General features: G+C 36.9%; 5 protein-coding genes and 1 long non-coding RNA gene across 6 annotated transcripts; 4 read left to right on the forward strand and 2 right to left on the reverse strand.

Moving 5' to 3' along the window:
* Positions 1–5,488: 5,488 nt before the first annotated feature.
* On the forward strand, positions 5,489–8,409 carry LOC133864978 (cytochrome b561 and DOMON domain-containing protein At3g61750). Its single transcript, XM_062301435.1, has 4 exons — positions 5,489–5,802; positions 6,478–6,877; positions 7,365–7,971; positions 8,067–8,409. The coding sequence occupies exons 1-3, from the start codon at positions 5,572–5,574 to the stop codon at positions 7,931–7,933; spliced, it is 1,200 nt and encodes a 399-aa protein (XP_062157419.1). The 5' UTR covers positions 5,489–5,571; the 3' UTR covers positions 7,934–7,971; positions 8,067–8,409.
* Positions 8,410–8,709: 300 nt separating this feature from the next.
* On the reverse strand, positions 8,710–26,213 carry LOC133864977 (protein REDUCED CHLOROPLAST COVERAGE 1). The gene is made up of 26 exons (XM_062301434.1): positions 25,931–26,213; positions 25,621–25,705; positions 25,452–25,513; positions 25,190–25,282; positions 22,631–22,703; positions 22,223–22,534; positions 21,680–21,747; positions 21,401–21,532; positions 20,337–20,378; positions 19,691–20,215; positions 19,429–19,586; positions 18,204–18,735; positions 18,053–18,115; positions 17,855–17,956; positions 17,027–17,344; positions 16,291–16,383; positions 16,084–16,185; positions 15,844–15,948; positions 15,477–15,610; positions 14,960–15,143; positions 13,657–13,788; positions 13,216–13,328; positions 12,454–12,541; positions 9,723–12,051; positions 9,366–9,439; positions 8,710–8,942 (listed from the first exon to the last, which is right to left on the reverse strand). Exons 2-24 carry the CDS (start codon positions 25,679–25,681, stop codon positions 9,913–9,915), a joined length of 5,631 nt encoding a protein of 1,876 aa, XP_062157418.1. The 5' UTR covers positions 25,682–25,705; positions 25,931–26,213; the 3' UTR covers positions 8,710–8,942; positions 9,366–9,439; positions 9,723–9,912.
* A 5,260-nt stretch (positions 26,214–31,473) lies between these two features.
* On the reverse strand, positions 31,474–34,143 carry LOC133864523 (uncharacterized). The gene is made up of 3 exons (XR_009899522.1): positions 33,588–34,143; positions 31,903–32,015; positions 31,474–31,670 (listed from the first exon to the last, which is right to left on the reverse strand). It is a non-coding gene; the product is annotated as an uncharacterized LOC133864523 (long non-coding RNA).
* A 15,196-nt stretch (positions 34,144–49,339) lies between these two features.
* LOC133863096 (histone-lysine N-methyltransferase ATX3) lies at positions 49,340–59,785 on the forward strand. The gene is made up of 23 exons (XM_062299087.1): positions 49,340–50,731; positions 50,813–50,868; positions 50,955–51,150; positions 51,540–51,662; positions 51,764–51,832; positions 51,945–52,013; positions 52,121–52,212; positions 52,333–52,428; positions 52,920–53,055; positions 53,889–53,973; positions 54,116–54,215; positions 54,364–54,488; positions 54,938–55,083; positions 55,240–55,344; positions 55,566–55,630; positions 55,777–55,987; positions 56,182–56,268; positions 56,398–56,454; positions 56,569–56,658; positions 58,380–58,466; positions 59,006–59,080; positions 59,240–59,340; positions 59,490–59,785. The coding sequence occupies exons 1-23, from the start codon at positions 49,880–49,882 to the stop codon at positions 59,578–59,580; spliced, it is 3,114 nt and encodes a 1,037-aa protein (XP_062155071.1). The 5' UTR covers positions 49,340–49,879; the 3' UTR covers positions 59,581–59,785.
* A 616-nt stretch (positions 59,786–60,401) lies between these two features.
* LOC133863112 (probable F-box protein At3g61730) lies at positions 60,402–64,468 on the forward strand. Its single transcript, XM_062299105.1, has 8 exons — positions 60,402–60,532; positions 61,563–61,762; positions 61,896–61,940; positions 62,732–62,896; positions 62,989–63,036; positions 63,650–63,820; positions 64,051–64,158; positions 64,259–64,468. Exons 1-8 carry the CDS (start codon positions 60,402–60,404, stop codon positions 64,339–64,341), a joined length of 951 nt encoding a protein of 316 aa, XP_062155089.1. The 3' UTR covers positions 64,342–64,468.
* Positions 64,469–67,523: 3,055 nt separating this feature from the next.
* LOC133862893 (phosphatidylinositol 4-kinase gamma 4-like) lies at positions 67,524–70,733 on the forward strand. Its single transcript, XM_062298805.1, has 2 exons — positions 67,524–69,547; positions 70,047–70,733. The coding sequence occupies exons 1-2, from the start codon at positions 68,144–68,146 to the stop codon at positions 70,434–70,436; spliced, it is 1,794 nt and encodes a 597-aa protein (XP_062154789.1). The 5' UTR covers positions 67,524–68,143; the 3' UTR covers positions 70,437–70,733.
* Positions 70,734–70,858: the final 125 nt, after the last annotated feature.

Genomic DNA, 70,858 nt, shown 5'->3' on the forward strand with positions numbered 1-70,858 from the left:
GAAGAGAGGTTCGTGATCATAGCTTATAAAGTGCACAGATCATATATCTCTTGACAATGTGAGATACTTTAACAAATAAGAGTGTAAGGTGTGCAGTTTTGAGAAGCCTAAGAGAGAAAGATGAAGAGATAAAGGGAGAGATCGAGAGAATGTGAGAGGGAGAAAGGCTGATCGAGAGATAGAGAGACCGAGAGGCCTTCACCATGTTAGAGGATCAGATATCGTCTGCAAAAGACTCTCAAGATAGGCATGAAATTAAGCCTACAGCAGCCCCTCAATCCAAGATTCACTCCACTCTACACGCAGCCTAGACCATCTCAAGCTGAGCAGCTCTAACCCATGTTCCAAGCTGACACAAGACAACAACTCCATGCATCACGCTTGACAGCAGCCCAACTCCCTTGACTCACACACTCCATGTTTCCAGCATATTTCATTTCATGTTTTATGGGATATGCTTTCCTTTACAGCCCTATATATTATTCACTCTTGTAACTGAAGTGTGTACTGAGAATTAGTAAAGATGCAGTTCTTGAGTTTACCTGTGTTCTTCTCTTTTCTGTTTTATGTCTTTTCTCTTGTTATTTTACACACCGAAAGGGGAGAGGAAAAAGATCCCCTCTCCGCCTATGCCTCTCCTCTTTAATAGGACCCCTACAATCTCTATAAAATCTCATGGGGCCCCACCTTATCATTTGATTCATTTAGGGGGGATATTTTCCCCAACACTTGCCTTTGTTAATGTTCACTTCAGTTAGGCCCTTTTGGGTGGAGCTCCATTTGTACAAAATAGAATAAAATACCTTGAAAGAAATTGATGTGGACTCGCCGGATGTCCAGCCCTTGCATGTTGGCCATTTAAGCTTCACTTTGCTGCTGGACCTTGATGGGTTATTCAGCACATGTTGGTCCACAGTCCACTGCTGGGTGACTGAAGAATATTTAGGCCTCTTGAGGTGCTGGCTCAATCCATGCAGAGATGGATCATGGGCTGGAATCCAATTGAGCTGCATCCGCTTATGGTCTATGAGCCTAATAAAATGTAGTATGGTCTATTGGCCCGATTGAATATGAAATGGGCCATCAATCCAATATGATGTGGACCATTTGTTTGATAAATGTGATATGGGCTATTATGCGGATAAGATGTGGACTACTGGTCTAATAAAATGTAATATGGTCCATGGGCTATTGGGCCTATAGATGTGGACCATCGGTTCGGTAAAATGTAGGATTTTTTATGGAGATCTTATAGCTCTTCTTAAATGGAGTTTTCTAGCTAGCAAATCATGCTTTGATTGGAGTTAGTCTCCTCCATCGAATGGCACTGTGCCACGCGGTCTCAACAATTATATATGTTCAAAAACAAAAAGGAAAATTACGATTTTGCCCTCCAAATGCCGGTGTTTTTTAAAGTAACCACACGAACAGGCAACGCTTGGATTATAGCTTCCTAAACTACCAAAAAGTTTAAAAATGATCAATTTTATTGAAATATGCCTTAATATACTTGTCATGTGTTATTTTTCAATTAAAAAATAATAATAAAAATAAAAATAAATTAGTTTTTTATTTATTATTTTATAAAAAGAATTTTAATTGAAAAATGACACGTGACAGGGGTATTATAAACATTTTTCGACAAAATGGGCCTTTAATTTTGAAGACTTTTTGGTGGTTTGAGGGCCAAAGTCTAACATTTAGCAGTTCGTAAGGCTGCTTGCAAAACGGCTGACAGTTTGAAAAGCTAATCTATAATTTTCTCAAAACAAAACTACTAGTTTGATACATATCATTTCATTAATTAATTAGTTTCATCGGATATACCAAGTTTAGAAAAAAATCTTTTAATGTAATTTGAACTAATCCTTTTTCTTTTTCTTTTTTTTTTTGTCACAATATTGGGATTAAGTTTGGACAATTTCTAGCATAATTATCATTAGATTTTCGCGTTAATTTGACGTATGACTGGGTTCTCGTCTGAGACCTATTAAATAGTAATTTCAATATATTTAGACAAAGAACTAACCAGAACGGACATAACGAAATTTTAACAAGTCTTGTTCGATCGGCTTGTTTCAAGAAATAGAAAATCTCTATATAAAAAAGGAGGCAGTCGTCAGCTTTGCAAATTTTATACGGCTTTGAATATTTACCGTAGAAAATCGCGGATACGATTGATCAGTTTCCTGTATATTCGGCGGCAGTTTTCAACTTCCGCGCCTTGACTACGTACGCTGTCATGGTCATCATTCATCAGTCTCCTCCAATATTACAGAGAGGTGTGCATGTCCCCCTTTGGCTCTCGCAAAGAACCCAAAAAGGTAGAGAAAATTAATTATAGCATTTATAGGACCAAATTAAACATTAATAGTTCGTCCTCTTGCTTCCCCAATTCATTAGAATTTAGAGCTGTTCAAAATTTGGAATTTGGAGCAATCTTTTATGTCTCTGGGTACAGTACTTCTGCAGGACTAATCCAAGGATGGAAATCATGGAATGGTCAGCAGCATCTGCCACAAAAGCTTATCTTGATACTCTCAGAATGGTACGTATGTGCTTAATTATTTTTCACATTTTCCCTGTTCTTTTTTTTTTTTTTTATTATTAATTTGAATAATGAATATAAACCACAATGCAGTTTTGTTTTTAACATGTACGTTCTTGATTTTTGTTTTTTTGTTCATATATATAATAGAAAGAAAACAGCATTGCATATGATATATTGACTCAAGGGTCTTTAATTTAAGTAGTTCATGCGATTTTTTTTTTTTTTTTTTTGAACAAAGCATTGCCCTAATAATTGGTGATCCGGTTATTGATCATCATGTTGAAGCAGAATTTTGGATGGCCGGATTGGTCGATGAGGCTCTTGTAATACAAGTAAAAAGTTATAAGATCTGCCTCACCTTTTCAATCATCCGACGCTTAAGCCAGTAAATAATTTTTGAAAAAAAAAAAAGCTAAAAGGAGAAAGAGAAAGAGTTGTGATTCATATCCACGTACACCACATCTTATATATAATTAATGTTCTATTATTTAATAATTAATCTTATGTCACTTTAATTAATAATTAATAATTTAGTACTTCATTCCAAAAAAAAATCCCTTGAGTCGATCACAATGCTCTTTTCTTTCTATTAATATGTATAGGACTGATTTGAAGTTTATAGAGGGAAATTAATTAAGGTAATTAGTCTAATTATTTTTCATAGATTAATGCATTAATGTCGTTAATTCAGTGTAAAAATGGCAAGAGAAAATGTGAGTCATGGAAGACACAAGAGCCGGGGAGCAGTGAATTTGTATCAGCCTTAGCAGCAGGCATGAGATCTAAGCTGATAGTGGAGGTGACATCTGGCGTTTCTCCATCAACAATAGCCTTAGCAGCTGCCGCCCGGCAAACCGGAGGTCGGCTGGTGTGTATTCTTCCGGAGCCAGACCTTGCGGCTTCGAAAAATATAATTAAAGACCTGGGTCTTAAGGAACAGGTGGAATTCAGAACAGGGGACCCCTCCCAGCTATTGCAGAGTTACGAGAACATTGATTTCTCTCTTGTAGATTGCAAGAACGACGACTATACTGGGCTGCTGAAGTTGCTAGATGTTAACCCTAGAGGATCGGTGGTGGTGGCAAACAACTTGGTGGGCAAGAAAAGAGGACTGGAAGGGCATTTGAGAGGAATGAAGGACAAGGTGGCAGTGAGGTCTATGAAGAATCCTATAGGGAAAGGCATGGAAGTCACCATGATTGGTTCCAAGGAGGAGATTGCTAAGAGGGACGGGGGTCGAGTGGGAATTAGATGCGGTTCTATGAAGGGGAGTGGGAAAAGCAAATGGGTTGTCAAGGTTGACGAGGAGAGTGGTGAGGAACATATTTTCAGGGTGCCTAAATCTCTTTAGACTTCGTTTGGCTGCAAAGATAATATTGTACGTACGTACGTGTCTCATCTGATGCTCATGATCGATCAAACCAGGTTAATTCATATATGCATGCATGGAGGCTCCGATCGACAACCTCGATCAGCGGTCGTCCACGTACGTACATTGCCATGCAGATCACAAGTGCGTGCCCCCCGGCCAAGCTAAGCCATGTGACTGAAAGATAAAAAGCAGGGGATTTACTATATAGATTGGTTTCTGTAAAATTAATCTTTGTTGTAGCAGTTCTGACTGCATTTAATTGATGACAGTGCAGGCTGTACGTGTAAGAATTTCATTCGCCCCAATGAGGTAGCGCATATGAATTTGTTGGATTTAAGAGATTATGATATGTAATCCTACTCCTATTTAATTTTATATTTTTATAATTGTACGTGATTTTCTATTAAAATCTTACTTTGATCGGAAGTGGAATAAATTAAAACTCATGGTTTTTAGTATATATATATATATATATATATATATATTTGGAGATTTGAAATTGTAGATCACTATCTTACACAACTCAAGATATATTGGTGGGACTCATGCATGTGGGTTCCATCAATGTGTCTTGAGTTGTGTAAGATTTGTACAGTTGAATTGTGCAAAAATTATTTTCCTATCCCTGAATATGTACATTGATTCTGCGTGTATTGTGTCACTCATACAAAATTCCTGTATATATTCATTTTCCTACTTTATTTACGTTGATTCTATGTGTATTGTGCCATTCATATATGTTCATTTTCCTACTTTGTTTATGTTGATTTTACGTGTATTGTGCCACTCATACAAAATTCCTGCTTTACTTTCTCTCTCTCAGCTTGAAATTTCACTTATAACTCTTGATCTTTCATCATTTTTGCAATTAAGTACTTAAACTTTAAAAAGTGTCAATTTAAAGTATCTATTCTTCAATTTCTTTCAGTTTCAATCCTTCATTAGAATTTTCGGTTAAATCTTATCAAAATTCTCAAAATATCCGAGTTTTTTTTTTAAAAAAAATTAAAAAAATTAAAAAAATTTTCAGAGATTCAGGCATGGGTATTTTTGTAGATTCCGTTAAATTTTGACCAAATACCTAAATTCATGAAAAATATTTCCTTTTTTTTCGTAATATATATATATATTGGAAATCTTCACAGAATTTAATGGAAAATTCTAATAGAGGATTGAAATTGAAAAAAATTAAAAGATGAATACTCTAAATTGATACTTTTTAAAATTTGAATTTTTTTTTGCAAAAATGATAAAAGATAGTAATTGTAAATTTGTAAGTGAATTACAAAAAATGAAAAAATAAAAATAAAAATAAAAATAAAAAAGGTATAATTTTGTAACGGAAACTTTAAAAGCATGAGATCGAGATCGAGATCGAAGGTGTTGGCCTGTTGGGATGCGGAATTTGCAAGAAATGGCGGGAATGATGATTACTGTCCAGTACGTACCAACCATCACCATTCACCACCAACCACATCGATCCCTACCTTGGAACCCAAGGGATATGGACCTCTCAACCGCCTTAACATGCCTTCACATTCACATGCTCCCGGCCAGCCATTTCTTGTTCTGCTAACTGCTTAATTTGTTACAAACCTTGGGGTCTCAAATATTCAACAATATCACGTACGTACAGTTCTCGATCTGAATGGCGAATTTTACATCCTGGCTTCTCTTTATAATTGGCTTCTGTGTTTTGATTCTTGCCTTGGAACCCAAGCTTCGTGCATTGGCCGACGACAGTACTGGTAACGTGGGTGGTGTTGGTAGTGAAGTATGGGAGCTTTGTGATACAGACTTGAGGAGTTTCCTACCTCCACCATATGCCAATCTATCTGGTGTGGTCTGTAAGCCCGTTTGGAATACTTTTATCTTGAGGGTAAGTCTAATTTCGAATCCATCTTTGTTAATTTAGTTTATGTTCATCAACATATATAGTTAGAGTTTTGATCAAGGAAGCAGGACTCTGTTTGTGATCGATCTTTTGATGCATGTGTGGATCACTGGATCGATGAGATGGTAATTAAGATATTGTTTGGCTCTGTTGGTAGAAAATGATGATGATTTCAAGATTTGGGGCAAAAATGATGGGAAGTGGGAACTACATAAATCATAAATGATTATGATTATGTCTATGTGTTATGTCATCGCAATTAATTCACTTTAATATTTATTTTTTTTTCTCTTTTGCTATATTCACCGAGGTATAATAGGTAATGCTTTTATAGATCATTATTCTGACCATCCGGAAAAGTTCTGTAAAAGATCAAAATGATCGAACACCTTTAGTTAGAATTGATCGAACTTATAAACAGTACTACATTGGCTGATAATTATGTCGAACCCCTTATACCACCTACGGTGAGACCGGGGTAAACGCCCGCATACCCGCCCCCAACACACGAGAGATAATTATCGAATATGACCAGAGTATTTGTGTGGGGAGTCAAACCACTCGGTTACCCCGTGCGGGCCGGGTCATATGTTAGCAAACTTGAAGCATAAACAATCACTCCTTATTAATATAATGACATGTTTTGTTGGATGCATGCAGTACTCACAGAGTGAAGATCATGTTGTGAACATTATATTATCAGCTGTATACACCAGTGGATGGGTGGGAATTGGATTTTCGAAAGATGGAATGATGGTTGGTTCTAGTGCCATGGCGGGATGGCTTAATAGAAAAGGTCGTGCAAGAGTCAAGCAGTACTATTTGCAAGGTTCAAAGGAGTGGCAAGTCATACCAGACAAAGGAGAATTGCCACTCACTGGTGTTCCCGCTTCTGTTGTGATTCATGGGGCCACTATTTATTTGGCATTTCAGTTGAAATTTCAAACTCACCTGGCTCGCCAGCCCATTATATTGGCTTTTGGAAGCGCATATCCTAAGCACTCCGGCCACCTATCTGAGCATGATGACAAAGCAACCGTCACCTTCGACTTCTCTGCAGGTCTTTCTTCATTATCACTTTTTCCTTCTGCTTTTTCACTTGGCAATTAAGGTCCTATGCTCTTTGAATTAAGGGTGACAATTAGTGTTCCTATGTTGGTTTCAATTCGTGTTGAGGTAATCCAATCCATTTAATTAAACGGGTCAAGACCCCTCAACCCTAACTCGTTAATTTCGTTATGAGTTCTTGTCTGGTTCGCAGATTGTGTCAAAAATTGTCTACCCTTATATCACATGTTGGGGCATGGTTATGAGGCATAGTTATAATACTATATAGATCAATCATAACTCGTCTCATTTAATTAAACAGGTTAGACCTTTCAACTCTAACCCCGTTAATTCCGTGTTGTGTTCGCAAGTCGTGTCAAATATTGCCAACCCTAGTTTGAATGTTCCATTCCTCTTTGTAACCTCGAGTGGCTTATTAAAGTTCCTCTGTGCAACCAATGACACACTGATATATATGTATTAGTCTTTCACTTTCACAGGTTCGGTGTCCGCTGAATCCACCGATTTTGGCAAGATGAAGAAGAACCATGGGATATTGGGTATAATCGGATGGGGTCTAATCCTTCCTATTGGCGCAATTGTCCCAAGATACTTCAAGCACAAGGACCCCCTATGGTATTATCTTCATTCAGTCATTCAACTTGTGGGGTTTGTCATCGGGCTTGCTGCCGTGATACTTGGCCGACGGCTTTATAATACAATAAACGCCAATTTTCCGACGCATAGAGGCATAGGAATCTTTGTTCTTGTACTTAGTATTCTTCAGATTCTGGCATTCTTTCTACGACCTAACAAAGATGCCAAGGTTCGCAAGTTCTGGAACTGGTACCACCATTGGATTGGAAGATTTGCCCTCTTCTTTGGAGCTCTGAACATAGTGTTGGGAATCCAAATTGGAGGTGCAGGAAGTGATTGGAAGATAGGCTACGGATTTCTTGTCGGTGTGGTTCTTGTTGCTGTCATTGTTCTGGAAGCATTGGCATGGATGAGAAGGTCAGAGAAGACTACTACCATGGATCCATCCTTCCAAATGAATCCAGTTGAATGAATAAGTTGCATTCCTAGTCCTAGTACTTTGACTACAAGGTCCCATTTTTTTTCTCTTTTTACGTTCATTTTATTATTTTCTATTTATTTATAATAAAGTATTCTGAAGTTTCAAGACCACTTCAATGAATCAGGTTGGCAATTGATGCTGCATGTTGCATGCCGTGCTCTTAAAAGGGGGCAAGCTCGTTGGACCTCCTCCTGGTTCAACTTTCACATCAACTGGTCCCAACTTGTGTTTTGATCAAACCCTAGAAGTTCATGTGTGGGATTTCCTAGTGCAGATGCTAGAGAATCAAATTGAAGAGCTGGATTAATGTTTTGCTAAATTGGAGAATACCAATGCATGCCAGCTTCCCCCTCAGCTAAAACTAACTGAGTGATGAACATGAAGTTATGAACTTCCTATTTTCCTGTACAAAGTATATGTTTACCTTGTGTGAGCAAGTGAGCATAAAGCCTGGTTTGCTTCTGGAAGAGTTCTATGGCCATTTTGAGTGCTTGTTTCCTCACAAGCTGTTTGATTCTTTTTTTTTTTTTTCATTTTTTCATTCCCAATGCGAGCCAGGGATGAGGGGTGATGATCGTGGATAGTCTAAGAAGGCTGGTGGCAGAGCAGCCTTCAAAAGATGCTGCCATCTACTTCCAAGAAAATAAATTTCACTGATCATAATATTTGTCCAGTCAAATAAATGATTACCAAAGAGACAAATGGGGTTTTCCAAGACATTATTATGTTTTTTTGTTAAAACAATAATGGAATAGGTAATGGTCAACTTTAGTAAGAAGAAATGCTGATAAGTGATACCCAGTGAAAAAAATAACGAAGTCATATGCGATTAAACCAAATTAAATTATCAAAGTCATTGCTGTTGGGAATCGAGGGAGAAAAGTACTTTCAGTCTGTAGATGCTCTGAACCAATTTGTTCCTTTTCTAACCATATATGAACCAAAATTGTCGCCTCAAAAAATGCCCATTGCAGTCCCAAAAAGAAATTTTATTGTAAACCTGCACATCAAGCAAAATATTTGATCAGCCCCTGGAAATACAAGTTCAATATAACATGGTGGAAGCTTAATAGGTTCCATTTTTGAACTAGTTTAATTGCACAAGGCCAGGTTGACAAACCTTAACCCTATGCTAACTCAAATCACATGAGCGAGCACCCAATCTATGATCTGAGGTCAGGGGCATTATTCCCAGACTACAAGTGAGCAAAAAAAAACTCACTGAAAAAAGTTGCATTCTGGATGCATAAAAGTGTGATACATTCCCCTTAAGTCGACAAAAAATTTACTTCCACCACATAAGAACACCTAACCTAAAACGGTGGTTTTCACTCTTTCAGTGAGGACCATACATTACCAGACCAATGGGTAACTTGCTGGAGACCCAATAAAAGTTATTCAGATTGCAATGGTGGGATCATACCTATGTAGGGAGAAAAATAGGCTTTGTTCCTTCATCACAATGTCCTTTTGCAGACCAAACTCAAATAAAAGCATCTGCAATTTTTCTCCAAATGTTAATATAATAGCTTTATAAAACAAATCCCACTCATTTATACTAATCCAATAGTTCATGAACCATAAGAGAGTTCAAGCCATTTAATTATGCTTCAAAGGATCCAACATGCACATGCAAGCTAAAAAAAAAAAAAAAAAACCTCATGAAATTTATTTGAAAGGATAAAAAAACACTAGGCAAAGTAGGCCACGACAGACGCATTGTTTCCTCAGGATTTCAGTTTCAAAAGATAGTTGTCAATTTGGACCATAGAAAACTCACCTGAATTTTTCCAAAAGGTTGTGTTCAATCAGGAACCGATAAGACAAGGCATTATGTGATCATCAGAGGCAGAATAGATCCATGTCACTCTTGTCCCTTGCGTGTATTATAAAAATGAAAGGCGGTAGCTTCTACTTCTTTTTCCAACAATCCTGCTACACTTGATTGGTACGAATAAGAAAAGAAAGGGTTACGTAGCACTAGCTGCACAATCATCTCTTAAAGAAAAGCTGGAAGACTTTGGGGTTTCACTTCCCCTAAGCACTCTGTTATAAATAACCTTAAAAGACTGTGAGCCATATGGTCGACTGAGCAAACTTATTGGCATTCTAAGAGTCTGCTTTCGGTTTCTTCTCCCCCTAATCAAAATGCTGAAAGTTTTCTCACCATCAATTTTACACTCACCATTCTTTCCAGCATTTTCATTTGAGCTATTTTTCTGACTTTGTTCACTCTGAGCATTTTCAACCGTAGACAGATTTGGATGACCATTTTCTTTTATGCTTTCCAACCTGATTTCAGCTACTTCATTTGCATTATGTATTTCCTCTGAAGCTGGAAGATTCACTTCTTTCCTACCATCCCCCACATTGTCAATATCCACCGGTAGAATCGAAGATGAACTTGGGCTTCCAGAATCAACAGGCCGCAGTTGTGTCTCCAATTTTGGATCAGAAATTGGCTCGACAACTGGTGGTGGGACAGAGAACACAGGATGGCAGCCACGCCAAACTGTAGCTGGAATAAACTCTGATACATTTGGGCTCACGTTGCACTGCCACGTGAAATGACTGGGATGAAAGGCACTGGTCGTTACAGGAAATGTGCTGGTTGGTACTGCTTGGTTTTGAGAGTAAGGAGGGTACATAAAGGGCAGTGGCTGTATCATGTTTGGGGTTGGTGGAGGTGATGGGTATAGGTGGTGAGGGGAGGAGCAGATTGGATTAACTGTGGGTAGGACAGTAGCAGGCCCAGGGTGAACATTCATGTTTACTGGCCAGGGTGCAATAGCTGGAACAGCACGAGGACCAGAAGGAAGAGTAATTTTCATGGCATGGGGTGCAGAACGTGCAACGACTGGTGATGGGTTGAATGGAGCTGCTGATGCAGACAACTTCTTATTGGAAAATCCCCGAGGGTCACTTGAGTTCACAATCAAGGATTTCTCCTTCAAATCCTCTCCTCCTTGCATGATCGATTTCAAATTTTGATGAGTTTCAGAACTGCTAGATGAATCCTTCCCACTCACCTCACTTTTTGGAGAATCAACGGGGTTGGCAACACCATCAACCAATATGCTAGCCTCTACCACTTCTTGAACCTCAACACTGCCAGATTCAAGTCCTTCCACACTCTCAGATGCCATTAAAGAAGGTTTATCTTCCATTGCATCATTTATTTTAGTGTCTTCTTTCTTCTCAGTAATTCCTATTTCCTCCTTCAAATGGTCTTCGGAATTAGGTATAGAAATCTTATCCTCTTCAAATATATTTTCTGCCCCTGTTCTGATTAATTCGTCATTTCCTTTTACTTCATTCGTTTCCTCTTCATGTTTTCCAAAGCCAAGTCCCTGGGTTTCTGGAAAATCACTTTGGGGCACCCAGACCTGCAATTTACCAATGGAACCTGGTGGGGCCAATGCTACTTCCTTGTATGAAGGAGATTTTCCAAGACTGACAATTGAACTTTTCAGTGGAGCAACATCATTTGGCAAAGAAGTTGCACAAGGTAATGGAGCAATGGAAAGCTCGCCACTATTTCCAGAGGTCTCTGTTGTAACAGTTTTGGTAGATGAAGGCATCGACTTGACCCGGTATGTTACAGCTTTGACTATTCTCCGTCCAAATTTGGTTGCTTCGGCAGGGTTCACTGTTTGGTGATCTGTATAACTCCCATGAGAAATTGTTCGTTTCTTTAATAGGTAATGCTTTGTATTCTTAAGAGTATTCTTCACAGGAGTATACTCCATTTCATTGTCCGCATTCTTCTTCTGATAACCATAGACCCTGCCAATAGTTGCAGGGCGCTGCTTAAGCCGCCGACCAGATGAGCCAGCTAATCTTGGCCTTTGAACTGGTTGCCATCCATCCTCTCCTTCAGCATGTGTTTCAGAAAAGATTTCATTGGCAATCTTTGGATTTTCCTCTACAGTCGTTTGCATAACAGACTTTTGGGACTCGACAGGTACAGAGCCAGTCACCTGGTTAGCATCTGCACTACCTTCTGTTTCAGGTAAAGGTCTCTCTTCTTCTGACACCACTTTTGGCGTTTCTTTTGGAGATTCATCAGAACCTCCTAGGCTTGTATTTTGATAGGATTTTCCCTTCACCTGCAACAGAAAATGGAATTGTTTGATAATGTTCATTACAGGTGAGTACAGAGGTGTACCCATGCAAGGGACATTGCTTCTTGGCAGTCATTTTGAGAATGAAAACACCTCTGCATGCAGGTGGAGGATTCCACTACAGGAAAGTTGGTCGGACTAGAATGTTTTCCCCTCAATCTATGAGCCACATGGCTTCCCTTTCTTAATAGAAGCTTATATATTTTAAAGCTCATCCAATCTTAGGCTTAAACATTCACGTCCATAGCTTTTTCTATGAGAGGGACAAATTTTATATATGTTTGAAAGAGAAGAATGTCTCTTTGTGAAGGAAAATGTTGTCTCTTATAACTTCTATCATATCTAAAATGCCGAGAAGTTATAAGAGAAAACATTCTCTTAACATACCTTTGTAATATAGCTTTTCCTCTTTACTGCTCCATCTCTCCCTTCAACATCATCATTTGGATTAATGTAGTCAAGCAAATCTGAGACACTGCAAGGTTTATAAAGCGTCTCAGTTACTAACAAGGATATGTGTTTATAAGAATGAGAGTAGATCATATGCTCTGCCTCTAGCAAACTGCAGTCTAGTGCAAATGCATAATGGGGACGATTCAACAGGGTTCTTTATATAAATATTCCAGAGCATCATCTGGAACAGATTAATTATCTTAACTATATATATATCTCAACAGTCTCTCGTGTGTGGGAGGACAATTACAATCAATTCACCATGAAAGACTTGTGACTGGATCATCCTTGGGGAAGCAATTGGCTGTTAGACCAGTCATTGCAAAGCAACATCTAAGCATGAAGCTGGGCACCTGGTCCCACTAGATTTTCATGTTGATATTTCTGAAGTTGAATTTTGAAACAAATGTTGATTTTTAATATCTATTGGCAGATTAAGAAAGCAGCCAGACAATAGCAGTGCATCCCAACAGTATGATTAGCCAACAAATTAGCGGAGGAAACTGCACACATGAAAATTTGAGAAAACTACATAAAGCTCCATGTTATTAAGGAATCTGCATCCCAATTGTGTGAAGAGAGCAACCGGACTAGTAGCAGTCATCCCAATGGAGTAATTAGGCAATGAAGTAGCAGAGGAAACTGCATGCATGAAAAGTTAATAACAGTTGCATGAAGGTCTGAATTATCAAGGACCTTAGGTGGCCTTTGCTGGCTATGGATGCATCCGGCTTCCGAGTACCATTTCGTGCAGCTTCTTGCTGTTCAAGAGCCTTGGACTCGAAGTACTCAAGCCAAGCAGCAGCATCCTGCAGCATTTGATTACAACGTCTAAAATAATTCTGGACAACAAAAACTTAAATGAGCTTTAACCAAATTCTAACACACTTTACCAGAGAGAAAAGAATAGACATAGTGTAAAATAAATGAGTTAAATAATTTATTTTTATTTTTAAAAAAAAAAAAAAAAATCACTATAAAGGGTGCTAGTAACGTTGCTTGTTTCTTTTAGTAATTATGAAATGTGACCATGAAGTATGTTCCAAGTCAATGAGCACCTGGCTTACAAAGGACCTAGAATGCCTAAATGCATACCAAAAAAAAGACCATAGTTGACTCTTGAACCTAATAAGATACCTGCGTACGCAGGTCATCTGGGCCCAGCTTTGCTCGCAGAATTTGCAAGGTTGTTTGCTCATGCTGAACACTCAAAGGGTATGCTTCCATCAATGAAAGTGCAATTGCGATTGCATGGTAACTTGCTGCCGTCTGGAGGATTTAAAGTAAAAGGGGATTAATTATCCAAAGGTATAAAGAAGGATCAAGTAAAATAGGAGCGTAGAACGAAATTTCTAGAGGTATAGTAAAACAATAATTTGCGAGCATGTATAAAGTGCAAATGAAGTTTTGGTGAACCTTCATTAATTCACAATGGAATCCACATTTTGCAGCAGAAACAGCCCCTAACAACCGTCTACCACCCTATTTCACAGATTAGTACTTATTCATTGCCCAATGCACATCTATCGGTTTCTGTTATCCAGTTAAGTAGTCATTAACAGAAAATCCCTAGTAGAGAATATGTTTGGCATGATTTTGACCACATAAGAAGAGATGCTTCTTCATTGACGAGAATGACAAACAAAAATACAAGGTAGCATCTCCCTATCAATTATGAATGACACTATGTAATATTTTAATTAAAAGATATCTGGATGGGACCGCCATCAAATGTAATAACAGAGTTACCATAAAATGCTAGTTCACTTGTTATTTGCAATCTGGAATTTAAGACACGAAATAGTTCTCATTTCAAAATATTGAGGCACCCAAATGAGTTTTCTCCGTTTTCAAAAAGAAGCACCCAATGTACCTAATCGGACTGAAATGCCCCTTTTGCGGACAAGCTTTTTTCTTTTCTTTTTCTTTTTCTTTTTTTTGGTGTGTGGGGGCGGGGGATAAAAGCTGGAAAACCTTTGGGCATATACCAGGTTTTGAAGAAAACAATGATAACAGATTCCATTCGTTCATTTCAATATAGGACTCTGGTCCTTATGTTTGATAGTTTCAAAGGAAATCCATAAGATCTTCATTTGAATATCAGCAAGCCTACCCTCCATTTTTGATATTTCGGAATAACAAGTGTACCACATGACATTGCACACAACAGAATAACTCAAGTAACAACGAATAGTCCTATTGCAACGCCCCATCCATCCATCAACAGAAAACGACAATAGCTCTGCCCCTTCATAAAGGAAGGTATTGGGTTAAACCTATGGAAGGGGATGGATTGGGGAGAGGGAAGCCTACTTCCCATTGTTTAGACAATTATTATTGGATCAAAAAATTACTTATTTATAACTATATTATACGTACTTTAGCATAGACAGGAAAAGAAAAAAAAAAACAAAAAAAACCAAAAAAAACAAAATGAAACCTGAATATGGTCGGGGCCGAGTAACCTTTCGTTACACTTCAGAGCTTTGTGGAGATATCTGAGGGCAACATGCACATTCCCTAGGCCTTCCTCCATCATAGCCACATTTATGTATGTCGCGGCAGTGTTTGGATGAGATGGGCCACATGTGAGATGTAGAAGATACAGTGCACGCTTTACATACCTGATCAACAACAATTGTGAACTATGTTGACAGAACCCATTATAACAGCTAGAAACCAACTAATACTATGTTCAAATAGCTAATTTAAACAAACATGTATGGCATAAATCACTACAAAAGTAACAAGTATTACAAAAATATTACAGTAATGTTATACTTTAGTAGCATAAGAAAGAAACTAGAGCATGCACCATATAGATCATTAAAGGTAACCACTCAACAAAATCGAGTCAGATACAAGATCAAACCCTGAAAGGTATTAACCATGGAATCTTATGAAGCTTTTACGTAGCTCTGGACATTAATATCACAACAGAGAAGAACAAAGCATACTTGAGAGCCAGCTCTGTGTGTTGAAGTCTGTAATAGAAGACAGCAAGATCCCCATAACTCTTCATTGTATCTGGATGATCAAGACCTAGTTCTCTCTCATTGATATCCAGAGCTTTCTGTTGATAAACTGTGGCCTGTGATTGGAACCAATTGTTGAATTAACTTTGACTTGAAAACCTTCACTACAAAGAAATGAACTACACAGTTTTGTATTTCAGGAGTATGTAGTATACCAGAGCCTAGTGCAAATTTCATATGTGCATGCTCAAAGAATATTTCAATAATACTCTGGGGAAGGGTGAGAATAAACTTATACTAATGCAGGAATGTCCCAGCAATAGTAAAACAAAAGGGACTAAAGATAGACCTGATTGAAATCTCCGGTGTGATACAAAACTACAGCAAGGAGGCTGTAAGCCCCTGCTGTCATTCGATGGTAGGGACCACAAACTGCTACAAGCTTTGCAAGAGCCTGCAAATACCACAAAAGTAAAGCGGGTAACATATGAATACCAATATGAAAGGTACAAGGAATAGTTGTTGATACACTTTATTACTAGATCATACAAGAAAGGACATCCAAGCTGTGATTTTGGTAACCTTGTACCTTTGTCCCATAGGCAACTGCATCTTCTAGTTTTCCTTTATCCAAAGCTGTTTTTGATGATTCTAGGAGTTGCCTCCCATCAGCTGATGAGCAGGCTGCTTGCTGCAAAGAAGCAGAAAATGTAGTTGAATATAAAATCTCAAAAATAAAATTTACTCTCCATGCAAGAGAAAAGAGCATGTTTCCATTACTCTCTGTCTACTTCACCTTATAAACTGGGACCAGGCTGACAACATCTGATTTCCGGAATGGATTTGGAGAATCCATATCAAAATCCCTTGGAACCAGCTCAATACCCACCTAATAAAGGGAGAAAGAAGGGGACAACGGGGGAGGGGCAAACTGTCAGTGATGCAGCATTCATCTGCCATTATTATCTATAATATCTATCATCTATCATCTTCTCAAGACACGAAAAATTCCATGTGAGAACCATTGCATCTAGAGGAAAATGGGTCCGCAGAACTTATGAATCAAGGGACACATCACAATAGTTGGTAGCCACCATTCTAGCCGGCCAAAGATAATCCAAAGAGATGGACATGGCCATCAAAGTCAGCACACCTCTATGTTACAACAAATAATACAAAAGGCTATTAGATTAGGCTGACCGTAAAAGTCATCCATTCATATGGGACATCCAACAGGCCTATATGTGTCCCTAATTCGTTTTCCATCACCCTGTTATTGACTGAAGTATTCTTGGGGTTAAGGGGAGCAAAGTTCCAACGATGTATTATACAATTCAATCCATCGTAATACAAAAGTTCACAACAATTAAGTAACCTTTTTTTTTATAAGTAATCAATAATTATCATTGAAAGCGTAAAGGAGCCCATAAATGTAACAATATGAACCTTTTAGACTAAAGAATGTAAATGCATAGACATAATATAATAGAATGCCAGCAATTCCCAAAAATCAGCGATTTACTGTTACATACCTTATGACATAATCCACGTAGAATTGCAAATTTTCTAACATCTTTGTAGTTCAAACTACTAAGATCCCATTCATATCGCTTCATCAAGAAGACCTCGAGCCATCTCCACACAAGGGAATGGGCATTGCAAGATTTATTTGATTCTTCATTTTCAGGAACCCCAAGCATCATATTCAGTGCAGCAGCTATGGATACTGCCATGTTCTCTGTGTTGTCAACAACAGCAATTACTGCCTGAAGAATGTGCTTAAATGCTCTCACTATCATCTCATGAATACAGAGTGCCTGTACATGTGGTAGCTTTTCTGAAAGCTTGACCTAGAGAAAATGAGAGGTAAGTGTCTTTAAATAAGGAAAAACACATACAAAGTAGCACCTCAATCTTATAAATTATAGTTAGCTTCTCGTTCTCTAGGATTCAAAATCTTTCTAACAGTTCCCGAGTACAGATGGAAGGGGTAGTGCAAGTTGGACAATGCAAAAAGAGCAAGAAAGAGAAGCAAATAAAACAAGAAACGAGATTAGATTCTGATGCATTACAAAGATTGACAGGCTAGTCAAGATTGTTTCTACCGTCAGTAATGCAGTAATAAAGATGGCAATACACATGGTCCAGATCTAGATAAGCTATGTTGCTCCTTTTTCACTTATCTCATTCCAAATCATATTCCAGAAAACTGAAGTGGATATCACTGTAAATACAGCAAGTACTGTCTAAGTGTGACAGGCATGCAACAGATCAACGCAGTGAGGGACATAAATCCCTTTTCGGTGGGCATAAATGTAACAGAAAAGCATCGAAAGCCTGGGTAAGAATAAGGCACTTACAACTTGTCCCAAACAACGCATTCGAAGACCTCTTGTATGCATGAAATCAGTTAGAGTCCGGCCATCAACTGGTGAGAGTTCCAGTGAACCAAAATCTGCTACCTGCATTGGATGACAAATACTAGACACAGAGTCACTATAACCATATAAATAGGCAGATTCATCAGAAAAATTAACAAAATAATATTCAGTAATTACCAGTTTCGGAAGAGCAACTTCAGTGTAATATTTCTGAGACAGGTCAATTAGTTCTGGCAAAGACTGTCAATCACAAACTGTAGGTTACTTCAAACTGTACTGTACAAACAAGTAGACGATATATCGTTGAATGACACCTACAAGATTTTACCTTGCAATGAAGACCAGTTTCTGATTCTTTTAGTCGAGCAAAGGCTGCTTCAGGCAATATCCTCTTCATTGCAATCTCATTTTCTTTTGCATTGGTTTCAAGCTGCGATTCTACAGAAGACAATATAGAAATTTTAGCTTCCCCAATAATACCTTCTGCATGGGATCTTGAGCTTTCAGACTGCACTTTCACATTGCTTCCATCTGATTTCTTCTTGTTGTTCTTAAGGGATCTGAGATTTGTCCCAAGCCCCTCGACCTTCATTTCATTCTTTGCCTTCTCACCAGATGGCTTCTTATCTTTTTCCGTATTTTTTTGGTCTCGCAAATGTTGTATCCAACAGGCTCCGAGTTCCCATCTTACGACATGGTCGGATCCCAGTTCCTCTTCCTCAAGCTTAGCAACACTTTGTTCCAAGAGTCTCTCCACAGAAGTTTGGGAAGCACTGAGTTCTTCATGCTCCAAAGTTTGCAAATGTGGTACTGGTTTATTGTGCTCTGAAGGTGTTGTTTTGTGAAGAAGCAATCTCAAACTGCAAGGAACAGAGTTATAGTAAGACTCTGTACAAGATAGCCAGACGACTGAAGGAGAGCTACAACTAAGGAGCAAATGCCATCAGAATAACAAAATTAAGATGGAATATATGGAATTGATAGCTCTCTAACATGAAAAAACATGCATTTTCATCCCATGTGTGATGGGGTTTTTTTTTTTTTTTTTTTTTGAAATTTTTACAGATTCTTCACTTATTACACACACAGAGATTGAATATGCATATGTACTTTAAACAGACATCACAATCAAAATAAACCAGAAGGTAAAATGTGCTTAAAGAATTTAAGAGTTGATAATAAATAGCAACAACAAGGGGCTTATTAGCAAGGACCACACACATGCAGCATCAAGCAACCCACCATTTGATGATTTTCATTTTGGGAAATCTGAAGGTTGGATTTTGATCTTCCAATTATATTTCCTCAAAAGAAAACATAGTAGATAAGATAACTAGGATTACACTTGGATCAAATGCTCTGTGTTATTTATCTAAAAAACATCAAAACCTTCACAGATCCCAACTCGTGTATGGTCATGATGCAAAAGAGAACGAGTCCATTAACATGAGATCTACAAGCTCACAACAAATATCACAAATTCTCCACCAGTTATGTAAGGGTTATTGATTATGCATAGGTCAAATTGGCACATTCTAAGAGTAAACGAGTACCTGTTAATATTGAGGGCATTGGCACCTCCTTCGGGCTGATCAAGGAGTTCAATGCTCTGAGATGTAGTACTGGCCTTGTCATTCTCTCTCTGTGCAACTTGCACAATAGCGATGTAACCACAATATCTTACGTTGATAACACCTAGAGTGGCAATGTCCTGCAAAATGCAACACACTTCAACCATTTTAGCAGAAACCACCTCAATTGCACTAACTTTACAAAAATCATAGATCAGTCACATTTTTAAAAAAACCTTCTTACTTGAGCAGCAGTATTTTCATCAGCAGTGATCCCTTTCAGAAGGTTTCTTTCTACTAGATTCTTTTGATCCGATCCAGTTGCTTGAATTCCATCAATTTTAGTATCTACTTTACAGCTCGCATTAGAGGCATCTTTCATGACCATGATGTTCAAATCTCCTACGCTCTCAGTATAGAGAATCTCGCCATTCGAAACTGAACAAGTTAAATTTGTATGTCCCGTTACATGCTGGACAGCTTTAATGGCTCTGAAAATGGCAACATCAACGAATAGGCTGTGAAGAAGGAATGCCTTCCTATCTCGAACCTGCCTTTCCTCTGCCGTCTTGCAAGGCATAGATGCAAGCAACAAAAACTCATTAGCCCAAGGAATCAAATCACTTTTTCCATCTATCCCTAGACCACCTCCATTTCCTCCCCAAGTTTGATCTTCAACAGGGAGAGGAGGGAAAACTGAGGGTAATTGTGCAGCAACAGGAGGAACAAGCCATGTGTTGGCTCTAAAGCCGTAAGGAAGATTCCCAAACTGCAGATGGTAGAAAAAAATATGGTTATAAAACATGGGAACTAAAATGTTTGAGAGAAGTATTATACTTGGCATCAGTCAAAGGATGTATGATACAGGAATATTTCGGCACAACTATTACCTTGTTACGTTCTGAAAATGCTTTCATGAGATCATTGTAAGCCTGTAATTTGAGAAACAACCAAATGTTTTACCAACCAAAAAGCAAGAATGCAGCAAAAAGAAAGAATAGATTGAAAATATATCACAAGTTGATGAAGAGATTATATTAGCTAGAAATTCCCTCTTATGGAAAAGAGACATACAGCGCAAATTATGAAATCAACAGTCTTTTAGAGTCAAATAATGCATGATTAAAATCCAAACATTATGATAGAGAGTTGAACATCATCTAAACTTTCAGTTTGCAAAATTTTGCCTATTGTTAAATCAACACATATCTCAAAAGCTTAAACTAATAAGAAATTGTGAATTTAATCACTAACAATAATATCCTAACACTCTTCCTTGCGTGTAAGCCTAGACCTCCCCTCAATTAGTGGGGCTCAACATGTGAAATATTTTAATTTTTTTTATGAATAATAATGTGAAATATTTAATTTAAATGTGAGTAAAATATGAGTTAGGATTCGAACTCAGAATTACTGGTCTAATATCACATCACATGATCATTTATCCCAAAATTTTAAAATGATAGGAATGAGTGAATTTATAATTAATATTCTAACAATATCATCACGAAACAATAAAAACACCCTATGCATATAATTTTATCTTGTCTAGTGGGGAAGTACTACTAATTGAGTTTTAGGAATCAAACTCAACCCATATCACAATAACAATGGGCATTTTCTGGAAAAATTTTCTTGAGAATAAGGTATGAGAGACAAAGCTTTGCACGCATTATTGCTGCATCTTTGAATACATGAGTTTCATACCCGACACCATGTGCATTTTACTTCTTCTGTTTCAAAAAGTTAGACACGGAACAGAATAAGCCATTCAAATTTACCAATAAGACACTATTGTAAAGCTTAATTTTGTTAGAATTTATATATATATTTTAGAGAATGATCCATTTTTCAACTTGTAAATAGTGACTCAATTTAAACATAATCAAACTGAATAAACAAAAGTTAAACAAAATATCATAAAAAAAGGATTCAATGAATTGGAGGAACTAACATTATCAAAGGCTCTACTAAGCTGCCGTAACAGATCGACAAGGTTGTGGCAAAGGATCCGCTGCTTTCCAACGCTGTAGAATCCGTTTCTGCAAGCTTCCACATGAACCACTTTTCCATTGCAAAGCTTCACCTGATTAATCACAAAGTTGTCAAAATGGTATTCCATACCAAAACATCATAGAAGTACATACATGCAGACAGATATATTATAGAAAGTAATGTATTTATGCATGGTGGACGGATACGCGGTTGTGTGTGTACAGGAAGAAGGTCTTACATCAAGGGAGAAAATGTGATCATCCGCCGAAATCTCATCGACATGTCGTCTCATTTCTCTCCTTATAACTGCAACATTCACGGGAAAAACAACATACTAGCTTGAAGAGAGTAATTCAAAAAGCTCATTGAAAATGCTATTTCGCTTTTTAACAACATAAAAAATATAAAATATATATATATATATAAAAGAAAAAAAGAAAAACTGCTCACAGTTTCCATGAAATGTGTGTTTCGAGCTACAAATCTCATTTAAAAGCTTAAAACAACATTTTCTCAGAACAATTTCATTGGTTCCATTCCAGAACAAAACGAAACCATAAACCTCCGTTTGTTTCTGGGGAAAATGGGAGGCACGATAGGAAAATCCTAACAATGGTTAGGAAAGTAAGCCACAATATTAACCAAAAGAAACAAATTCAAGCATTTCCTTTCACTTCCTTCCCAACATCTTGCAAGAACTGTGAAGAGCCTATACACACACATACACAGAAGGAGAGAGAGAGAGAGAGAGAGAGAGAGAGAGAGAGAGAGAGAGAAGTACATTGGAGAGGGGGAGTGAGGTGGGAGAGAGAGAAGAACTCGTAGAAGGTTCCAAGTTTGGGGAAGGCGTGGCTCATCTCTCCCTCTTCCTCCATCGCCGCTTCTTGCTTGGCCGCTGGGCCTTGAGTCTGGGTGGTGGTGGATTTCTTGGTGGACGCCGGGGCACCCTTATCCTGCGCACCCGGCGCATTTTTAGTAGAGTCGGACTTTAAACTTTCCTTGCTCGTCGCCGACGGGCCAAAGCTCGTCGTGCAGGCCACGATGTCCAGGAGCCTTCTAACGTGCACCACTGTGCGCTCTTCATCGTAGTCCTCTGCAACAACATGGACCGTGTCAGTGACGGAACAAGGCTCGGTCGGGATAGAATTAGTAAGTCAGTAAACGGCGTCGTCTGGCATTGTAAGTCTACCTTCCACCAAAGTGAGGACGCACGGCTTCAGTGCGGAAACGTCCACCGTGTCTTTTAACCGCGGCCCTCTTACCTGTCAAAGGTCAAGAGCACAATACCAAATTTACCCCTGTTGTTAACGTTATTCCTTCCACACTACTGAATAACTAAAAAATTTCACACTAATAAAAAAAATAAATAAATAACAAATATCAAAGGCCCCATACAGATATAAATTACATGAAGTACATATTAAAATTAATATTTAACAAAAGAAGAAAGATTGCTGTAATATATCCGTTCCGATCCGCCTGGGTGCTAAACCCCCAAAACCTTTTTTTTTTTTGTTTTTTTGTCATGTAATTTCTCTTTGATCGAGTAAACTTTCCCATTTTCAATTTGTCAAGTCAATTAGATATGTAATCTTGTTGACTAAGCTAGAAAGCAAATTTTTATTTAATAATTATTTTAAAATATTGATATGACAGTCGAATTAGTTTTAGAAAAAAAAATTAATAATTTGTTGAAACGGCTAAATTAACATTATGAAATAAATATAAGATAAAAATATAATTTTTAGTATTATTCAATTTTGTTTAATTTTAATGTTGCCTCTCACAATTTGGTGAGTGCCTCTTTGGTATCTTAGCCTAGTCTCATTTTCAATTTCCTTCCTTTTGATGGACCACACTTCCTTACAATTAAGGACTTTTGTTATTATTCCTCCCTCTTTTTCTTTGGACAGTAGATTGTGAGGAGGATTTTTTTCCTGTGCAGGCAGTGGCGGACCTAGGCTTGTAAAAATGGAGAGGCCAAATTGAAAAGAAAAAAAATTGAGGGGGCAAAACCAAAAAATTAAAAAATTAAGGGGTAAAATTTTAAATTTTTTTTTTTTTTTTTGGGAAAAATATTTTTTTTTAGGGAAAAATTTTGGGGCTTGGGGGGGCCAGGGCCCCCCCTAGCCTCCATGTAGGACCGCCACTGTGTGCAGGGCTTTGTGTCCAAAGTGAAATGATTTTTTTACATTATATTATTCTATATCAAGACAGTGGAATTCATGCATGTGAGACCCATATATGTGGGTCTCATATATATGGGTCTCACACCCAATGTGTCTTGACCGGTGTAGAATTGATGTAGGATAATATGATGTAAAAATAACGCATCTCGTATCCGAATAGGTCATCCACTCGTCCAAATAAGTTGTTTTGACAAAAGAGTCTCTATTTACACACTTATTCGGACAAAAGAGTCCATATTCGCGCAAAAAAAGCCTATCTCATAACCGGATAAGGATCCTCTCTATTTGAAATAGAAAGGATTCTCTCCATTTAGTTAAATCGTGAGGACATAATTGTCTTTTCACATTTTAATAAAATGTGAAAAGATAACAATATCCTCGCTTTTACACTAAATGAAAATGATCCAAATTCGTAGTTAACCCATCTCTCTCTGAACAAAAGATTGTAAAGAATTCAAATATAATATTAATTAAATAGATAAATTTTTTATTTTTTTGTCGACTTAAATTTTTAAAATAAATTATAATTTAACACCTTTTGATCATCCAGACGAAGGAGATGGGACCTGTCGACAACCTTCTTTTTTTAACGAAAAATCTGAGAAATAAATACATCTATATACCTGGGGACAGGTAGGAGGGAACATCCCAAAATGGGACCGTTAAATCGTGGAGAGGCGTACGAGATTTTTTTTTTTTTGTTTTTTTTTTTTTTTTTTTTTTTGGCTATTATGGCTATTATACTATAATAGCCAAATAAATAAAAATAAATTAATTAAAAATAAAATAAAATAAATAAACGTAGGGACCCATTCGGCAAAAATGCCATGGGCCATGTTTGGATAGTGGATACAACTAATAAGAATAAATAACAAGTAAATAAAAATGACCACTTTAGCTAGAATAGCCGACTAAAATCATAAAAAAGCCTTAAATCTCGTTATCTACTAAAAATACATAATAAATTTTCATCTTCCCTTCAAAAATAAAATAAAATAAAATAAAATAAGTTTTCTTCTTTTTTTAAACTTGTATGGACATTTACAGCTTTTTTCAATTTCATTGATGATATTAATTTTAATTAGAACTAATCACTACAGCATAAACAGTTCAAGGATTGCAATTCTTTCTATAACGTACAATGTGCAGAATAGTAGTAAACTATAATAACAATTAGAAAAATGACTATTAAAAAAATTATTGCGTTAAAAAAATGACCATTTTAACAAAATGACCATTATAAAATATGATTGTAAGAAAAATGTCCGTATAAAAAAAATAAAAATAAAATGACAGTAAAAAAAATACAATGTATTGTAAGAGAAAAGGGAGAGGTTCATCGATCTCTTGTATATAAACCCAATGTATTGCTGGTTTATTTCATTAAACAAAATACAACTTGTTTTTGATGAGTTTTTTGTTTTTTTTTTTTTTAGAAATGAGTTTTTAATTAAAATAAAGAATGAGTTCAGCTTAAGATAAGCCGTTGGAGTAAGGCCGGTCTTGAAATATGTGGTTAGCTTAACAAAGATGGGTTTTGATAAACCGAATGCTCTTACCTCATGCGACAACGAAAAATTCGTGACGCTGCAAGTTTCAGTCTTCACGGATAAAAGCCGACGAACATCAATAATCCTGTCCGTTGATATTCCCTGTCAAGGATTTCACATGAATTGAAAGAAACTGGTTATTTAGAAATATGTGGTCAAATTGCTTATCGCAAACGAGCAGAGGATATATTCATAATATATATACTGAATCAATATATAATTACTAATAAAATCCAAAGAGAAGAGCCATGAACTTAAAAGAGTAACAAACCCTTAAAACGACACGAGTTTCGTCGGGAAGGTTTACAGTGATATCCATGACTACTGGAAGAACTGCAAATTAAGTCGCATATATATATAGATATATTTAGATATTACTACAAAACGGGAAGCTCAAACTTGAAAGATTTAATTTTATTAATTAGTTAACAGATTCATACCCTTCTCCTCTTTCTTCTTCTTTTCTCCTTTCGCCTTTCCACGACTGTTTCTAGGCGCCATTTTCGACCTCTGCTGGTTGGTATTCTATAATTAAGTTTAAGAAAACATATTCATTAATTATCATGCGCAAGTACGTATTACTCCTTGACTGACGATTAGAGAGTGATTTCGTAATCAAAAACAAAGCTAGCTTACAGCACAACCCAGCAAGTTTTTTCCTACTCTGAGAAATCGGTCGAATTTCAATTAAGAACAAAGCCAGAAAATAATACACACATAAGATAGCTAGTGGAGCTTAGAAATGATTACCAGGTAGCAGAAGAGAAAATCTCGAGAACTTTTACGTATTGAAGAAGAGGGAGTAAATTACGGGCAAAGTAAAAGGAGCTACGTACTGAACCACACCATTAACAACAATGTGAAAAACAACTAAGGTAAAATGTAAAAGCTTGGAAGGGATGGCGTTCGATTCGAGAGGCGGGGTTTCAGCAGAGATTGGATAATGACGAGGGCATATATAATCCGATCCAACAGAAGAAGAAACATGAAAGAAAATGTGGGAGGAAGAGATATAGCTCCGAGATTGGGTGTGATAACTGATAAGGAAGGAAAGGTGGAGATTTAACCGTCAGAATAGTTTCTGGCTTATACGGAATTATTATCTTTTTTTGTGAGATATTTTATTTTTAATAGCACAATAAAATACAAATATTTTTTTTAAAATCTCATATATATGATATTTTGGGTAAGAAACCTTCACAGACTCTCTTCTATACCTGACAAGGGGAGAGCAGTCGGGTGCGGCAGCTGCAGGAAGGAAATATAAAGATAATACAAATTAAATGTTTTTGACTTTATGTAGGAATTTTTGTTGTTAAGTGGTGCACAGCACATGATTGCCATTGATTCGGTTGTGTTAATTTCAGTGTTTAATTGATTTGATTTCCAGATTTTATAAATATGATAATTGTTTATATTATATCCTGTTTCTAAATTAGTTACTTTCCACAATATTGATTGCATTTATAAATGCTTTTTAGATGGTATTTAAAAAAAAAAAAAAAAAAAAAAAAAAGTGTTTTGAACTTGAGATAAAAGTAAAACTGTAAAAACAGTGTTGAGTATTTTGATTATAGATTATTTGTTAATATTTTTATTTTAAAAATAAAAACTAAAATAGTTAGACATATATCTAATGCAAAATGAAACAACCACTTCAGAACTTTCAGTGATTTCAAAATGTACAACTTTTTTTAAAAAGTAATTTAAAAAATGCAGTAAATAAAAATGTGATTTTTAAAAAACGCATGTAAACATTTTAAAAAACCGTTGTTCGACCTCTAAAATTTTGTGTTTTAAAAAAACGCACCTTGTCTGTTGCACAAAAAGAGTATTTTTTTCATGTTTTCCAAATGTCTTTTTTTTTTTTTGTTTTTTCAAACGCACTCTCAAATGCTACAATTTTCATAAATTTATCTAAAAACACGCATTTAACCTAGAAAATCGCCGGGTCAAACACTCTCTAGCCCGTATCATACCCAATTATACAACCATTGTTTCTGTCACTTAAAATGAGTTAGGTTAATCTAATTGCAGTAATAGGATTCCCTATAACATAGAATTTGCTTGGTGAGAATGGATAACTCTTTGTTCCACACTCCAATCTCCATGCAAGTATGAAAAGGATGATAAATAATATATATACATATCCAATTGTAGGCCGAGCGAGTAAGCATTTAAGTTAGCGGGTCAAATCAAAAAACATTATTTCTGTCAATTCTGGTTGAAGAGGGAAATCTTTGGGAGATCATCGTTATCAAATTTTCTTTGTTTTCAAGCTTATAATTTTTATTATTATTATTATTATTTTTCATTTGATCATAGTCAGACTCTTACAAAAACTTGTATATAAAGTTAATTTTGGATAAAAACAAATAAATAAATAAGTAAAACTATGGCTGACAATTTGTATTTGCATGTCGGGTTTATATCGGGTCGCATCACGGCCAACCCGAATATTACTTATTCAGTTAAACGGGTCAAACTCTTCAACCTTAATACAATACATTTGTATTAGCAGGTAACACAACACGACGTGCATAAAACTCATAGCCCGTTTAATATACAGGTTCATTTCAATTTATATATGAATTTAAATAAAAAAAATGAATTTATATGAATTTTAGCCTTTTTAGGATTTTGTTTTTTAACTACAAAGAAAATTAATTTATACAAGTCACCTACGAGTTAAGCGAGTTGATTCAAAATTAACTTATTTATTAAACAAGTTAATTCAGGTCACCCAACTTGATCAAATCCAATTATACAAAACTTAACATATTAATTTTAAATTTAATTTATATCAAATTTACGAGATAAAAAAATTGCTAACATCAACTTAAACAAACTCAGAGTAATCTCAAGGAATTATACGTTTAGTCGTGGAACATGTGGGTGCGTGTAGTACGTGTAGTTGATAACCCACCACCGCATTCGCTGAGTATGATGTACGTGTAGTTGATAACTTGACACAGACCTCTCAGCCCTCAGGTCTTTGGCTCCCCCGGCTATATCCAATAATCTCAGACTGACTAATAATACATATACGATTAGTTAAGTCATCTGCACAAAATTAAATTGTTTCTTACAGAAATTGAATAAAAATTATTTCTTTGGAGAAAACACTGAGAATTACGTTGAGTGTGCTAATTTAGCTGATCAAATTTTGATGAATTCTGTCCTTGCGTGTCACGCTTCTCTACCAGTTTCTTTTTCAACCAAAATTCTTCATTATTTATGTGGCTCACAATTTTACACCAATCTCAAGAAAACATACTCAGAACCCAGAAAAAAAAAAAAAAAAAAAAAAAAAAAAAAAAAAAAACAATGCTGATGAAAATGGAATCAGCCCTAGCTTTTGTATTTTCTATGAAAGAAGTTGGAAAGAGACTTTCGGTTTGGTCAAGTTTTTGTTAGTGTTTTGGTTTTTGAAAAAAAAAAAAATTAGAAAAGAAAATTGAGAATTGTTTTGATGGGGCTAAGTTTGAAAAAAAGGGTTGTATGTGGGGTGGTAAAAAAAGAAAATTAATTTGGTAAAATTTTGAAATTTTTTTGTTTGTTTGAATTATAAAAAAATAAAAAATAAAAAATTGAAGTGTTATCTATAAATAAAATAACAAAATTTATTGCAGTTTACACTCCACAGTGATGGTCGCCTCTGTTTGAACTAGACAGTCATAGTGGTTAGCCACCGTTTGACCGCTAGAAGTTCATAGTAGCCACCGCATGTGTGCCTAATTTTCAAGATTCGTTCAAACGAACTCTCCAAATATGCATTATAATAAAGACATCAAAATATTATCTACTCTATTAATCATTTGGCAAAGTATCAATTTATATTAACTTTAATTAAGAAAATTACATTGAATCTAACATCAAAGTAAATTAATTAAGAAAATTATAAGATTAAATTTAAATTGTGAGGTGTTAATATTGAAATTTGGAGTCCCAATATCAAAAAAGCGCGAAAATTGAATGAAATGGTAACCTAATTTCCCTTTAATTAATGAACAATGGTATTAGAGCGCGTTCTTGGGGAGCATTATTTGAGCCTCTTGCAACACGGTTTCTCTTAATAGATTAATCAACTTTTAGGATATTTTAATCTCAATAATTTTGCAATCAATTGCACCTAAAATATTTAAATAAAAAGTAGACAAATTTAAACGTTCAGTCAAGCAGTGGCCACTTAACAAAATAAGTGGGGCGGTATTATGTTGTGTCTTTTTCTCTTATACTAAATTTGTAGAAGAGAAAAAAAGGAAGAGACATTTTAGGTTGGATTAAAAAAAGGTTGTTTTTGGACATCTCTCAAGTCCAACCATTTTTGTCCATGGATAGTGTCTTTAGAGTGTATGCCACGTAATGGCTGATCAATTACAAAAATTGTGCTGCATTATTGAATCAAGATTTGAAAATGGGAAGACAACATTGGTCGAACCAAGCCAATCAAATCACTGTAATTTGTGGAAAACCCAATAAATAAGTCCCAATCGCTAAGACAATTCATCATCCTGATTGGGACCAAACACACTGAGTTAATGGTGAGCTTTTTTTTTGAATACCTTTCTCCTTTAGTCTTGTACCTCATCAGCATCAACCGGCCATCCCCCGCGTTTTCACCACTGCTAGCAGAAGTCAATATAGGTTATTGAAGGGATTTAGGTCAGGTGCGGTAAAAAAAAAAAAAAAATTATAACATATGTACTGTAATTTTTCAACGGTCAAAATTTTGATTTTACTCTATTTTTCTTCATAATTGAAGTTGCTATGCATTGCAAGATCAAAATAACCCCCTCCCCAAAATTCTTTAAAAAATAAAAATAAAAATAAAATATAACCTCCAAGGTTGATATCAAAAATAATAATAGAATCACAACACTTGTTATACATTTTACGTTGTAGTCTTGGTTTTCGCCCTGCGCGGGAGGGGGGGAGAGGCTTCACGCCTTCCCCTCCGGGTGCTGGTGTCTCCCCTTAGCCTTTAGGGGATGGCTTTTCTTCCCCCTTGGCTTGTTTTCAGGGGTGGATGGTCTTTTTCTCCAAGCCTTTAAGGCTATTAGAGTTTTTATTCTTCCCGGTGTTTGAACCGATAGAGGTTGTTGGTTGTTTCTTTGGTTTTTTTTATTGTTTCTTTGTGCAAGCAAAGATTTTCAGGTGCTGGGGCTAACCGGTGAGCTCAGTGGTGAGGGCAAGTCACTGTGTTTTGTGTGATTTTTAGAATGGTTGTTTGGGTCGAAATCTTGGGATCTAGATCTACGTTTCTCTCTCCATTATTGTACAACACAGGCCTCACCATTGGGATTCACCGACGTCCTTCGAGTCCCCCAACGTGTCCCCCATCGCCCCTACGCATCGATGCATGGCATAGATCCCTGGCGCGTGATGGCCACGCCCCACTCTCCCACCTTCCACTACCACGTCTGATGGCGGTTTTCGGACGAACTAGTGCTTTCTTGTGGGGCGTTTTTCTGGCTGTGAGTTTCCTCTTCACATGCTCTGTTGATGCCAAATCTATTGTCGGATGTTGTGCTATTTAATTAGATCTGCAAGCTGCCTAATAGATGTTCGGATATTATTGAATTTTTTTCACTTTATAGCGTAAATCAGTCATCTTTTATTTTTAGTAGTGATTCTTATTTGATTATAGTGGCTTCCAATGTATGTTCTTGTAATCTTTAAATGTTTTTAGGTAGTTTGCTCATAAATCAGAAATTATTCTGATTTTATGATTAGGGAATCTTTGTATTTCCTTAACGCTGTAATTGCCCTTTAGGTTCTTAATGAAAGCATGTACTCTTTGTTCAAAATAAATAAATAAGATTAGAATTTAATCCAATGTGTTGTGACACCAGAAGCTAACATCCCACAATTATACTCCAAGCCAGATTGCTACCAGGAAAGAAGGAAATTAGAATTTTTCTGTTATTATTATTATTTTTTTTTATGAGTAAATTTAGTTTTATTAAAATCGTAAGACGCCTCTAAGTACACTGAGAGTATTCAAAAGGAAATATCTAACTATGAATAGAAAAACAAACAAGAAAATTAGCAAAGCTAATCAACAATGAGAACAAAAAAGCCACTGTCCAAAGATATAAAATATGAAAAAACATAACTAAAATAACCTCTGTGGAACTCTCCACATTCTTGATTAACTAAGTTCAGCTTATAGAAGATAGTGAATTTAATCATTTAATTTATATTCTAGCATTTCTCATTTCGTGTTAGCTCAAACCCCCCACTTTAATAAGTGAGACCAAACATATAAAATGTTTAATGAAAATGGACGGTGAATAACAAAAACAAAGTTTAAACACGTGATGTTTGCTCTCGTACCATGTTAAATTATCATTTATCTCAAAAACTTGAGCTTAAAGTAGCGATGAATTTAATTATTCAATTTATATTCTAACATTTCTATTCGCGACTCATTTGATAGAATTAATCATGGGTTGTCACAAAGTCACCCCTGCCATGGCTCACGTCTCTGCAATTCAAAACCATCAAGGATCAACAGTAGATAGATGCTCCATTAAAGATCTAATATAAGCAACAATGATATTTTACCAAGCCACTGAAGCAAAGTTGAGTGACTCAACGAAGAAATACATTTTTTTTCCTAATGGTCGAAGGCAACTTTGGTCATATTTACATATTCCAATTCATTATATGACAGAGAACCAATGAGTAATCAACGCCCAACAAAACAATACAACTACCTTTACAATCGACAACATGACTTCTCTGGGTCTTGGGTTTGCTTGGACTTCTCTGGTGGTCTTGGCTTCTTTATAGATTTAGCTTTCATGACCAATGAAACAAAGCTCCAGGGCTGAGAGAAATCGATACAAATATGAATATCTACATGCATGCAGGCACACACACACATGATCATCTGCATGCTCTCACAAAATCTCATCAAGGGAAAACAAAAAGTTGATCAAATACCACATTTATAAAACTCAAGTAATCCTTTGACAGGGGAAAAATTGTTCTGGCAGAGAAACATAAAGAGACAGAGCTAAGAAACATAAAACAGTGGGAGGATCAGCATGAAGGTAGTGATCAATGCAGGAAGCACATTGGCAGCTGACAGATGTTCAAAGTATGGGGATACATGCTTTAATGTCAGGAGAAGTCTAGGTTGGCATTCAATACTAGAATGCAACCCCACGCCTTTTCATACAACCCGTTGCCACGCCTAAGCACGGCTAATTGCTATAGAAGAGGTTGCGAAAGTCGCAATGCTATAACTAAAACAAGGACGAGGGCCCTCTTCCTTTCCCCCAAACTTCACACATTGTCACTGCCAACATAATCTTCCTGCTCATACCTTTTACTTTTTCACCATCATATCCAAAGCACTTGAAATAATAAATCAAAGCTAAACATGATAAATCATAATAGAAAAAGTAATTCAACCCAAAATATTGTGCACGGCTTATGAAATTCGTGCGGAGTCCACTAGGGTTATGTTTGGTATGCGAAACGGTTATTCACCGTTATTGCATATGTTGAATATAGAAACAGTAATTTCTACCATGGGTAGGAGCGGCGGCATCTGTTGCCGCCGCAGAATCTGCTCTTCGTGCGGTGTCACTGTGACGCCGCACCACGATTCCAGCGGCGTCACAAATGAAGACGCACCATTGTGTGGCGGCGAAGAAAAAGAAAAGAGGTGGGGTGCCGTGGCAAGCGGTGGCTGTACTGCCGCATGAAGAGGAGCGAACGGTGTCCGGGCTGCTGCATGAGGAAGAGCGGTGGCCTTGGGAGACCACCGCGGCGACGGGTTGCGTTGGTGGCGGCCGCCACTGTGTAACCCTAGGGGTTTGTGGTGACTGTGTTTTGTGTGCGCGCGGCTGTGACGTTGAAATAAAAAGCAAAACAAATGAGATGAATTGGGTAGGGTTTTGTTTTAAAAACTAGGAGGAATGCTACACTTACACCGATCCCCTACTCCCATCTTTTTACAGCCCGACGTGGCAAGAGCCACATCAGATTTCCACTTACACGCATTCTTCTCCTCTTCTCAGCGTCGGCGCTCCCTTGCTTCTCTTCTTCTTTTTCATCGGTATTTTAATTTTTCTTCTCCTCTTCTCAGCGTCTGCACACCCATCCCCTGACCGGAGAAGAAACATCTACAGCCCCAAGAAATCTCCGTCTCCGGTACTCTCTCTCTCCCCCCTCTCGCCGGCCGTCCACACACGCACAACCGGCCGAAACAGAAGACCCAACATCTCTACGCACAACCGGCCGAAACAGGGGACACGGGCAAACACCACACACGCGACTAGAGCACCATCTAACCGAACCCACCCAAAACCCATTCAAATGTGAATCATAGCAACTGGGTAAACCAAGCAAATCAACAATAAATCAAATAGAAATTACAAGAATCACTTACATAGGGGAATATCCGCTCAATACAGAAAATCCACCGGAAATTGCCTCTGTTCTCACCGGGAAAATCCTACACGAAAGTCTCCGGAATCCGCGCCCTCCGACGACCCACCGTTGACCGGACCCCAGGAAGGATCGGGTCCCTCTGTTCGGTCCTCCGGCCTCACGGGTTCACTCTCGGGGTCTGATCTCTCCCTCTCCAGATCTCTCTTCCCGTCTCTCTTCGTGTATCTCTCTCCCTCTCCCTCTCGATCTCTCTCTGTTAATCTCCCTCTCAATCTCTCGCTCTCTCTGTTTCACCCAGAAAGGAAGAACAAGAAAGTGAAGGGAGGAGAATCAGGAGAAACTGGGAGGGAGAAGAGAAAAATAGAAACCGAAGAGGAAAAAAAAAAGAAGAAAGAAGAGAGGAAGAGGGGGCCGTAGACGAGGAAGCAAACGAATAAAAAAAATCTGATTTCCGGCGAGAGGGGAGAGAGAGAGTGCGGAGATGGAGATAGAGAGAACCCAAGTCCAATTGGCTCCAATACCCACAGCCTCACTAGGGTTGAGATGAATTTCATGTTTTGCTATTTATTTTTCTAGCTATGTTTGTTGGTTGGGTGTGAATTTTTTAGATAAAAAAAAATGTGTTAAAAATGGGTTTCATATAAGAAAGATTGCAATTTTAAGAATTTACGATATATGTTTGTGATTAAACAAGATCAATGTTGTTTTGATAGATCATATTGCTTTCTATATTATGAGCTTTTTTTTTTTCCTTAAAAAAAAGAAAAAGAAAAACCAAAACAAAGCTTGAGAAGTGCAGCTTATTGGGCAAAAATACAAACCTTGAAATTGAAAAAAGGCCCAAAAACATGTAAAGTGAGCCCCAAAACACTGCCCAACACTCAAAATAGGCTCAACTTAGTAAAATCGGTTAGCGATTGTAGGTTAAATAACCTCTAACAGCTTGAAGCGGTTGTTGTGGCAATTATTAAATTCCATCGGCCGCCTTTTCACCCATAAGCCTAACCACTTGCCGCAAGTTGATATTTAAATGCATACAGTTTCAGTATACATATATTTGATGGGCGTAAAGAGGCATACAGGCCCCCCCAAGCTCCAAGGTTCTCTCAAAAAAAAAAAATTAAAAAAATTAAAATTTTACCTCAAATTTTGTTATTTTTTTTAATTTTGGCCTCCCCAAAACTTTTTTTTTCAATTTGGCCCCCCCAAGTGGGGGGGGGGGGGGCTGGCTCCGCCCCCGTGCCTCTATAATTTTGATTGAGTTGATTATGCCTAGATTATATTGAATAAGTGGGGGTGTGGTTGAGTTGAATTATTTTTCCGTCCATACATAATTTTGTGCAAAAGAAGTTAAGTTAATAATTAATAATTTGATACTTGCGGCACGGAAGATGATTAGGAAGCTTAGCGAAGTTTTTCTCATGACATGTTAATAATTGTTTTTTCTTGAACTTAGATTAACACCGGTTTTTTTTTTTTTTTCCTCTATGTGTGTGTAATATTCCTTGCGCATTTTTTGTAGTGGTATGACTTCAAAAAACTTTATTACTGATTTGAGAGAATAATCGGGTGCCCGATTGTGGTTATGATCAAGCAACGACAACCGCAACTAGTTGTACACCCTTAATTGTCTGCTAATTGATTGATGTTACCAGACTTATGTTTAATAGTTTATGAATCGTGTCCGAAAGGGAGGTAAATAGAGTATTCATAAGCTAGCGAATGAAGCGTTTTCTCTTAAGAACAAATAAGTTCACTTGGACAAAGTCATTCATTGTATTCTTAATATTAGGACAAATCGGATATTTCGATGCCAAATGTCAAAATTTTCCTCATCCAATTTTTCTCATTTCAATAACCAATCAGTTGCGTTTTTTTACTGACCTCCAGTCATCCGAATAACCGATTTTCATATTTTATTGAATCTTTTCATTTTTATTTTTTTTTAAATAGAGGTTTTAGTTTCTGTGAAAATTACGAAGAATCATTCGTTGTGTTCAGACAAAATGAAGAAACAAACAAAAAAGATTACAGCAAATTATAACCCAAAACAAGGGATTCTCAATAATCTCAATTCAATAAGTTAAGAATTTAGATATAAAAATTACCAGAAAATACTTGCCGCAAATATGGTAGACGAACTAGGCTAGTTGTCCACTGGAACAGAGCTGCACTGCTAAAGAAAAATACAAAGAGACAATGCTAAAGTAAAATCACATAAAACCTACTCACAAAATTTTCAAAAATACTAATCGAAATCTGTAACTATTTCCCCTACAAAAACCGCAAACAAATCTATAAACAAATCTGCAAACTGACCGAGAGAACCTTTTCACGCGGGCATTGGACGTTGTCGGCGAGGGCTTGGGCACTGCTGCACTGGGCATCATCGGCGTGGCATTGGGTGTGTGATGACCCGTTTTATTTATTTATTTTTTATACAGATCATTTGCATAAACATTAATCTCTTAAAATATAAACGGATCTTCACAATGGCACGACGATATGTCGTAAAGCCAACATATGATACATACCCCATAATATGTACCTGGTAAATCAGAGTATAACATCTATCTACTGTGCAGCGGAAAACATAAACCTAATAGCGGAAATCACATTATAATCCTCTATTACAAATAATTACAACAAATAGTCATTAAATAACTATCTGAATAAATATTTCCTCAAATTAAATACATAACATAAACGGCTTATACAACAACAAGTGGCACAAGCGTCACAAGTTATAAACAAAACCTATAAGACAGTGGACACCCGTAGTTCAGCAATTATGACTGTCGCGGCAAGCTTCAGCAATAACATCCCAAGTACCTATCTACAACACCAACAACTACAATCGGAGTACCTGTAGCCAAAGGAACATCATTTATACGGTTGTGGGGGTTTGTCACATTCGTATAGATGAAACGGTGAGTTCACCGTCTCAGTACATAATACCGAGACCTCAGTAATAATAAACTAACTGAGTTTTCGCAAAGAACCAACTTTTCCTTTTTAGTCTCGCGTGCACTATAACAGCTACCAATTTATAAACTTTTGTTTGAAAACCCCCATAGCTGATATAGCAAACACCAACTAATAGAAAACATTTAAAGCATACTATGTAACTGTAAACATATATAGAAGTTACAGTCATCTCACATTGGAAGCAACTACATACATTCTCACATACTATAATACTTTTGTATTTGGTGGCTCAAATGTACAAAGACCCAGCGTTGCCAAATGTGAGTAACTTCGTGTAGAATGCATTACAACTTCGTGCCTTTGAACAACAGCTGATCATGCCAGTACTAGAGTGGAACTCTATATGCAAGTACAACTTTGCTGAAGAAAAAAATGACATTCCACCTACCTACCGCAGGACACTTACATTACCCAATCCAGTAGCGTAAACATCTAAGTACATCAAAGCACAAATCAATTGCATCTTACTCAGCAATACAAAGATACAGCGTTGCCAAATGTAAGTAACTTCGTGTCGAGTGCATTACAGCTTCGTGCCTTTGAACAACAGATGATCATGCCAACACTAGAGTGGAACTCTATATGCAAGCACGATTTGACTGAATAACAAATAACATTCCACCTACCTACTGCAAGACACTTACATTACCCAATCCAGTAGTGTAGAAATCTAAGTATATTAAAGTTCAATGCCTTTAAATCATGCAACTAATACGTTTAGCAAAACTATTATATATAAGACATGCAACACATTCCATCACATCACAATATATGTACGCATATGCGAGTACCATGAGCCGTGGCTCGAGTAACATAAGAGTCCATGCACTCACATTAACATAGGGTCATTTCACCCGCATTAATATAGAGTCTGTTCACTCACATTACATAGAGTCCGTTCACTCAAAGTTGTGCAATTAAGCACGCAAGTAACCATGTTGTGCCGTTAAGCACGCAATGCATCATGTTCCCAATTTTATACTCACTGTAAAATTACATTCATGTTCCACTAAAATCATAGTTTACAAAATTCTCAACCAAATTATACAGACACAGCATTCATTCAAACTCCACATATCATATTCATACTTCAAAACATCATCATAATTTCAATATACTCAAAAGTACTCAATTCATCAAAAACAGATATATTCAACATACAGTTGGTTCGAGATTTGTAAAACAATATATATTTTACAAACCATTATATATGAAAATAATAATTCTCAGTGAGTAGAATATCACATTGGCTGCGTTGGACTCATAACTTCAACATTTTCCCCGTGTTCTAATTACTTGGACTCTACATTGAAGAACCAATTAAAGTCTCAAATTCGGACACGATCTTGCAAACAGTTGTAACGTTAGACTTTGCTATTAAACTCTATACTCTATGACACGTAAACTACCCGCGTGCTCACACGCCGCGTTACCCGCTTCTAAAGCTAGCTAGATACCTTAGGCTATTATTAGGTTTATTGTTTCTCGATTCCTTTTTATCATGTTTATTAACCCTAAATATATTCACTATTTTGTTGACCTACTATTATTATTATTAACTTATATTTGTTATGTTAAAGTTATTTTAAGTTATTTACGATTCTACGACATTCTCATTTTAACCACCTCATTTAATACTTTTACTCTTACTAGTTTATAACTATTCAAGTAGTTTAGGTTATATAACTTAATTAATTTAATAGGTTATGGACCTAATTGGATTAAACTATAAATTCCATGACATTTCCATTTTTAACTATCCTCTTCAACACTTTATTCTTTATCTAATTTTTCACCAAAGCCTAATGCATGCTCATAAATCTTACTATGAAAACAAACTCTCATGGTTATCACCAACACCCAACCAATCTAACAAATTCAACCATTTCAAACACATTAACCGGAACACATCCTCAACCAAGCTCCACCAACAAGACTCAAGAAAACATCATCAAATCATCCATCACATCACCACCATCAACAATCTATCAAATAATTAGCAATTTATATCCTCCAACGACCACATACCCAAATCAAGGTAAAGTCCTCCAAATCAATCAAATATAAATTCATATATAACTTCCTACTAAATGAAGGCCTCAAAACATAATCAAAACACTCAAATAAACTATCGAAAGTCAAAGACCCCAAGAGAAACAACCAGTTGGTTTACCCATGGAAGCCTTAACCAAAATTCCAACATTCCAAAATTCCATAGCTTAACCAATCCACCAATGTCCAATATCAATTCATCAACATTCAATGAAAGTCAAAGAACCAAAACTCCACACAATCACATAACTATATCTAAAAGGCTTTACACCAATTCATAATCGACCTAACCCAAATAAACTCAAAAATCCTTTACAAACTTTCCAAAACTGAAACCCCTCAAAAACTAAATCAAAATCTCAATAACAAGCAAACACTTAAATTCGGATTTCACTAAAATACCCCCAAAAATCTTTTTTCGATTAACATTAACCCTAAAACACCAATCCAAACAACAACCCATGAAATCACTTTCTAATTGGTATCCACTTCAACTCATCACAATCACAATAAAAAAACTCTATTAATGTAAATCCAAAACCAACAGCTACACAAATAATATTCACCTATTCAGCCATGAACCCCTAAAAATCATAACTTTAAGTCCTAAAATAACCCATATTCTCAAATCATCAACACAACCCAACAAAACACCAACTAATTGAAACCCAAAACAGAAGAATAATTAAATCGCAAAACAACCCAAACAAATATCACATTCTCATACGGTTTATCCACCAATGACCAATCCAGAATTTCACTACTCACACAATAAATCAACCCATAAAATCTATCCAACCAAAACACCAGAAAACCACACCCATTCGGCCATCAACACAAAATCTTAAATAAAAATCATCGAATCCAACATAAATCAACCAGTAATCAAAACCCAAAAACTAGAGGATAAGTGTTTTACCTGATCTTTCGTGGTTTTTCCCCATGGCCGAAATTCCATATTCCTTCTCCTTTTACTCATGGACGAACAACATCTCATTCTCCATCACTGTGTGAATCCTCTCTGTCTCACGGTCTGACTCTCCATCTCTCTTGGTTCATCGCTCGGCTAGGTGTGTGCGTGACAGAAGAGAATGTAAAAGGGGGAAGAGCTGTGTGAGAAAACAAAGGAGAAGGGGAAAGAAAGAAGAGGAAATGGAAGAGGGAGTCGGGCTGGGTCTCAGCATCACAGTTTTGGTCCCTCGGTCGGATCTCTCCCTTAGAAGCTCTCTCTCGATCTCTCGTGGTGCGTGAGCCAAAGAGAAAAGGAAAGGGAATGGAAGGGAGACAGTGCGGAGGAGAGGAAAAAGAGATGAAAGGGAAAGAGTGGTCGAGAGGGGGAGAGGAAACAAGGCGGGTGCGTGCGTTGAGTGACGGAGAGGAGATGGAGAGAAAGAAAAAGAAAAGAAAATGAAAGAGATATGGTGAGGACACGTGGCACAATGTGAGTGGCTGTGAGAAGATGATGAAATCATGAACAGCCAACCAAGTAACGACACGTGTCAAGGGGGAGATTTATTTTATTTTAAAACCCCCAGCTTGTATAAATTACAGTAGGACCCAACAATGTTAAAATCCCGTCTTTTAATAATTAACACATGACCCCACATTTATGTTAATTGCTCACTATCCATTTAATTAATTATTTATTCAATTAGGACCTACTATAATAATTATTATTCTATTTCTACCATTTTACCTTAGACTTATTTTATTTGATAATATAAATATTATCACCCAGAATATAGTTATTAATCTCATCAATTTAATAAACATCATTTATCAATTACATAATTTCCTATTTAAACTCTTGGCCTTTACAGGGCGAGTGGGCGTGGGCTTGGATCGAAGAGAAGAAGGAAAGAAGAAGAGAAGAAGGAAGAGGCGACTGCATGCTGTGAAGTGTGAAGAGTGGAGAAGAGTGAATCACTAGGTCAAAATGAAGTAGGTCTAATATTATTTACGTTATATATATATATAAACCGATTTTTAAAATGCTATAACTATTAACCGTAATCGGGTACCCAGTTGCGATTATTTTCAGTTTTTTAGGTTATTGGCAGTTATTAGCGATGATCAGTTTTTTTTCGGTTAATAACCGCCCCACTTGTACATCTATAGCATTAATTAATTATTGTCTTCATTCGCCAATACCTACACAATCGGAGAGCATCATCTTCTAGTTCAAGCATTTGCAATCCCAATAACTCTCCCTAAGGGTGAAATAACTGCCTGCTAACTGCAAAACCGTTAAAACCGCCTTAAAAATAGTTAACCACTTTTATTATTATTTATATATTATTATTATTATTATTATTATTTATATATAAAACGATATCGTTTTGGTGTTTAATACCAAAACGGCGCCGTTTTAGTTCAAACTAAACCTAAAGCATAAACAAAAAAACCCTAAGACTCATCTCATTCTCTCAACTCTCACTCAAGTCTCTATGTCGCCTCACTCACTCCTCACTCCTCAAGCCCTCAACCTCTCGACTTTCTCATCTTCATTTCTCCCTTCTCGCAACACACCGCCACTCGCCCGCCTCTCTCTCTCCGCCTAGAAGCTCCAACGCTCCACCATTGTTGTTTCTTTGTCTCTCTCACTCTTTGCCAGTAAGTTTTCTTTCTTCTTTTGTCATTAGACTGTGTTTTGGGTTTCTATTTTTGTTATTTCTTTGATTTGTTTGATTTGTTATAGTTGGATTTCGTCACATTTACGGTTATAGTAAAGGGCGAACATTGAAAATCATAGTTTGATTTGTTTGTTTGTTATAGTTTGATTTTTGGTTGTCCATTTTTGTGTTTTGAATTGGTTTGGTTGTCTGCCTTCTTCTTTGATTTTTTTTTTTTAAAAATTTTTGAGTAAAAATGTTTTTTAGAGAAGTAAAAATAATAAAAACAAAAATGTAATCATAGAAAACAGATTCGATCTTGCACCAAATTAAAGAAAAAAAAAAACTCTTCTTGCATGCACCCGAAGACAAACCAAGTTTATGATGGGTATTAACACTACTGGGAACATTTGGTATTTGTTGAGTTTTATAGAACATTTAAAATTTGTTGTCAATTTAATTAGTTATTGATTTTCTTATAACCAAACCAGCCTACAAGAACTTTGATTTGTTATTAGGAAGAAGAGCAGGCGTACTCTAAATATTCTGTACAGAAGAGAAAATCAAATTTTGATTTGTTATCACAACTTTGCAATTAGATCAATGAAGATTTATATTTTTTAGCCTTTTATTTTAGTTGAGATTTCTTTTTTTTTTGAAGTGTGATTCCTCTTCCTGTTGGTTGTTAAATAAATTTTATTATTTATCTAATAACAGATGGCGGACACTTTTAATGATGCAACCACCCTTGTTATGGTAGAGGATAATTCTAAAACACCTTCCACTGCAAATGTTGGAAGCCCCACACCTTCCCAACAGTCACAATGTGGAAAACCACATGTGAATCAATCCATTGTGTGGAGTCACTTTAAAAAAGTGGAACTGATCAACAAGGAGAACCCTAAAGCTATGTGCAATTATTGCAATAGGTTGATAGGGTGTCACTATAGGAGAAACGACACTTCACCCATGATGACCCACCTTACCTCTAATTGCCCAAACTCTCCACTTAAGAAATCGAAACTACCCAAAAATCAAACATTGTTGCAAATGTCATTCAAGAAACTGGTAGAAGGTGATAGTAGTAACCAAATGGGATTCATGAAGTATGATTCAAACAATATAAGAAATTTGATCGTTCGTTATTTCATCAAAAGTGAGCTGCATTTTAGGCATGTGGAAAGTAATGGGTTTAGGGAATTGAAAAATGGAATTGAACCTAGGTTCAAAGTATCATGTCGTATTAGTTTACAAAAAAATTGCTTGAAACTGTATGAAGAAGAAAAGCTTAGGTTTAGGGTTTTTTTGAGCGGTAAAAGGGTTTGCATCACTACCGATACATGGACATCCCTGCAAAATATAAACTACATGTATGTTACCGCTAGCTTCATAGATTCTGATTGGACAATGCATAAAAAAAATACTAAAGTTTAACCAAATTCCCAATCATAGGGATGAAACTATTGGAAGAATGATAGAGAATGCATTGACCCAGTGGGGGATTGATAGTGTGTTCACTATTACAATCGATAATGTCTCGGCCAATAATGTGGGGGTTGAGTATATGAGAAAGAGGATGAAGAACAAGAGTCATACTGTTTTGGGAGGAGAATTTATTCACATGCATTATGCTGCTTATATTCTAAACTTTGTTGTAAATGAAGGCTTGAAAGGCTTAAGTGACTGTGTTTCTAATTGTTGAGACAGATTCCGGTAGGTGATGTGTTGATCAGCAATTCGTTGAGGTGCTCCTTCTAAACCTGCAAGTAAAAACTGCGTCGGCGGGGGGGGGGGGGGGTGCCGACAATCCCGTTCCGATGCTTAAGTAAGTGTATAATTTTTTAGAGTAAATGCTCAGAGTAATAGTAAGAAGATTAATTAGCGTACCTTAATATTTGAGAGGACCTTGGTATTTATAGAGATTGAGGTGCAGTTGAGATTATTTTCTGTATATGCGGGAATCGGTAGTTGAAGAAGACGTGGCCTCGGGCGTACGAATATTTCAGGTTCCACAATCGCTTATCCCGAGCGCACAATCTTATACGGGCGACATGACATTGATGAAGCTCCGGGCGCACGATCTAGTTTCGTGTCGTGCGTCGTGTCCCTTAGATCTCGGGTATTCCCCAGATATACGCGGACGTTGGTATTGATTGGTACCCGGGTCGGCTATCTAGGTTGGATAGTCGGGTTGGTTGAACAGGTTAGGCCCTGATGATCTTGGCAGGCTTGGATGGATGACATTTTATTGAACCGCTCTGGCCCGGTTGGGTGGACCCAATGGGCCTTGTGTTCGGGTTGGGCTTGGCTACCGAGGAGGATAATATTTTCCCCAACACTAATATAAAGAATGCAGTGAGATATGTGAGCTCTTCACCGGAAAGGATGTCAAAGTTTAAAGATTGTATAGAGTGGGAAAAAATTAAATGTAAGAACATGGTGTGTCTAGATATTTCAACTAGATGAAACTCTACATATTTGATGTTGAGCACCGCTGAGAAGTACCAAAGAGCTTTTGACCTATTGGGGGAGGATGGGCATAATCATTTTGTTGTTCCTCAACCTATTGATTGGGAAAATGCTAGGGCATTTGCGACATTTTTGCAAACTTTTTATGATACCACATTGAAGTTCTCTGGTTCAACTCATGTCACCTCCAATTCATATTTTTTGCAACTTTATATTATTCAAAATACCTTGAATAATGGTTGTCTTAGTCTTGATCAGGTCCCGAGTTCTGTGAGTTTTAATATGAAACATAAATATGAAAAATATTGGGGGACTATGGATATGATCAACTTATTGTTGTATGTTGGTTTTGTTCTTGACCCACGCAACAAGATGAATGCGTTAGTGTTTTGGTTGGGAAAATACAATGGGCTTGTGTGGACGGATCAAATAGAGACAAAAGTGAGAGACCTTTTGAATCGTTTAATTGGGCAATACAATAAGTTTCATAGGGGGGTGGGGGAGGAGGGAGGTCATCTAACATGGTTGAAGATACAGGAAGAGCAGATGTCAATCCTATTCATAGTGATAGTAGTAAGGAAGATAAAAAGACATAGTATAGGAATATGTTTTCCCAACACCTTGTCGCAGAGAATAAATTGGAATGTAGGTCGGAGGTGGATTGATATTTGTTGGATGGGTGTGAAGCAAATATCATAGATTTTGACATATTAAATTGGTGGAAGGTTAATGCACCAAAATATCATACTCTCGCAGAGATAGCTCGTGATGTATTGGCCATCCCTATTTCCACCGTTGCTTCTGAGTCCACCTTTAGCAACGGAGGACGTGCACTGGATACCTTTAGGAGTTCATTGTCTCCACTTATCGTTGATGCCTTGATTTGCACACAAGATTGGTTAAAGAACCGCTCAATGAACTATGAAGAAGAGTTTCAGGACTTTAGGGAAAGTTATGATGAACCTGGTAAATTTTTATGAATTAGTTATTTATAAATTCATTTCACTTACTTTTCATTATTTATTTATTTAACTTGAACTTTTTATATTGTAGATGGGCCTTAGAATCAACATTCAAATTCAAGGACGACCGAAACATCTTATTCCTAGAAGAAGGTTATCATTTTTTGACTTGTCATTATATTTATATTACAAGACAATTGCTTAGTTTGTCAATTTTGTAAGTTTATAATATTTCTTGTTGTTATTTCCACAGGATTTTGCTAGAAAACCAAATGGGAGTCGTGTTGTTATTTTCACAAGATTTTTTTATGTTGAGTGTAGGTGTGTGGACTATGGATATGGTTTGATTTTTGAATATGGTTTGATAATTGATGGGTGTGGGTGTGTGGACTTGTGGGCTATGAACGATTTGAATATGGTTTGATTTTTTGATGTTGTGAATCAAACCATGTTGTGAGTGTGGGTGTGTTGACTTGTGGACTATGGACTATTTGAATATGGTTTGATTTGTTGATGTTGTGAGTGTGGGTGTGAGTGTGTGGACTATAGACTATTTGAATATGGTTTTGAATATGGTTTGATTTGTTGATGTTGTGAATCAAACCATGTTGTGACTGTGAGTGTGGATGTGTGGACTATTGACTATTTGAATATGGTTTGATTTGTTGATGTTGTGAATTTTCATTTATATGATTGTTTTGGACTCGAATTTTTATTGATATTATTGTTAAGTAAATAATCCAATATTAGTTATTACCACTCTTAATAGACATTTTGAGTCTTTGACATCAACAAAATAATAAGTATCATACATTTAAAGCATTGTAGTTTTGAAACTAAGAGAAAAATGGGCAAAAAAAAAAGGGTTCAAACCAGGTCCAACAGTTAAAAAAAAAAAAAAAAAAAAAAATCAAAAGCGGTTTGCCGGTTACTGTTGGCAGCTATAACCACAAATCAACGATTATAACCACCAACCAGAGGTTATCAAATAATTGCCAACCGCTTTGTCACCCCTAACTCTACCATGGTCTCGTTCAATCACATCAATGCCAATCTTCCTTTTGATATTGTCCATAACTGCATTCAAATTAATTTTCACAAATCCCATATTAGGTGTTGACTACTTTTGATTAAAAGGATTACAACTTTTTATTCTTTCATGCATCCTTGTGTTATAAAGTCACCTAGAAATTTCAATATTTTCCCCACAAGTTAAGTAGGATGGCTATGGCCTGTTTGGGAACAGAGTTAGAATTTTGATTTTTCTCTATTTTTTTCCTCATTTTTAAAAAAACAAGTCATATTTTATTCAACTTTTTAAAATTTTTTCAAATTTTATCTCATAAAGTCAAACCTCGAAATTTGCATAGTAAATTATAATTCATTTCAAAAAATCCAACACCCAAATGGACCATAAAATAAGCTACAAATTTCTAGACATTGACGCAGTAAGGTCAATTATTTATTTATTTATTTATTTATTTTTTGTTTTAATTTTTTTTTAGACACATCAGAAACCAATTACAACAAGAAAGAAAAAAGACAACAGGGCCCGGGCAACCCAAAAAGAAATCTAAGAACGAAATTATGCAAGGGCAATGCTTCCAAATATACGGGTCCTTTGACTCGAGGCACGGATGCCGCAAAGCCGGGGTCACCATTAAAGGTGATTTGACAAGTGTATTGAATCACAATAATCTAAACACCAAAACATGGGTAAATAAAGGGATATGGATACAACAAATAAGCCTAGTAAAACAAACAAACAAACAAAAAAACAACAACAGTAAGTCTGGCGGGGCGGGAGCCTTCTCGGGAAGCGCGTGAGAACCACGTGCCGCCCAAGGAAGGCCTCTCAGTAGTAGGAAACAACGGAATCGTCCGGAACCACAAGGGGTTGGTGCGGAAAGTGGAGGAGGGTGTTGTTGGAGGCTCCACGCGCTGGTTGAGTCCATGAGCTTGCTGGCGCGTGGGAAGCACGCGCCATCTTCCAGGCAACGGAGGAGATGGGGAAGACCATCAGCGGACTCCAGAGACTCCGGCAAACCCATTGTTGAGGAGCATGTCTTGAGAGAGAGAATGAAGGTGAGTAGATCTAAAACCCAAAAAACGATTCCAAACTCTAAACCTTAATAACCCAAAAACATGGTAGATGAAGAGGGGTAGAGCCAAAAGGGTCTGTTGGTTGAAGGAAAGCAAGAAAAGGGGGAGAAAACTCCGATGTAAAGCCGGCTCGGTGGTCTGAGAGAGAGCTCTCAGACTTATTTGAGCAAGAATAGTTGTGTGATTATAGGGAGGGGAAAGAGATGACACAAACGAAGGGGAAGGAAGCTTGAATCTTCCCTCCCATAGAGGGTTCACCCATTGTTGTATTTGTTACAAACATTATTTCTTTTTTGAAGTATTTAAAACATATTACCGTTTCTCAAAATGTTTATGAGTTTTTATGAGGAAGAAAAATCAGTTTTATAATTTGGTCTTAAAGTGTTTTGACCGTTTATTTTTTCTTAAAGAATTATGACGGTTAGTCATAAAATCTCAAAATATAATCGTTGGGTGTTTACAAATCATTAAATCTTGTTTTAATCGTTTGGTCATTAAGATGCATTAACATTTTAAACAGTTTTGACTATTAATATTTTAAACGTTTTTTACCGTTGGTGATTAAAACTCTTGTCTTGGTCATTAAAGAGAAAGAAAAAACTTATGCTCATTTTTTCATATATATATTAAGTTCCCAATGAGTATTTGAGAACTTACTTCTTCTTTGGCTTCCAACATATTTTTCTAGCGTGTAGTTTATTCCGGAGTGAATTTATTTTAAGCCAAAAAGCTATTTGTTATATTAATATTTTTTTTACAAGAAAAAATATTTTGAAGTCCCCCATCCACTTTGATCAAAAGGTTGTTTTATTTGATCTTCGTTTTTGGAAGTGCGTCCTTAACGAAGATAGACGCTATAGTCTAATCCTGGGAGATTGCGTGTCAAGAGATCCAATCACACAAAGTAAAACACTCCGGGAGGCATGAATCAACATTTAAGGACAACGTTCTTCTTATGTGATTTTATAGCATTGTGAGATCTTTCCTTAATTTAATTTTAATATCTTGTACAATATTTATTTTATTGTTATTATTATTTCGGATCAATATGGTCTAGTATCAACAATAATTTTTCAACCAATTATTTGTTTAACAATTATTTATTTAATTGTTAATTTTCAGATTGATATTATTTTATTTCAATAAGAATTTTGTACAACATCCAAAATTATTTCCAACAGGGAAAGAGGGAGGGAGGGAGGGGGTCGAGGGGGGTCAAATGCCCCCCCTCACCTCCTAAAAAATCTCCTTACCCCTGTATATTTTTTTTTATGTTTCTGGAATGCCCCCCTCAGCAGTTCATTAATGGGCAAACTTGCCCACTTTGCCGTGAGTTTTATTTTATTTTTTAGTTTTTTCGTTCTGTCATAAGTCATAAACATTTCTCATATATGTAACTAGGTCAAAAAAAAACTAGAGTTCAAAGGTTGAAGAAGGGACGAAGGTGGAAGATAAGCCAACGACTTTTTATCCTGTCCAAAACGTACCGTTTAGAAGTAGTCGTCAGAATTGTTTTAAAAAAAGTCAAGAGTACTCAAGTCTCATTCTCAATCACTACAAGCCAGATAAAAGAATATAAAAAGAATTGTTTAATATAAGTAAATCATTAAATAATTTGAGTACACACCTTACGATGAAACAGTACTCATTTAACAACTACAGCTCTACAGACTACATGCAACTACAAGCCTGGGACGGTTAGGATTAGATCAGATCTAAGGAGTCAAATGCTCTACCTTTTAAATTTTTATTATAAAAGTGATTTTCAAATTATATGTCATATTTTTTAAAATAGTAAATCTAACATATTATTTGAGAATTAATTTTTAGAAACAAAATTTAATAAGTGTAGCATTTCTCCGAGTAAAAAGTAAATTAAAATATTAAACTGTATGGCTTAGCTAGTGGGATGATCTTGTGACTTGAAAAAAAAATATGCGTTAGTTAATTTTTTTAATTAATTTTTGTTCAACTTTAAATTTTTTTTATTCATAATTTTTTTTTTTTACTCCTGACTTAAAATCCTAGCTTTGCTACCAGGTGCACCAACTCCCACTATTTTCAATGCCATTCCCAATTTTGCAACATTTCACTGCCATCGTAATAGTCAAACCTTGTCCACAAAAAGAAAAAAAGTAATGATCAAACCATGGCCACTTGACCCGCCTCCCAAAAATAGAATAAAAAATAAAAAGAAAAGAAAAAGCAACGAATTTAAGCTTGGGAGGGAGACTGGCTTGAACCACACAACTCTACTCCCGACCAGCCTCTGAAGTGTCTCTTTATCTCTGACAACATAACAAATCCTACTGGTAGGCCATCTGCCCCGACAACACGATTGGTTGGGTTGCCAACTGCCAAGTCAGCAACTCCACAGATCCACCAGAGGTGGCACAAGAAACTCCATCCTACCTCCCAAAATTTCGTTTCGCGCTCCGCCCGCGAGCAATTTTCATCGTCTCCCTCCTTCCCAAAGTCGGATTCCCTATCTTTGGAGCCAAAACTACGTTATAGAAGGGGCTTTTTCATTCTTTAGAAATATTTTTATTTTAGATTAGCAAAAATATTACATAACGAATGGTATTAAAATAAATAGAGAACGATAATTAATAAGAATAATAATAATAATAATCAGATATACACATATATAAGCAATTGTTGTATAGGACTTGTTTTAGACGAACCGAACCTCAACACCGCTCGAGCTTTCTCCCTGCGATATCGAGTTGTTTTCTCAGGAAATTTGTCTGGTTTTTCTTTAGAGATTGATTATCTGCCTCTTATTATTCGATTGTGAGATCGTAATCCTTGGTTTTCTTTTAAATTTTCCCTCTGCGATTCAAGACGCTACGGAAGCGGTTGAATTTTATTTTTGCTCCTCCTTTCGTGACCTCGTTAGGGTTTCGCGTCGGAATTTAGGGTTTTTATCTAAATTCACGAGGGTATTGTATATCGGAGAGCCATCGCCGTTTCGAAATCGAAGTGTAGGTACTAGGAACCTTCGGAATTTGTTTCCTACTTTCCTGGGCCTTGCTTTCGGTGTCCGATGCGAAATTAGGGTTTGGTTTGGGAGTGTGGATTCGTCGAGTTGAATGGTTTGAAGGATGATAATCAAACGGACTATGAAACTCGAAATGACGAATCTGAAGCGGTGCAAGCTCGAAGATTCTGATTGGGAAGAAGAAGAAGACTGCGGCTATGCGCATTCGGTGAATCCCAAGAAAAGGAAACCCAACGGGTATCACTCAGCCGGTAACAGTGGGGTTGAAGGTTTCAGCAATGGCTCAGGTTATTCTTGGTGGGACGGAGAGTTCGAGTCGAATTCGAAGCAATTGAATGGGAAAAGAACGTTGAAACGAAGCACGGAGCGGTTTCGGCCGCCGCTGTTGAAATCGTCGCGAGGGCGGATTCAGATGCTGCCTACGAGGTTGTATGACTCCGTTGTTGAAATATGGAGGACCGAGAACTCGAAGTTCGACAAGGATTCGAGCTTAGAAGGTGACGCAATGGAAGTAGAAGATATGGGATTTGATAAAAAGAGCGAGGAGGATAAGTCTCGGTTCAAGAACTCGAGTAGTTCTACGGGAGAAGTAGCTTGTGTGGGTTATAAGAATTTTGATTATAGGAACTATTTGAATTCGAGTAGTTCCAAGGCGAACACATTTGGAGTGAATTCTTCGGCATTGATAGATAGTGAAGGTTATAAATCCAGGTTTAGTTCTATCGGAATTGAGCGAATGGCGAAAGAGAATAGTCATAAGAAGAAGGAAGTTTATAAGCCAGAGGACTTTGCTTTGGGTGATATAGTCTGGGCAAAATGTGGGAGGAGATACCCGGCTTGGCCGGCCATAGTGATCGATCCCATATTGCAAGCTCCAGAAACGGTCCTGAGTTGTTGTGTTCCCGGCGCTATATGTGTGATGTTTTACGGGTATTCCAAGAATGGAACGCAAAGGGTAAAAGTCCTCTCTCTTCCTTTCTGGATATGATGTTTCTTTTTGGTCTATTTTGGGTTCTAAGTGAATTGTGTTGGGCAGGACTATGCGTGGGTGAAGCAGGGAATGATATTTCCCTTCATGGAATTCATGGACAGGTACGTAGCTAAAATGGTTTTTGAGTGATGTTTCGGGTAGTTGCTATTGAATTATCGAGCGTTTGCTAATAGCTTGCTTTGTTCAGATATCAGGGGCAGACCCAGTTGTACAAGAGCAAGCCGACTGATTTTCAGATGGCATTGGAGGAGGCATTGCTGGCAGAAAACGGTATTTTGGACGCAAACCTTGGGGCTGCGCAAATGGCTAATCCGGATACAAATCTCAATGGGATCCAAGAGGCCACTGTAAATTTGGACCAGAAATATTACTCTCAGAATCAGGCAAGTTCTTCAGAACATAATTTTCTTCCCACTCTTCCAATCTGGATGCCTCTCTCTGTTTGCTCTTTCTATTTTCCATGTCGCTGCCTGAGTTTATATTACGAGGTCACTTGGGTGTTTTTGTAGAATTAGTAAGGCCACTTCATTTTTTAGTTTGTGGAAAAATTGAATTTCCTGTGTAAAATACCAATCATAAGTTTTAACAATTTGCCTTTGTTAAAATTTTCCCTTCTTGCAAGTATTTTAGTCTGTTGGAAATTTGTGCCACAGATTTATATCTTTCAGACCAATTATGGTTCCAAATTTAGGTTTCTACTTTAACAGTTAAATGCTCAGAGAATCTGGCCTGTTCAGTAACATGATTCATCCAGTGATTTAATTGCGTGCAGGATGAATGCTATAAGGATACACGACCCTGTGATGGCTGTGGTTTGTTTCTGCCATGCAAAACTATGAAGAAATTGAAGGGCTCAACATATGAAACCCTGCTTCTGTGTAAACATTGTGCTAAGGTGTGTTATATATAAATGCTTTATTTGGGAGAACCATTTCTTGAAGAACTTCATTGTATCTTCTTGTTTTCTAAGCGATGTTCATGTCAATATTTCTACAGTTACGAAAATCTGGGCAATACTGTGGCATTTGCAAGAAGACTTGGCACCATTCAGATGGCGGGAATTGGGTGAGATTATCAGAAAATCTAAATTAGGGTTATTATTTGTTCTTTTCTTTTCCCTTTTGAAAAACAATTGAATGCTTTCAGAGATTGTTTGACTTTAACTCTTTGGATTTAGGTGTGTTGTGATGGTTGTAATGTTTGGGTGCATGCTGAGTGTGACAATATTTCCAGCAAACTATTCAAGGTGATTATCATTCTTATTTGTGATTTTATTTTTCCGTTACTTTCGAATGTTTGTTTACCCTAGTTCATGAACGCCTGGAGGATCACTGACTTGTTTATGGTTTCAAGGATCTGGAGAACATTGATTACTATTGCCCAGATTGCAAAGCAAAGTCCAATCACGAATCATCAGCTTTAGAAAAATGCCAGCGAAAAATGAAGTATGTTTACACTATCTGTGTTTTTCTGCAATTCTTTTTGGGCAATTGCATATTTGACTGTATAGGCTGACTTTGGAGGTTATAATCAAGTTCAAGCTTAATGTTGCACAATTTGTGAAGCAGGTCTGTAGAAAATGGTAGACAAACTGTTCTGCCTGAGAAGGTAACTGTGGTGTGCAATGGGATGGAAGGAACATACATTCCAAAACTTCATTTGTAAGTCTTGAACTCTTTATAAATACTAGGTAGATTGAAACGGATTTCATATTGTCTGGGACCTTTTTTCTTTATCCCTTCTTGCTCACTATTTCATTAATTTTCTTCTTATGCTCTCCTCACCAGCAACTTTCTTTCTTTCTTTTCTTTTCATTTCTTTTCTTTTCTTCTTCTTCTTCTTCTCTCTCTTTTTTCTTTTCCTTTCTTTCTTTCTTTTCATTTTTTTTTGTTTTCCTGTACAAAGCATTTCTTGTTTTCATTGAGTACCTTCAAGTATTTATTTTAGTTGTGATGTTAGTAATTTATTTCACACAATTTTTTTCTTGAAATTTACATACTAATTTGAGACTTGTCATTTAATCTGATTAGAGTTTGTTTTTTTATGGACAGTTCTAGTTGGTTAGGTTAACTTCATTGTGACATTTCTGGCGATTTGAATTATTATTTTAAAGAAGCATCCATTAAGCTGTTTCTGTTTCTTTCTGTCTTAGAATTATGTGCAACTGCGGTGCATGCGAGTCGAAGAAGTATACACCTAGTGAATGGGAACGGCACACAGGTTGCAGAGCCAAAAAGTGGAAGTATAGTGTGAAAGTGAAGGGAACAATGCTGCCACTAGAAAAATGGGTCTGTACAATTTATTCTCATTTTGAATGCATAAATGATATCACTTCTTCTCAATGGCTGTTGTGGATGTGAAGTATTTTCCTGATAATTTTTGCATTGGATGCATAGATTTGCCTTCTATTTTACTACTTTTCAATGTATAAATCATTGCACTAGGATTTTAAACGTCATTTAATATTATGGAGTTCTTGTTCCTTGTATGTTATGATATGCATTTTAGTCTTTACTGCCCTTGGTTAGAGACTTTTTGTACCTTAGTTTTTAGAACCAATTCTGTAGCTTTGTCAAAACAAAAGTTAATATCTGTTTTGTCTGTTCCAGAAAAAAGAAGAAGAAGAAAATCTGATTTTGTAGATGTGGAAACCTTTCAGAACCCAGATTTTTCTATGCAAATCTGTTCTAGCTTGTTTTCTGTTAAAATTTTCTAATTTGTATCATTTTCATCAGTGATTTTTTTTTTTTTGCTTTTTGCAATTATCTCAAGTAAATTTATTTCCTTTCAATTAATCAGTATGCACTTGGCTCAGGCTAGGATTGCTTTGATTGTTGATTTTTAACCCATGATTTGTAGTGTCTTTGAATTAATGAATAATCTAAGAACTTATCTGAATCTATTAAGTTATTGAGTTGGAATCAATTTTCTAGACGTGGATTTGTGACACTAGTACAACCCTGATGCCCTCTAAATTTCTATGAAATTATTGGAGTGATTGAAGCTTTCCTTTTCTCTTCTTTTTTATTTTTTATGTTTTACTTTTTACTTTTTGGTTAAAGATAATGAATTGTGTGTATGGTAGCTTTGTAATTTCCTGCTAACATTGAAGCTGCTTCAGATTGCAGAGTATAATGCGCATGGTAACGTGCATAGTATGGATCCTCTGAAGTTAGATAAGCAGCACTTACTTGCTATTTTGCAAGGTAAAACATGCACTTCACTGAATTCTTTACATGTTGAAGGCTTTTTCTTTTCTGGTTTGCTTGTGTTGGTGCTGTGTCTGCGGCAATAAGGTCTTTTGGCGGATTGGGAGGAGACTGATTTTACATATTTTAATTGCTGCAGATACATATGTGCCTGTTCATGCAAAATGGACAACAGAAAGATGTGCTATTTGTAGATGGGTGGAAGATTGGGATGATAACAAAATTATTATCTGCAACAGGTATTTCCATCATGTATAGGATATTTATGGAAAGTTTGCATTTATTGGGTGTTTAAATCAAAATTTGCTTGATGGTAGAAGATTGGATTATATCTTATGCACTTCACTACTGAATGTGTTTTCTGATACTTCTTTTGTGGGGGTACAGATGCCAAATAGCTGTCCACCAAGAGTGCTATGGGGCAAAATCTGTTCAGGATTTTACTTCATGGGTTTGTAGAGCTTGTGAATCACCTGATGTCAAAAGAGAGTGTTGCCTCTGTCCTGTACAAGGTATGCCATCTGGATTAGTGTCTTGAGCAGTTCTTCGCCAATCTGTCCAAAATGCTTATATAGTAAAGTTCTTTATGAAAATGCCAGTATATGTTTATTCTTCCTGTGTTTTCCAGCAAACCTTCTGGGTCTGTTCAGATAAATAATTGTGGCTTTTATTTTTTGAATCCCTGCATTCTTTTTCTTTTTTATCATAACATGGATGGTACTCATTAAGGATACAATCCTGCTTCCCCCTCTTTCAAATTTACAAGAATTAACTTTTGCCACATGACCATCATGCAAATATGATTACTATATATAGATTTTAAGGAGTATACTGGACCTATGTACTTGATAATGCTTGTTATTTAATCACTGAAGCTAACTGTCTTCCAGTGCTGCTATTTATATTTCACTGTCTTTCAATGCTAATATGTTCTTGTTATATCTGCAAACTGCTTATATAGGTGGTGCTCTGAAGCCAACTGATGTTGAGACGCTGTGGGTTCATGTTACATGTGCTTGGTTCCGGCCAGAAGTTGGTTTTTCAAATCATGAGAAAATGGAACCTGCTGTGGGAATCCTTAGAATTCCGTCTAAGTCATTTTTGAAGGTAAAATGTTCTTCTTAATGGTTGTCTAGACAGTTTTCAGTTCTGGTGCTTCAATCACAAAATATATTATGAGTTTTTCTCTAGTAAATATTCACAGTATTAAGAGTTGGAAAGTCTTGTGGTTTGATTGTGATTTCTCTCTCTTTTGGACTACAGTCTTGTGTAATCTGCAAGCAGATTCATGGTTCCTGCACACAGTGCTGCAAGTGTGCTACTCATTTTCATGCGATGTGTGCGTCAAGAGCAGGATATAGCATGGAAGTATGTTTTTGTAGCTCTTTTACTCGTGAACTGACCATTGATTTGAACTAATATATAATATTATTGAATTCCACTGCGTAATTCATTTTTTTTTTTTAGGCCTGCACGTCTGTATGATGCGTGCTTCCATTTTCAAATTATTCTTATATAATTCTTGAGTAAATAATATGAAGATGGAACAAGTTTGGTGATTATATTAACATTATTTGTTGAAATTTCAGTTGCATTGCTCAGAAAAGAATGGGACACAAAAAACCAAAAAGTTGATATATTGTGCAGTTCACAGGTTTGATTTGCACCCATCATTTGTTTCCTCATTTTCTTCATCTATTGCATTCACCAGTGGAAGTCAAGCAAATTTTTTGTTGGTCTATTCCATGATGCACGGCATTTATTGGTCCAAGCCTACTTAATACTGTGGTTTTTCTGCAGGGTCCCAAACCCTGATGCTGTTGTAGTTGTTCATACTCCTTTGGGGGTTTTCTCTGCCAGAAGTGTGGAGAACCAGACGGGGTGTTTCAGGGGTTCAAGGCTGATTTCATTGAAGAAAACTGAAGTTCCTGAATCTTCAACCATAGAGATTAATGAGTTTGAGCCACTCTCTGCTGCAAGATGCCGTGTTTTCAAAAGATCAAACAACAAGGTAACTTATGTAGGAATATTATGTCTATAATGTGTTTGTTTCATCAGAATACTAGTTGCTTTACTTATTTTCTGCTCCTGCTGCAATCTAAGGTATAGTCAAATTGTCGTTGCTATTGTTGTTTTCTGCAACAAGCTAATATCAGTTTTTCTTCTCTTATTTGTCTCATCTTAGTTTTTGTTTTGTTTTACCAGAGGGCTGAAGGGCAGCCAGTATTCCACCGATTGATGGGGCCAAGCCATCATTCTTTAGATGCAATTAGTAGCTTGAGCACAAATAATGTAAATTCTTATCACCTTTTGGATTTGAAACTTTTGCTTTTGGAAGGGGATAAACTTGTTTGGCTGTTTTTGGCGGAGTAATGAGACAGATGAATGTACATTTACATACTTTCTGTCGTCTTTTAACAGGAAGTAGAAGATCCTAAGATTTTCACTTCATTCAAGGAACGGCTTCACCACTTACAGGTAAATCTTATTTTTTTCATATGCAATAGTTACTGCCTATGTGATATAATTTTTTAAATTTCTCTACTTTTTTTTGGTCTAACATTTTTCATTAACATTTATTTGTGGCTTCAGAGAACTGAAAATCATCGGGTTTGCTTTGGTAAATCTGGTATACATGGATGGGGTCTCTTTGCACGTAGGAATATTCAAGAAGGAGAAATGGTAGGAAATACAGTGGTACATAAAAGACGCTTTTTCAACATATGTGATATGTGTATGTGTATATATATGTATATGTATTTATGTGCGTGTGTGTGTATTTGTATGTATGCATATAAATAAATGTATGTCTATGTTTCTTTTTCTATCTGCATATTGCCTGATATTGAGAATTTTTCTTTAGGATACCCAACTTCCCAAAATTTTATAATAGATCGACAAACAATGGTGTACTTATATTCTACTTTAGAGCACTAGCAGCATACATCTAACCATTTTTCATAAATTTAGGGAATCAAACCACTTTTGATTTCCCTATACAAATACACTCCACAACAGCTTCTCTTCATCTTTTCTTATATATTAAAATAATATTTTTTACCTTGTACCTTTTTTTTAAAAAAAAAAACAGAGAGACAAAGAGCAAGGAAATCTAAATTGGCAAAAGATCAACACAAATCCAAAACAAGATAAACACAGAGGAATAACCAAGATCAATAATCACTATAATTGGATAAACAAAGAGGAACAACCAAGATCAACATAAATTCAAGACCAAAACAAAGACCTATTCGGCTGTTACCCAATATCAGTATCACCCAATTGGCCATCAATTTCCACATGAAATCAACAATCGATTGAAACCCAAAATCAACACAATTTATCCACAATCCCAGAAATTCCAACAAAAGCTTTCTTCCTACATAGCATCTCTCCAGCAAGAATGATTGAAGGCTTCAGCAAATGATTCAGCGTGCCTTCCTTGATAGACCCGATCTCGCATACCTCTCTCCCACGGAAAGGCAGCTAAGAGACTGCTTCTGGCTCTGTTTTCCTCTGCTTTGTCAGTCAGCTTCTTCTATGGTAAGGTGTTGTTGCCGAGGCGAGGTCGAGTTATTATGCTTTTCCATGTGTTTCTTCGAACGGGCGGGCGGTATGAAAGCGAGAATGAACTCTTTCTCCAAGGCCGCCTCCAGCGATATTGGATTCTCTAATAGATACGGATTATTATTCGACCTTCCACTGGTTGTTCGGTGAGCATCTCCAGTAATAATTAGAAGCATCCATCCGCTTCTCCCTACTGACCGTAGGTTCTGATCTCCTCCCATGAAGACTCTTCATAGCATTGTAGAAGAACTTATTCAGTATCACCAAATTGGCCATCAATTTCCACATGAAATCAACAATTGATTGAAACCCTAAATCAACACAATTGATCCACAATCCCAGAAATTCCAACAAAAGCCAAAATCAACCCAATCATGACTGAGCTTTGCCGGAGCTAGGTTGCGAGTCCACCACCCTATTTCCCGTCGCACACCGACAGTGGCTAGCACGCCATAACCGCCCCTCCCTCTCTCTAATGCAAACTCTCTCTCGGTTCTTCAGCTTGTCGGCAGTGACATCGTCCAAGGCCCAACCCTTGATCCGGTGCTCCAATGAGTGTATACCAATGTTTTAGGGAAGTTTTTGGAAAGCTGTTGTGGATGGATTTTTGTGGTTTTTTTGAGATTTTTTCTAAAGATAGGGAAGGGAATGACTTATAGGGTATCTGCTGCTAAGGCTCTTACTTTAGTAGTTGAGATAATTGCGATCTGTCTGCTTTGTCTCTATCGTTTAAAGTGTTAAATACATCACTGGGTTGTTTTTCAGTGACAAACTTGTGGTTCATTCTCTTTCCCTTTTGAATGCGGGCAACTGATGCTAGGTGTGTATGTACCCAGGTTGTTGAGTATCGTGGTGAGCAGGTCAGGCGCAGTGTTGCAGATCTGAGGGAGGCAAAGTATGGATCAGAAAGCAAAGATTGTTACGTGAGTTCCTTTCTTCCCCTTTTTTTTTAGTAGGAAAATGATATTTGTACACACACTCACAATGGCTTGCAATTGCTTATATTATTAGATATCATTATGCCTATATTGGAAGTCATCAGAGGTACTATGATGCTTCAGATGCAGTCAGGGAATGTCGGGGACCACTGTTTCTCTGTTTAACCAAGCATAGATACCCAATGCATATCTTTTGCTCTCTCTCTCTCTCTCTCTCTCTCTCTTTTAAATGCATGTCTTTTTACTCCATTTTAGCAAGTAGGTAAGCGTGTTGTACTACAGTAGTGACGTATTAAATAGTTGAACTAATTTTAAGTTGGGATTTTGTGACTAATAATGTTAAATCATTTACAGAACTACAGATGACTAAATCTTCCATTTTGTTTTACTGACTTGACAATTGCTGGTGTTTTAAGTATGCCCAAAATTTCTTGCTTTCCAGCAGGTTAATTTTATATTATTCTATTGTGACTTATATTCGTCTATGAATCACGGTTCTTAAAGTCCAATGAAATTTTATGCAGCTTTTCAAGATAAGCGAGGAAGTAGTAATCGATGCCACAAATAAAGGGAATGTAGCACGTTTAATCAACCATTCGGTAAGTTCGTCGGTTGGAGTCGGAAAGTTTTTGCTTGAAGTGAGAAAATCGCGTGTTCTCGATTACACTTCAAGATGACTATGCTCAATGTGTTTTTCATGGCTTGGGTTGACCTTCTATGTTATGATGCTAAACAACTTAAATCTCATGTTGCTGCAGTGCATGCCCAACTGCTATGCGAGGATCATGAGTTTCGGTGATGAGGAGAGCAGGATAGTTCTTATTGCTAAGACTAATGTTTCTGCTGGTGAAGAACTAACGTGCGATTCATTCCCTGACCTCTTTTCTTCTCTCTCTCTCTCTCTCTCTCTCTCTGTGTGTGTGCGTATGTGTGTGTTGTGCATGAATGCATTGACATTCAGTTTGGGCTGGTTGAAGAATAAACATTTTTTTTTTCCCTCTGAAACAGGTATGACTACTTATTTGATCCGGATGAGCGCGATGAATTGAAAGTTCCTTGCGTGTGTGGAGCTCCCAATTGTAGGAAATTCATGAATTAAATTGCACATTCTTTATTTCTATTGTCTCCGCAAGGAGCGCTGATCCATTTCCTAACCAACGAGGGATTAATTCTTTTTCCTAGGGAGCTCGTCATTTTTTTTCACCCGTATATGTAACGATTTACTCACAATAAAATGTAAATTCACCAGCTTTTTGGTTGGTGCCATTTTTCCAAATAATTGCGTATCATCTTTGTAATATTTATATCATGGTATTTCCTGCTGTGGATAACACAATCAAGAATAAAGTAATAAGGGGAGAATTAATTAGACGCTAACAGAAGTAGAAGGAAACAGGGAAATATAGTGGATGACACGTGGCTCAAGTTGATTGCTTTGAATCGGTTGGTGCCTTGGTGGAGCTCTTCCTTTAAAAGTTAAATATCCTCTCTATTTTACGATGATAATTTAAAGTTAACATATCTAATAATATATATGATGTTAATATTATAATCCCGGCTGGCCATCAATTCCATGCCGGCAATTACAATCATACGCCCATTCTTTTTAGTGGTGATAATTACACACGTTCATATATTTGTACTAGTTATTTTATGCGTTAGAGTCTCCAACAAAAGAGACTAGGCCCAACTAAACTTGGTCCATAAATCAGATCCAACTGGAAATGGAACTGGGACCTTAGGCCCAAATATTTTACAATTTATTCTCATATTTATTTACTCCTATTCATTTAGTTTAAATCTATGGAGTACTTCGCGCGCTTATAAATAGGCGAAACTGTGAGAGAGAGATTTCGGACTTGCATAATATTTTCTCATTTGCTTTTGGCTCTGAGCTCCAGAGCGATTCGCATAGCAACCATGGGAAAGCGACTGCAAAGTACTGGTCTGCAGCCAGACCGATTGGAGAAGCGGTTGCGACGAGCCAAGCCTATATGCTCTTGCGGCTCTCCTCGTCCAGCTTTCCTGACTGCTCACCCCTCTTTCTCCTGGTTCTCTCTCTCTCTCTCTCTCTCTCTTTGCGAAGTTAGCTGGAAATCGACTTGATCTTGTAGAAAATCTCAAACTCAGCTCTAAATTTCGTGCACGAACGTGCATGTTGGAAAAGTTATGCGTATCTTGAGCGTCTTTGAGTTTCAAGTGAGAAGCGAGTGAATGCAGGTGTTATTTGAAAATTGATTCGAATTTTATAATTCCGTTAGAAAATTTTCATTTATCTGTTTTTCGAAAATACTGTTCGGTGAACTTCGAGTCTCGCTTGTAAGGCTAGATAAAAGCAAATCTGTTTTCATTAGGCAATTTCACATTCGTACAGCTATTTGAACCATATTCTGAAAAAAATTTGCTGAGAAGATTTCTAAGGTACCGTCGTACCGAACTATGACTTGAAAACTAGGTTATACTCTGAATGATCGATCGAATTTTAATTAATGAATTCTAAAATTTTTGGCAAAAAATAATGCATTTTCTCTACTTTTTGCGAACTCTGTTTCAGTTTGAATTGCTTAGTTCAATTTTGTTAAAGCTTGAAGTGGTTCATTCTAATTCCTGATACTCTGTTTGGTAAGTGAGAAACCGGAGGAAATATTATTAAGATCACGTTCAGAATCTATACTTGGAAAATACTTTACTGAACTGATGCTTTGAAGGTTTAAGCCTTCTCGATTTGAACTAGAAGTCTTTCTCAATTTCCTGCGTTTTGTCAGAAAGAAAACAGAACAATTATGTTTAATTTCATTCGGATCTGGAATCAAATTTGAATTCTCACTAACTAACTTTGAAGAAGTGGTCTGAGTTGACTCAAAACTGAACAGTTAGTTCATTTGTTGAATCACTTCTGTTTTACGCCTTTGACGTGAAACTTTCTGTTTTGATTTTGAGAAAACTGAAAAAGAATAATAATACGTTTTTTCTCTTTCTAAAATTCTCTCAGTAACCAGATAATGCCTAACAGAATTTAATTTTCTTTTTCCAAATTTATAATCTCTCTGTGTACAAATCTGTTTGTTGTTCTTTCGAAAGGTACGAAGAGGACGTGTGGACAGAGATCGCGAAGTTTCTCGACGGACGGTCTCTGGTGATGCTCGCCTTGACGAGCAGATGGTTCCACCGTCTGATCATGGAAGACAGCATATGGAAGTTCGTGTGCCTACGTGATCTTCAGGTCCCTGCTCCCGAGCACGTGGCATTCAAGTGGATCAACCTCTACACTTCAGCCTTCGGTAAGGATCATACATAGCCTCTAGATGTTTTCCAGGTGTCTTTTGTGAATGGTGCTGCATTGAGTTAAGATTGGTTGGTACTCATTGTATAATAACCGTCGGATCAAGTTTGATTTATGACTCGTTTGGGCAGATGGGAGTCACTCTTACACGTTCCGCCAGCAGGAGAAGCATATAGGTGAGTTCCGTTTTCTTTGTTAATGAAAGGTTCCAGCCTTCCAGGTGCTTCATTGACTACCATTAGTTGCTATTTCGACCAACCTTATTTTCAGATATCCTTATTAGAACCACCTGGTGATTCTGAACCCATCCAGACATTAATTCAAGGCTGGTTTTTAGTGCTCACATGCATAATTCTAGTTGCAAAAATTCAGTGCACTGTATAGGGTTGTGGGTATGTTCGGTCATTTATCGAAATGTCAAATGTAAGAAGTTAATTTACATAATATTCAGATAATTGTGGCTGAATGGGATGATGGGGCAATGCTCGTAGCGCAAGAGCTATTAACTTAAAGTTATGGTTTTATCGAGCATATAAAAAGAAAAATCGTAGTACTGGTGGTGTCTCTTTATGTGAGAGTTTTCCAGTAATTTTGCTTGATTAGGAAGGACTAAACCATTAGCTTAAAAGATATATGATCATTCGGAAAGTTCATGCTTCCTAATAAGGAGAACATAATTCTAACATTTATGGGAACAAGTGACGTCAACTTAGTTTTTTTTTTTTGGGCGGGGGGGTTATTCTTAGATATATCTCCTTGTAAGAAAATCATTTCAGAACATGGAATGTGGAAGCATAGGTTGTCTGATGCTGTCCTTGAATAAAGCATATAAAATATTCAGTTAGATGTTATACACAACCGTCACTTTCTTATTTGACATTCTCCTGAACTATACAGATGCAAGTATTCCCGCATTAGTAGAGAAATGAATTTATTCACTGTATTTTTTATTTGATGGGAAAATCAGATTGGATGCGAATTGGTGCATTTTTCCTCGAATCTTCAGAAGCACTCCTCACAGAAAGGCTGAGCTCCCCAGAGGAAATCCCAAAAGAAGATACTATAGAGAATATTTTGGAGTCTTGTGGCTGTTGTGTGTTAGACAAAGTTAAATCTGGGATCTGGATAGCTGGTAGTTCTTTCTAAGTCACTTTTATAGGATCCAATGCTAAGATTTTATCACTTCAATTAACCTTGAAATTTAACTGGGGCTGATGTTTTCAGATCTCCAGCTTGTTCGATGCCCTGTCTGCGACCTCAATACATGTGATGGTGAGCAACAAAATTCACTCCTACCAACAAAAGAACAGAATAAATTTTCAATTTATTTGATTGATGAGATTAGCAGCCATCATATATGATTAAAAAGAGATGTGACTATTCAATCATTAGCCCTTTCGCACAGAAATAAGGCCTTACTTAGAGAATCTGGTATTGTATTGTGACTCTGAGTCATACTTGAGTAGCTCCGAGGTTTTGGCGGCCATAAGAAAAGGCAAGGTTTATAATATCTAGTCTTCACAGGCTCATCCACTTCTATTATGATTCAGAAGCTTATTCTTATATATATATGTTTGTGTATTTTATAATCCTTAGAGGGCATGCTTGTTTTTTTTTATCCAAAGGTAATTCACTAATCCACCAGATTTTGCTTTGCTAATGAATAAGCCAACATGCATTTGCAACATATCTTTTGTGTTGAGACTGATATTAATTACGATAACTGATGCATCCTATCACTGGTCCCATGATCAGTCTTGAGTACTGCATAAACAGCTGTCCATTGCGAGCAGTATGTCTTGCTCTCATATTGAAACACAGGAGTTTTTTTATCCATCAGGCCCGCCGTAGTATTCATGACCTGGATAGTATCCTGTTTATGTAGGAACAATGCAGACATTAGATGCAAGGCATATAGAGCTGTTCCTCTGTGAGGAGTACCAGGATGGAAGCTGGGAATATGAGCTTATTGGATCTCATGATGTCAAAAAGCGCGTAAATGGAGCTTCTGCAGCCCTTTTTGACCTCAAACACCTCAAGGACCGTTCATCATATGGTAATTCTTGATACTCCATACCAATTTAAGTCACTGTTTTTCATTCTTCTGTCACCAAAAAGAATCACTTCGACTTTTTATATTATAGCCCTGAAACACCTGTAAATAGTGTCTGATCTTGTCTATCAAGTCCCTGATTCTATGTCGAGCACAATTTATCATGTTATTAGTTTCTTCCAAACTATTGAAAATTGAAATGATCTGATACTAATTTCCGAATGAACTGGCAGCGATCTTTAATCTTGATTCATGGATGGGAAAACCCAGTGACTGGCAGCCAAAGGCTACGATCGCTCTCCATGCGGTTGCTGTCAACACCAATTTACAAGAAAATGAAGGTGGGTATCCTTCAAAGCTCAGATATATATGTTAATTTAATAAATTTCAGCAGTGATTTTGTCACGATGTCCTGATATTCTTCTATCCTCTTGGAAGCAGGACTTCACCTCAAATACCAAACCATGAGAGCTGGAGCTGATGGGGAAGTTGTTTCTATTAGAATCTCTCAGCAGCTCCTGTAATTCTTCTCAAATCCCAAAACCTTATACCATCTCTTTGACACCTGATTTAGAGAAGTAATTCTTCAACCATAGAAATCTTATTGGCTAGTAACTTTTATGTTGCTCCTACTAAAGAACATGATCAAGAGTCGAGATAGTCTGATCTTCCCTGTGACCACCGTGTTTTTCTGTCGCTATATGAGGAAATGACAAATATTTTTCAGGAACATGTATGAATGAGATTGCATACTTTCATGTATACATGCATGGATATGTGAAAAAAAAATAAAAAAAAATTCAAAAATACAAACAAGAAATCAGTTGTTATAATTTTGATCATGCAAAAACCAGCAATGTAAAGCATGAATCAATCAAAGAACAATGCTCACTCAAATAAATGTGAAGGCTTCGGCATGATAGTGTGACTCTGACTCACTTTTAGTGGACCACAGTTTGTCCTGTTAAACGAAGGTGCGCAGAAAATCCTTGTGCATACCTTTTCTTTCAATTGAGAATATACTTGTGAAAGTTGGAATATGCTCTAGTATAATTCACAAACGCAATGACGTCAAATGTGAGCCATGTTGACTGGTCAAGAGCAAATTTTTTTTTTTTTTTTTGAAGGGTGGTCAAGAGCAAATTGAGTTTTGACATAAGCGAGGAGGGAGATTGGAAAGATTGACTTCGGCTTTAAGGAATGGCATCCACTCCAATCACCGTTGGAGATAATTATGACCTCCTTCGGGAAGATAGTTTAGGATCAGAGATTCAGAGTGGTCTCAGACTCTCAATATTGCCTAATAGCCGGCTCTCTTGTATGGCTATATAACTTTATTTTTATTATTATTTTTACTCTGTAACGAGATTGTGTTAACTATTTAAAAAGATTAAAAAAAGGAATTATTTTGTAATGTAATAGATTAAAAACGAAAAAAGTAGGGCTATCTTTAACAAGTGTTTTAAAATGCCTTTTTGTCTTTTCTAACACAAAAACGCTTTTCAAAAATTAATTACCAAACAAAGTACTTTATAAAAGATAAAATACAAAATATTTTCTCTTATGCTCCACCGACGAATTTATGACAGTCGTAATGTATGATAGAGCAATTAGAATGGTTTATGCATTTTGGATTCTATGTAAAATAACTAACCAAACCCTTAAAAAATATTTTTGTCTAGTTCTCTAGCGCTCCGTTTCTTTTGGTGTAAAACATTTTATGGAAGATGTTTTTCGTATTTTTTAGTGTTTAATGCGACCGAAAATAATAGTCAAACTAAAAATATTTTCGGTTTGACCAAAAAACTTCTTTAGTTTCGAATAATTATTTACATTTTTAAATTCCATAAATTATTTTTCGAGACAGACTCGGGCCATCGCCAGGTCACCACCCAACCACCTCGGACCATCACCAAGCCACCCTCAGGCTACCGCTAGACCACAACCGAACCACCCTTGGACCACCCCAGACTATCGTTGAACCATCATCGAGCCACCCCTAGACCACTATCGAGCCACTCCTGGGACCACCGCCGAGCCACCCTAGACTATTACCGCGCCACCTTCGGACCATCACCGAGCCACCCCTGAGCAACCCTCGAACCATCGTCGAGCCCCTGGACCATCGTTGAGTCACTCTCGGACCACTGTCGAGCCACCCTAGAGTATCACCGAGCCATCCTTGGACCACCATCAAGCACCCGAGACCATCACCCGAGCCACCCCCAGACCACTCTCAAACCATCGCCGAACCACCCTCGGACCATCATCGAGCCACCCTAGACCGTAATTGAGCCACCCCAGACCACCACTGAGCCACCCTCGAACCACCACCAAACAATCATTTTATATTAATATTTTTATGTTGTGAATAAAATTTGATTTTTATAGGTTAATATGATTGAATGAAAATATAAAAAATATATATGATTTTTCGTACGCGCCAAATGCTGGAAAATGTTTTTTGTCGAAAAACATTTTCTTGAAAATGATTTTTTTGAAAATATTTTTCGGCGAAAAACATTTTACTCCAAAATAAACAAAGCGTAAATCAACTGTATTTTCCATTTCATTTATATGCATCTACAGTGTTTATATATGGAAGCAATGTAACTCTATAGATAAGTTTTTAAGTACTTTCTCATTTTTCCTCCCTCCCTCTCATATCTTTCTTTATTCATTTCTCTCTCACTCTATTATTAAAATGAATAGAGAATTATTAGAAAGATAATTTTAATAAGATATAAAAATAATTTAGATAAGGGGATAATAATTTTTTGAAAAGTAACTCACTAAAATAGAAAAAAAATAGTTTTATATTAAACATTTTAAATAAAATTTAAATAAATATTAGAGTAGCCACTTTCAAGAAAAAAAAAGTATTATGCTCTGTTTGTTTCAGTGTAAAATATTTTCTAGAAAATATTTTCAGCATTTTATGATGTTTGGTGGAGGCAAAAATAATTATCAACGGAAATAATTTTCAGTTAGATCGTAAAAGCTTATTTAATTTTTAGAAAACGATTTACGATTTTGAAAACCGTAAATCGTTTTCTGAATTTTAACTCTTCATTCTTGCATGCACGTTTGTAGGAATTTGTCACCGCCAAACATTGTAGTTTGTTGATAGCCCGAGTCTACTGTCGAAGGTCCCGAATTTTGGTATCAGGTTGTCGAAATCCGGCCGCTCTAGTCGGAGCCCAACAGTACTGGTCGGATTTAGGTAGTAATATCTGAATTCTGGTCAGTTTGGCTAAAATATGGTTTGCTGGAATCCGGTGACGGTGGCCGGATTCCGACAGCAGTTACCGAATTCCGTTCGTCATTGATGCTTTTTTCGTACAAGTCTAACACCAAAATATATTTTTAATTGTTTTTTTTTAAAAATAATTTTATTGAAAATATTTTACAATGAAAATCATTTTTCTTTTATACAAACAGTGCGCGGAGGGCCAACTTCTCTAGGCAATGATCCTATTTTAAGAGGCAGAACATCCAAAAATTAATAGTAGTAGTAGTAAAAGGATTAAAAAAAAGAGTAAGTGCATATCTCATAGGTGGCATGAGCTTATTGGCTATTATACATGGCGCGTGCTAATTGGACAACGCCCACGAGTGTGAATCAGTGTTAACCTTTTTGTCTTCGTCTTAAAAGCTAAAAAGCTTGGAGCGCACTCCAAATTCAACAGCTGGGCAGCTTCGCTATAAGTATTTTATTGTCAACAGTCAGACATTCTACGCGCTATGTACTTATCTCGTTTCCGGCGGCTACACGCGTCTCCTCTCTTCCTCTCCCTCTCGAACGGTCGCGGAATTGGAGTTCGTCCAAAGCGAAAATAATGAAAATTTGCTATTATTGGCCTCCAATTTAAGCTCCGATTCCTCCTCGTTTTTTCCTGTTCGGTAAGAATTCTCCCTCTCTCTCTGTCTCCTCGTGTTCTTGGTCTTCTCCTTTGTAATCTCCTCGTACAGATCTCGAGGAGTTGATTGATTTGATTAATTACACTTCTCGGGATTCATGGTTTCACTGTCCCATGTGTTTGTCTCTCTCTGCGAGATGTCTCGGTTCTAATTGATTTCTAGGTTGTCCATTCTGTAGGGCTTCAATTTCTTCCTTCCTTTTTTGTTGTTGTTGTTGTTGTGTATATATTCGAAATCAAATCTAGGGTTTGTTCGATCATCTGGGGATGAACTAGGTGATCTTTGTAATTGTAAAAATGGCTGAATTTTTGTGAATTGTAAATATCTGTGTTAGGTTATTGTACATTTTATTCAAAGCTTTGAGCTTTTCTGACTTGTGTAGTAGCAGGAAACAAAAAAAAGAAAATGTCGTCCGCCGGTGTCAGTGTTCTTAATCCGGTTCTCAATGAGCCTGTAGTTTTCCCAACTAATTTCCATTCACATTTGGGTCTGTGCTCCAAAGAATCGATTTTGATATACCTCTGCATTTCGGGGTCAATGACTCCTATGTGTGTTTTGGAATCTGATTCCATTGAGTCCATGAAGCTCAGAATTCAAACCTGTAAAGGGTTTGTTGTTAAGAACCAGAAGCTGGTTTGTGGTGGCCGGGAATTGGCCCGGAGCAATTCTCTGCTCCAGGACTATGATGTTGCGGATGGGAATGTTCTGCATTTGGTTCTTAGACTTTCGGATCTTCAGGTGATTAATGTTAGGACTGTGAGTGGGAAAGAATTTACATTCCATGTGAAACGAGATAGAGATGTTGGGTATGTGAAACAAAAGATTGTGGAGGAGGGGAAGGAATTTGTTGATTTTGAAGAGCAAGAAGTTGTGTGTAATGGAGAGCCACTCGAGGATCAGAGGCTAATCGATGATATTTGTAAACATCATGATGCAGTGATACATTTGGTTGTTCAGAAATCCGCAAAAGTTCAGCGGAGACCAATTGAGAAGAATTTTGAGTTGTCTATTGTCGCGCCACAGTTAAATGATGGGAGCGATTATGACGTTGATGGAGAAAATTATAGGAGACAGTATGACAATGGAGGAAATAATTATAGGAGAGAGTATGAAGCTGATGGAGAAATTGTACCGAGAAAACCTCCTGACAGGGATTTTTTGTTGGAGCCAGTTATTGTTAACCCCGAGATTCAATTGCCCTCTGTGATATGGGAGATGGTTAACTCTACATTTGACGGATTAGATAGTGGTCATTACCCGATCAGGTCAATGGAGGGTACAGGAGGAGTTTATTTTATGATGGATTCTTTGGGGCAGAAGTATGTGTCTGTTTTTAAGCCCATTGATGAGGAGCCAATGGCTGTGAACAACCCCCAGGGGTTACCATATTCCCTGGATGGTGAGGGATTAAAAAAGGGTACGAGAGTTGGAGAAGGAGCATTCAGGGAAGTTGCAGCTTATATTTTGGATCATCCAAAGGGTGGGCGCCACCAATTGTTTGGTGATGAGAAGGGTTTTGCTGGGGTTCCCCCTACTTTTATGGCCAAGTGCTTGCATAGAGAATTCAACCATCCAGGTGATTTGACTGTCAAGATTGGGTCTTTGCAGATGTTCATGGAAAATAACGGAAGTTGTGAGGATATGGGCCCTGGGGCTTTCCCTGTTAAGGAAGTGCATAAAATCTCTGTTTTGGATATAAGACTGGCAAATGCGGATAGGCATGCAGGGAATATTTTGCTGAGCAAAGCTGGAGAAGATGGCCAGCCTATGCTGATTCCGATTGATCATGGGTACTGCTTGCCTGAAACTGTAAGTACTGCTTAACTTCGTTCATGCTTCACTCTCTGCAACTTCATGCGTCCTGTGGCATTTTTATTTGTTTTATTCTCCTATGATATTGTTGTTTGAACGGGTTGTTGTCCCATTTATTTGTTTTTCACTTTCATAAATTATGGATACTAAAATTATTATGAGAAGATAGAATTCCAATATTCTCGATTCCATACTGTACATTTGACTTACTAGGCTTGATTGAATTAATGGAGTTGGGAGTGTACTTCTACGATTGTTATGATTTATCCATCTGATCATTTTTATTAAAGGTTTTTAATCTAAATTGATTTGCGAAGCACATTGTTTAGTAAGTATTGTCAAAAAAACCATTTCATTTAGATAATAGCAGTGAAACGTCATTATTCTCATGTATTTTGATAGTATTCCCTTCTCTCTTTTTTTGTCAATTGATAGTTTCAGTCTTTTTCTGAGTTTGTTGAATCCTATTCACTTTACACTTTTGCTGTTCGTGCAGTTCGAAGATTGCACATTTGAATGGCTCTATTGGCCACAAGCTCGCCAACCTTACTCCACAGAGATGATTGACTACATAAGATCGCTGGATGCTGAAGAAGATATTGCCCTTCTAAAGTTCCATGGATGGGACTTGCCACTTGAATGTGCTCGCACGCTCCGCATCTCAACTATGCTCCTGAAAAAGGGGGTGGAGAGAGGGCTCACCCCCTTTGCCATTGGAAGCGTAATGTGCAGAGAAACCTTGAAGAGGGAATCTGTAATTGAGGAGATTGTCCAAGAAGCACGGGATTCTGTGCTTCCTGGCACGAGTGAAGCTACATTCCTTGATGCAGTGTACCAAATCATGGATCGCTACCTTGACGAGATTGTTGGATCACCTTTATCATGACTCATAGGATACTGGTTTTTCTTTTCGGTTTTTGGAATATAGGTATATCTAGGTATGGCAAGGCTACTAGGATTTTCCCCTTTTGTCTATACACAATGTGATAGGAGTTATCATTTCTTTGTGATTATCCATTCTTTCATATCAATCCCATGTGTGTTGTGATTGAACATTTGAACTGAAGTTCTAGTTGCAGATTCATTTTTTTTTCAAGGACAAAAAGAAAAAGGAGAAAAAAGAAAAATTGTGGTTGATTGATTATATTATTGAATGAATATGGACTTAAGTAGTGTTGTGTGATTTTTTTTTTCTTTGATGACGCCCTAGACAGACACCTGGAGCGGCCACTCACCTCAGGCATCAGATAGTGTTGTGTGTTTCAATAACAAGGATTTGCAGGAGCGACGCTAGATTGTTTGATATGG

This window comes from Alnus glutinosa, chromosome 3 (assembly GCF_958979055.1).
Source record: "Alnus glutinosa chromosome 3, dhAlnGlut1.1, whole genome shotgun sequence".
NCBI classification, from domain to species: domain Eukaryota; kingdom Viridiplantae; phylum Streptophyta; class Magnoliopsida; order Fagales; family Betulaceae; genus Alnus; species Alnus glutinosa.

What these genes read in the sequence shown, in the direction of transcription:
- LOC133863112 (XM_062299105.1), top strand. Translation starts at nt 60,402, where the DNA reads ATGGGAAAGCGACTGCAAAGTACTGGTCTGCAGCCAGACCGATTGGAG. An exon ending in CCTCTACACTTCAGCCTTCG is followed by an intron (nt 61,763 to 61,895) that starts GTAAGGATCATA and finishes TCGTTTGGGCAG; the next exon opens with ATGGGAGTCACTCTTACACG. An exon ending in CCAGCAGGAGAAGCATATAG is followed by an intron (nt 61,941 to 62,731) that starts GTGAGTTCCGTT and finishes TGGGAAAATCAG; the next exon opens with ATTGGATGCGAATTGGTGCA.
- LOC133864977 (XM_062301434.1), bottom strand. Translation starts at nt 25,681, where the DNA reads ATGGCGCCTAGAAACAGTCGTGGAAAGGCGAAAGGAGAAAAGAAGAAG. An exon ending in CATTTTCAGAACGTAACAAG is followed by an intron (nt 20,216 to 20,336) that starts GTAATAGTTGTG and finishes TACCATCTGCAG; the next exon opens with TTTGGGAATCTTCCTTACGG. An exon ending in CACACAGAGCTGGCTCTCAA is followed by an intron (nt 15,144 to 15,476) that starts GTATGCTTTGTT and finishes GTTGTTGATCAG; the next exon opens with GTATGTAAAGCGTGCACTGT.
- LOC133864978 (XM_062301435.1), top strand. Translation starts at nt 5,572, where the DNA reads ATGGCGAATTTTACATCCTGGCTTCTCTTTATAATTGGCTTCTGTGTT. An exon ending in GGAATACTTTTATCTTGAGG is followed by an intron (nt 5,803 to 6,477) that starts GTAAGTCTAATT and finishes GGATGCATGCAG; the next exon opens with TACTCACAGAGTGAAGATCA. An exon ending in CACCTTCGACTTCTCTGCAG is followed by an intron (nt 6,878 to 7,364) that starts GTCTTTCTTCAT and finishes TCACTTTCACAG; the next exon opens with GTTCGGTGTCCGCTGAATCC.
- LOC133863096 (XM_062299087.1), top strand. Translation starts at nt 49,880, where the DNA reads ATGATAATCAAACGGACTATGAAACTCGAAATGACGAATCTGAAGCGG. An exon ending in AAAATTATTATCTGCAACAG is followed by an intron (nt 54,216 to 54,363) that starts GTATTTCCATCA and finishes GTGGGGGTACAG; the next exon opens with ATGCCAAATAGCTGTCCACC. An exon ending in CAGAAAGCAAAGATTGTTAC is followed by an intron (nt 58,467 to 59,005) that starts GTGAGTTCCTTT and finishes AATTTTATGCAG; the next exon opens with CTTTTCAAGATAAGCGAGGA.
- LOC133862893 (XM_062298805.1), top strand. Translation starts at nt 68,144, where the DNA reads ATGTCGTCCGCCGGTGTCAGTGTTCTTAATCCGGTTCTCAATGAGCCT. An exon ending in GGTACTGCTTGCCTGAAACT is followed by an intron (nt 69,548 to 70,046) that starts GTAAGTACTGCT and finishes CTGTTCGTGCAG; the next exon opens with TTCGAAGATTGCACATTTGA.